Source organism: Nuphar pumila, chromosome 2 (assembly GCF_984573655.1).
Source record: "Nuphar pumila chromosome 2, dmNupPumi1.hap1.1, whole genome shotgun sequence".
In the NCBI taxonomy this organism is placed as follows: domain Eukaryota; kingdom Viridiplantae; phylum Streptophyta; class Magnoliopsida; order Nymphaeales; family Nymphaeaceae; genus Nuphar; species Nuphar pumila.
In genome coordinates this window covers 35,913,283-35,985,371 of record NC_143250.1, presented here as the reverse complement: position 1 = coordinate 35,985,371, position 72,089 = coordinate 35,913,283, and the positions used below count along the sequence as shown (strand labels likewise).

The 72,089-nt window shown below is 36.9% G+C and overlaps 2 protein-coding genes across 4 annotated transcripts; both read left to right on the top strand.

Annotated features, from left to right (window-relative positions):
* Positions 1-23,460: 23,460 nt before the first annotated feature.
* LOC149845251 (uncharacterized) lies at positions 23,461-39,515 on the top strand. Of its 3 annotated transcripts, XM_089997528.1 has the most exons (6): positions 23,461-23,657; positions 23,907-24,001; positions 35,089-35,198; positions 35,595-35,741; positions 37,879-37,969; positions 38,822-38,943. In XM_089997528.1, exons 1-6 carry the CDS (start codon positions 23,583-23,585, stop codon positions 38,868-38,870), a joined length of 567 nt encoding a protein of 188 aa, XP_089853654.1. In that variant the 5' UTR covers positions 23,461-23,582; the 3' UTR covers positions 38,871-38,943. The 3 variants fall into 3 exon arrangements, with proteins under 3 accessions (XP_089853654.1, XP_089853653.1, XP_089853652.1); XM_089997527.1 differs by lacking the exon at positions 38,822-38,943 and adding an exon at positions 39,252-39,515 and having other exon boundaries at positions 35,089-35,741; XM_089997526.1 differs by having other exon boundaries at positions 35,089-35,741.
* An 11,186-nt stretch (positions 39,516-50,701) lies between these two features.
* Positions 50,702-60,551, top strand: LOC149845250 (lysine-specific demethylase JMJ13-like). The gene is made up of 10 exons (XM_089995647.1): positions 50,702-51,042; positions 54,732-55,113; positions 56,014-56,170; positions 56,248-56,467; positions 57,136-57,189; positions 57,277-57,356; positions 57,445-57,722; positions 57,936-58,340; positions 58,477-58,949; positions 59,833-60,551. Exons 1-10 carry the CDS (start codon positions 51,040-51,042, stop codon positions 60,184-60,186), a joined length of 2,406 nt encoding a protein of 801 aa, XP_089851773.1. The 5' UTR covers positions 50,702-51,039; the 3' UTR covers positions 60,187-60,551.
* The last annotated feature ends 11,538 nt before the right edge of the window (positions 60,552-72,089 follow it).

Below are 72,089 nucleotides of genomic sequence, written 5' to 3'. Positions count from 1 at the left end.
TTGAATTTCTACAGTACCTAATATGAATGATTTGAATGTATTGTAATATATGTTGTGAATCATTTGAATGTATTGCAATACTTGATGTGAATGATTTGAATGATTGTAATACTTGATGCAAATGACATGAATGTATTGTAATACTTGATGTGAATTATTTGAATGTATTGTATGACATATGTTATTTGTTAGAATATGGTTCGTAGAGGTTACAATGATCACTCATCCAGTAGTAGCCAGGCCCAGCCTTCATCTTCACGGGCTCTTGTGATAGGTATATCATTTAACTAATTAGATGCTTGATTAGTTCAAATGCGCATTCTGAGAATTTCTAACGTATTTTTTTACAGATGATGTTTCGCTTGTACACGACCCACCTACACCAGTTGATCACATAAGTCATGAGCCAACACAGGAAGCAGGGTCTTCTCAGTCTGGCACAAGAAGACTCATTCGAATAGTGGCCGTGTTTTTACAATAAAACCTTCAGGTCAACCAATTTTATCAATTTCAATCATTTTCCAAACCTTTGGGTTACAATTTTTCAATCATTTTTTAACCTTCAGGTTATAATTTCTCAATATCGATCATTTTACCAACCTTTGGGTTAGAATTTCTCAATATCGATCGTTTCCCAACCTTTGGGTTATAATTTCTCAATGTCAATCATTTTCCAAACCTTTGAGTTGCAATTTCATCAACGTCAATCATTTTTCAACATTTGGGTTATAAATTTTCAATCATTTTCCAACCTTCAGGTTGCAATTTTATCAAGCCTCAATCATTTTCAAACCTTGGGATAAAACCTTTATAATAAAATCCTGCTTTCGAGTTGGTCTGTCAATCAAAATCCTGCTTTTGACTGGTAGGTCAATCAAAATCCTACTTTCGAGTTGGTCAGGCAATCACATTGTGTACCAATTCATGTGCAGCACGAGGTTTGAGCCACAAGAAGTAGTACGGGAGATTAGGAATTCACTTCTTCAACATCTACTAGGACCGGTTGATCAATGGAAAGAGTACCCAAAGGAGGTGTTAGACAGATTGTGGTCCTCATTCACGGTATACAGTTGTTCCTCATAGTTAATGTGTTTCATATTTAATTTTTTTAAGTAATGTCTACTAACTTTCTGAAAATATTTATAGGCTTCGAATCGCTTCGCAACTACGGTGGAAGAAAATGATGCAAGGAAGGTGTGGCAGAAGGTGGCTACCAATCGATTTGCAAACATGCTGCATAATATGAAGACTGCAGCAAAAAAAACATCTGGCGTAATAGATGATCCACTACAGTAGAAGGGCCATGGCTCTATTACTATCAGGAGAGATTATTGGGATGAAATGTGCGATAAGTGGGCGGAAGATGCATTTCAAAATCGCTCTGCGAAGGCTGCATAAAATCGAGCAAAAATGCCCGAAGCCCATCTACACACAGGTGGATCTAAGACATTTGGGAGCCACCTAAAGAAAATGATAACTCATCAATATATAATATTAATTTTATAAGTATTGTTGCAAACTTGTGAACTAAATCTTTGGTCCTTTAACTTCGCAGGAAGCAGAAAAAGGAGGCATTGTACCATATAAGGATGTATTTGTTGAAACATATAAACGGAAGACCACGGGAGTCTTCGTATTAGAGAAGGTGAGAACGACAATGGTATGTATTTATTCTATTAATAATCATTGCAATATGCAAGTTATCATAATGTTATCATTAATTATTAATGCATACTTTAAACATTATTTTGTAGGAGGCATATGAGCAACATATGGTAGAGCAATATGGCGATGACGCTACTTAGCATCCATCATTTGATCATGCAGCATGGGTGACTGCAGCAGGTGAACCCAAAAAAGGGCGCGTGTTCGGGTTTGGGAGTAATCTGAACACTTCACCAGTTATTGTTTCTTCCAGTTACGGCTCACAGACTTCTTTCGCCGACATATGCTCCAAGCAGCAGCCTATTCTTTTCGGTGATGATGTACGTCAGATCATTAATAACACAATGAATGACTACTTTTATGACATTGTCGCCCCCTTTCTTCGAGATGAGATCAACAATCTTGTGCTGAACAGGGGATCTTCGATTACAGGTCCCTCTCAGGTATAATCACATATTCAGTTTTTTGTCTGCCTTAGAACACATATGAGCATAATCGAATCACATATATAACTTTTTGCCTGCCTTAGAGCACATATGAGCATGATAGAATCACATATAGAGTTTTTTGCCTGCCTTACAGCACATATGAGCATGCTATAATCACATATAAAGTTTTTTGTATGCCTTAGAGCACATATGAGCATGATAGAATCACATATAAAGTTTTTTTGACTGCTTTAGAACATATATGAGCATGCTATAATCACATATTCAGTTTTTTGACTGCCTGAGAACACATATGAGCATGTTATAATCACATATTCAGTTTTTGACTACCTTAAAATACATATGAGCATGCCAAAATCACATATAGAGTTTTTTTACTGCCTTAGAACATATATCATTCATGATAGAATCACATATAAAGTTTTTTGCTTTGCCTGCCTTAGAGCACATATGAGCATGATCAAATCACATATAGAGTTTTTCTGTCTGCCTTATAACACATATGAGCATGCTATAATCACATATTCAATTTTTTGACTGCCTTAGCACACATACGAGCATGATCGAATGACATATATAGTTTTTTGCCTGCCTTAAAGCATATATGAGCATAGTAGAATCACATATAGAGTTTTTCTAGGTGCCTTAGAACTCATTTGAGCATGATATAATCGCATATAAAAAAATTTTAATGCCTTAAAACACATATAATTCATGATAGAATCACATATAGAGTTTTTTGCCTGCCTTAGAGCACATATGAGCATGATAGAATCACATATAAAGTTTTTTTATTGCCTTAGAACACATATGAGCACATGATAGAATCACATATAGTGTGTAATTTATTTCATTATATTTGTTTATCAATACTGATTGTTCTTTTCTTGTGTAGGCTGCTAGCGATAATCAGCGTAGCGGAGTTGAAGGGACAGATAAAGGCATTGAACAAGAAGATGCACAAAATCTTGACGATGATTAGAGAACTGTGTTGAAGAAGTTCTATTTTTTTTGTTTCCTAATTGTAATTGTTGAATTGTAAATAATTAAACTTGTTAATTTTAAGGTGGAACAATTAATTGTTGTAGATTCCTTTTATATGGATTTTTTGTGTAGTTTATTTTTTATTTACAGGAAATATAAATTGTACAGGAAATATAAATTATACCGTTCTCGGTATTTAATTTTCAAATAATTTTTTTTTTATTTTTTTTCGTGTTTGCGGCGGATTAGCGATGGAAACATCCATCGCTATGCATATAAATCTAGCAACGGCTTAGCGACAGACGTAAATCCGTCGCCAAGCCGAGGTCGCCGTTTAGTACCGGCGGATTGGCGACGAAATACATCGTTCGTTATTCCGTTGCAATTAGCGACGGACCGGGCGACAAATTTATTCCATCGCCAGTTAGCGTTGAAAAATTCGCGACATAAGCATACCGTCGCCTCATCATCGCTAAGCCGGTTAGCGACGGATTAACGATGGAATAGTGACGGAATGTGGTCGTCGCTAATCCACTGCTTTGTTGTGGTGGTCATGCTTAAAAACATGCATTTACACAGCACTACAGGTCACAATTGTATGTTAATTTAGCATTCAAATTCATGCATTAACATCAGAAATTTATATTTTTCATAACTTAATCAGCCCATATTTGGTTCGGGACCCATTTAGGCAAAATTTGCCCTGCTATTGCAATAGTCACCATACTGTACACAAACTGAGACCTGAGCTCATTTTTTTGTCATACATGCACATTTTCGTCAGCTTTTACACATCGTAAACCATTCATAAAAACTCTTCATATCGAGGGAGTTATATACATTTTACCAGGTAGTGGTCCATAGTAAACTGCATGTCTACTTAGCCAAAGAATAAATAAATGCTTGCTGATTTTTTTTTCTTGGAACCGAACAAACCCAACCCACTAAGGAACTGGTCTTGTTTGTTACAAAGCCTGATCAAAAACTGATATACAAGTGGATCAATTCTTTGATCTTTCTCAAGACCATCTCATAAAATTGGCAAAGGGTCATACCCGGTTCCTATACACATAATATCCCAGCACAATCTCAATCATATATATATATATATATATATATATATATATATTTAAATTAAGCTGGGATGAGGCAGACCCCAACCAGGGAATATAAATACTATAAGAACTAAAAAAGAAACATTACAAGTTGTTGTGATTCGAAAGCCAGGTGCAATTTTCCCTCAATAAGCTCATGTTGGCTAATAACCTTATCTTTAGCAACCAACTTACATTGAAATAGGGGAAATTTGAAAATCTGTTGCAGCAATGTTTCATTCTCTATACACGGGTCTTCCTGTTCGTTCAATCATGGAGTTAAAACCTGATACACTTCTTCTAGACTATTCCAAAATGATATTGTTATTTTAAATCTTTGGCTCATTTTATTTCTCATGTTCATTTTTTCCTTTTAAATTTCCATTAAATTTTGTTTTCTTTTAGTAGTTTGGTCCGAGTGGGATTGCTTACTATATTTGTAAATTTGATCTCTGCAACTCATCCCTTGAAAATGGGATGTTGAAACAATGGCTCTAGGTTATGGGGCAAAAGACAACCAAAAAGAGAAACAATGGCAACTAGTTCAAGGTTGATGCAAAAAGTTAACACGTTTGATTTTGTGATGGCGTGTGTGTTGGTGTGTGCATCAACAACATGCACATTAGTTTTGTGATAACGTTCATAGCTTAAAAGAGTCTTGACCAAGTTCTGGATTTCAATATCAACAACCACTATATTTAGCTATTATATAAAGAAGTTATTATAAAAAAAATAGCTACAAAATTTGGCAAGAGAAGCAAGCGTATTACATGAGGGTAATGCCAAAAAGGTTACTGAACTCGCTAGAAACAAAGTGGCAACCAAGTTCACCAAATGGAGAAAAATGCATATAATAACTCATTGTTCTGGCGACTTAAACTACAGATGTTCTTTTTTTCAGAACTTGGATTTATATGGGACAAATCAGGTTTTGATCATGGTCGAATTCCATTAGGTCTGATATCGAGTTTACCTAAAACTGCTTTTTTTGGGAAAAACCTTGTTTTCGCACTGAAATAAAGGTTTCTTTCAAAAACCAATTCTGGTGCTTATCAAAACTGATCTGATATCAGTCCTAGCTATGTTAGGGCTGATAACCGGGTTCAATAATAAGTTTTTACTCGAAGTATGTTTGTGCATACTGATCCTAGTCTATGTGTATTAGATTAGAACCCCTATCTTGAATCATCAAAACACAAACACGATCCTAGTCTATGTGTAATGTGGGCACAACCATGGCTCTAGACATCATGGACATATCCGAAAAACCCCCATGTGGGGAGGAGGAGGCCACAAAAATGACGCAAACTGGTATGAACTTGGAGGACCGAATCCTAAGGCCTCGAGATGGTGATACCCTCCTCCCTGCCTCCCCTTATTAATGAATATCACAACTTGGATGTTAGAGGGTTGGGTCACCGATGGGACCGTCAACAAATTTTGGAAGTATTGAAATAAAAAAAGATTGAATTGGCATTTTTGTTGGAGATGAAGGTCACTAAAGATCATATTCTTGTTGGAGTGTGTGGCCATGATTCACACACTTGGGCATATCCATGAATAGGGCCCGTTCGTGGATATGCTTGTGCTATTTTCAAAACTGCTTTTTAAATTAAAGTTTTTTTTCAATAGTTTTTGGTTTTGGCCAATTCCTAATATCTCTCGTTGTGCTTATCTGCAACAGCTGAGCCTGAGGAAAACCAAGAGAGAAGTTATAAATAGTTATGCTCAGCCAAATGGAAACATACAGAAAGTTCTAAGCAACTCTTACTGAGCTCTCTCGAAGCAAACCTCAAACACTATCTTTCTTCTTTTCTAAAACTCGGAGAAGCAGCCTGTTCGTGAATTTCCCTTCCTGTTGTGCACCCAACAGTGTTATCAGAGCTTTCAGGTGTCACTGATCCGGGAGTTCGGTGGACATTGCTACTGCAATCAGGAACTGCTTCCAACACTGAAGCTGCTGAAGGGTACCTGCTGAGCATTCCTGCACACACAAGCAAATAGGATTAAGGGTACATCAAGTAAGTCAGGACTTCTTGGGGATGCCCTTTTGCATATATGCTTAAGCGTGAAAACAATCACGCTTAGAGCTTTACCTTTCTAAGAAATTTGTCTTATATCTGCCTGTGCCTCAATGAGTCGAGGACTCCTCACTGTTTTTTTTGCTACTACTAAAAATAAGCATGTGTTTCCTATAGGACACAGAAAAAAATCACAGTAGTTAGTTCTGTGCATTTATTTTTAAACCCCTTGATACATCAAGGATACGACTTCTGCATAAACAACACAGAGGACTATATACAAGGCTCGCCCAACTTTGGGCAACCCTCTCTGACATACAGAAAAATAGTGTGTTTCTTTTTTTTTTAACCATAAACACACACACGAAGAAAAAAAATAATATATAATATCTTGTTTGTCGTCAGAAAGTTGTCTGACGACCTTTGTTTTCTGGCCGTTGGGAAGAAGCTTTCTTGGCTGTTTGTTGTTCCTCTCTCCCGAATCATCAAACTCCCTCTGGAAAAGAAAACATCAAGCTTGAAAACAACGCAGCAAGAGATAAGCTGGTAAAACAGCAGAAATTTCAAGATCTATCAAAAAACCGATGACAAAAAAACTGAGAAACTCAGAGTTTGTCAGAAAATTGTCTGTCAGAAAACCGAAAAATGTGAGAAATCAACAAAACTGAAAAAAACCCATCGGTTTGCTTTGGATTTTTCGTTGAGAGGAGCCTGAGGCAAGATCTGGAGACCCAAGCAATCGTCTGGCCTCCCCACTGCCAGAACTGACCAGAGTTGTCGATTTTCTTTTCGTCTTCCCAGTAAAGACTCGAGAGAGGAGAAAGAAAACCCTCATTAAAATGAAATAAAAATCGGGTTTGCCAATTTTTATATGCCTCATTTCTGAAAAGACAAGTTTTCCCCTAGCCTTTTTTTATTTTCTCCAAAAGATAGTTACAATTTTCTAAAACTAAACCTGCATTCTTTTTTTTTTGAAAATTGCTAAACAAGGGTTGCGTGGTTTGAAATTTCATAAAAAATTTCAAATTTGTCTGAAATACCAGACAAGTACCTGAATCTTTTATAAAATTATACTGACAGGTTTTTGCATCTTTAACCATCCATTCTTGATCTATTTTCGGTTAAAGACCTATTTTTTTTGTTATTGTGTTTTGACTCCTTCTTTATAAAGTTATTAACAATGTTGTTCACTTGCTTGCTTGTTCTTGTCCTTCTTTTATAAATAAATAAATAATAATAATAATAATAAATTATATATATACATAAATAGGAAAATGACTAGTCGTGTGTGTGCATCAGAGTAGGCCAAAACCGACAAACTAAATGGAACAAACTTTCCCATTTGGAAAAGACACATCCCCTTGGCTCTAACTCTAGAAGGACTTAAATATGTTCTCCACTCCGAACCTTTGTTCCTAAACCAAATGAAGAGGCATCAAAAGATGGCAAAGATAAATATGAAAAATTCCAAAAAGATGACCTAATGGCTAAAACAATTATGTTTACTTATATGGATGATGACCTTATAAGGGTCTTTGAAGATTATACAACAACCAAAAAAATGATGGAGGCAATCGCTACAAAGTATGATACAACATCCGAAGTTCATATACAACTACTCCTAGAACAATACAACTCTTATAGAATGAAAGAGTCAGAAAGTGTGGTTGACCACGTAAATAGAATGTTGGTTATGGCCAAGGATCTAGCCATTGCTGGAAACGTGATACCAGACAGGATGCAAGTTTCAACTATATTGAATAGCCTACCTCCTTCTTGGAAGATGGTGACAACGGCTCTCAGGTTAAATTCAAAAAACCTAAATTTGATTGAATTACCCCTGCAACTAGCCATAGAACAAGAACACATGGCTAAAGAAAAGAAGTTTGAACTATTAATTGCTCAAGACACCTCATTATCCAATCGAGTACCCTTTAAAACAAACAACTTTAAAAGAAAGGGCAATGAAAAATTCAACAAAGGACAAGGTGCAGGTTTCAAGAGACCACAAGGAAACAAAGGCTCTCAAGTTAAATGCTTCAAATGTGGCAAGCTTGGACACATACAGAGGAACTGCAGGACCAAGTTTTCAAACAACAAGTACAACAGAAACATTGGGAGGTACAACAACAACCCCAACAACAAAAGTAAGGAAGTTGTTTGTGTGGTGTCAGAGTGTCTCTTCACAAATGAAGAATTGTCTAAATGGTGGGTGGATTCTGGAGCAACCCGTCATATTTCTAGATCCATAGATGGAGTTGTGGAACTAAAAGAATTAGGACCAGGAGAACATAAAGTATACATGGGAAACGACTCATACTGTGATGTTTTAGGCATTGGATCGTATCGACTTAACGTTGGTGGCATCAATGTCCTTCTGAATGATGTTCTATATGTTCCCTCTATGAGGAAAAATTTAGTGTCTGTGCCTGCTTTAACAGGCACAGGGTTTGAAGTCAGGTTTGTTCCTGGCAAAGTTACTATGGGAAAACATGGAAAAGTCTTGTTTGAGGACAAATTTATAAAAGAACATAATATGTTTAAACTCAGTGATAATAAAAGATCTCTTTCAATTTATATTGATTGTGTCTTAACTATTGATGTTAATATCTGGCATAAAAGATTAGGACACATAAGTATTAAAAAGATGAAGAAATGCCCCAATAAGGCATTATTCCTGCTTTTGATGAGTCTCACTTTGAAAATGTGAGTCTTGTATATATGAAAAGTTGGTTTGAAAACCCTTTCCATCAAATATTGTTCGAGCTAATGAATTATTAGAAATAATACATACAGACATCTGTGAACCATTCAGGGTCCAAACTCACAATTTATTGATGATTTCTCGAGGTACAAATACTTGTATCATATCAAACATAAATTTGAAGCACTCGAGAAATTCAAAATATATAAAAGTGAAGTTGAAAGACAACTTAGAAGAAACTTAAAGAAAATAAGATCAGATAGAGGCGGAGAATACACCTCTAATGAATTCTATGAGTTCAGTAAAGATCTTGGCATTGATAGGCAAAAAACCATGCCAAGAACACCACAACAAAATGGTGTTGCTGAAAGGTGTAACAAAACACTCTTGAACATGGTCAGATCCATGTTGGCAAGAGCACAATTACCCAAAGTATTTTGGTGAGAAGTTGTAAGTATGACTATGTATACAATGAATCGTTTGCCCTGCAAAGTTGTCCCAACCACACCCTATGAAAGATGGACTAGTATGAAACCAGAGTTAGGCCATCTCAAGAGGTGGGGATCTGTAGCACATGCCAAGATTCTAGATCCTACTATAGATGAACTAGATAATAGATCTGCTAGATGCATTTTTATTGGCTATCCTAAATGATCAAAAGGCTACAAGTTATATCATCAAAGATTGAGATTGATTGAGAGTAGAGATGTAGAATTCCTTGAAGAACTCAATAATGAATCTAGTGATTCAATTGACGACCAATTTGACTTACTGGATGGTGAAGAGCAGTTAGACAATGAACCAACTGCAGAACAGTTTGGCAATGAACCAACTGATTCTAGTCTCTCTACTTCTCAAAGACTAAGTGATCATAAAAGGTCTAGAGCTCCTTCATCCTATTTGGATGATTATTATGTGTATTTGTCTGAGGAGTTATTCTATTCTGTTGACCTAGATGAAATGATCGATAACTTGACATATTCTGATGCAATAAAATCACATGAAGCATCAGAATGGAAGAAAGCCATGAATGAAGAAATCAAATCCATTGAAAAGAATAAGGTCTGGAAAAATCTTCCTGAAGGAAGAAAACCTGTTGGATGTAAGTGGGTTCTAAAGAAAAAATACATATCTAATGGAACCATGAAAAAATTTAAGGCTAGACTGGTGGCTAAAGGTTTCTCACAAAAAGAGGAAATTGATTTCACTGAAACCTATTCACCAGTGGCTAAGTTTGCATCCATAAGGATAATTTTGTCCACAACAACTTTCTTGAACTTTGATGTGTGGCAGATAGATGTCAAAACTGCCTTCTTGAATGGTGACTTAAGAGAAACCATTTATATGGTTTAGCCAGAGAGGTATGTCACGAATAGTGATAAAGTGTACAAGTTGAAAAAATCTTTGTACGGACTTAAACAATCACCAAGACAATGATATTTGGATTTTCATAAAGCAATAACCAAGATTGGATATATAGCCAATCAATTAAACTACTGTGTATATGTTTGGAAAAGTGGGAGTCATTTTTGCATTCTATCATTATATGTAGATGATATATTGTTGATCGGAAATGATAGTCAATACAAAAAATTGGTTGTATACTAACTTTGAAATGAAAGATATGGGTGAAGCCTCATATATTTTGAGAATTAAAATCACCCAAGACAGAGAATCAAGAATTCTCAGTTTGAGTCAAGAAAGATATATTGATTGTATCTTAAAGAAATATAGAATGCAGGACTCGAAACCCATTGGTACTCTTGCCGATAAAAGAGTGAATCTGAGTAAAAGTGACTGCCCAAGAGAAGGCTAACAAAGATTGAATGTGTCGTATGCTCAAGCTATTGGAAGATTAATGTATCTTATGCTATGTACAAGACCTGATATAAGTTTTGTTGTTGGTCTTGTAAGCAGATACCAGAGTAATCCTGGTTGGCCTCACTGGCAAGCAGTTAAGAGAATATTCTAATATCTGAAAAGCTCAAAGGGATTACAACTAAGCTTTCAATCTGATAAGCTTGACTTGATTGGATATTTTGATACGAACTTTGCAGGTTGCAAAGACGACATCAAGTCCAACTCTAGCTATATTTTTCTGTTTGGGGGAGGTGCAGTAGCCTAGTCTTGTAAAAGGCAAGGATATGTGGCCTTATATACTCAGAAAGCTGAGTATATTACATGTAATGCAGCCACAACCTTTGCAGTGTGGATCAGTAGGTTCATTTGTGATTTAAAGCTTGATCTAACATTTGAACCTGTTCAACTTTTCTGTGATAACCAGGCTGCTATCACCTTGATGAAAAGTGGAGTTGATAGCTCAAAGAGCAAACATATAATGGTAAAATGCCATTATATACGTGATATGATTGAAAGAAAAGAGATAATTGTTGATTATCTACCAACATCAGACATGGTTGTTGATCTTCTTACAAAAGAGATTCATGAGGATCTGTTTTCAAAGCATGTTGCTCGCATGGGATTAAGGTATCTTTGATTACGATGGAAATCCTTGAAGAAAAAACAATAATCTTCTATGGGAAGCCCACACTAGTGGGAGCAAGGCCGACAAATTCATGGCCAAGTGGGAGATGTTGGAGTGTGTGGCCATGATCTACACACTTTGGCATATCCACAAACAAGGCCTGTTCGTGGATGTGCATGTGTTGTTTTCAAAATTGCTTTTTAAATTAAATTTTTTTTTCAACAATTTTCGGTTTTGACCCATTCCTAATATCTCTAGATGTGCTTATCTGCAACAACTCAGAGTAAGGAAAACCGAGAGAGAAGTTATAAATAGTTATGCTCAGCCAAATGGAAACATACAAAAAGTTCTAAGCAACTCTTACTGAGCTCTCTCGAAGCAAACCTCAAACACTATCTTCCTTCTTTCTCCTTCTTCTTTTCTGAAACTCCAATAAGCAGCCTGTTCATGAACTTCCCTTCCTGTTGTGCACCCAACAATTCCTTGATTGAAAAAAAATTCTCACGATATGCATTGATGGGAAATTTTGAGGTGGCTAAACATAGCATAATTATTTGTTTGTGGAACAAAAACTCTATTTTGGCAGAGGTTGTCTCGACCACCGATCAAATAATGAGTCATTATGGACAAAGGTAGAGATGCAGTCTTGGCCACTAAGATCTATGGTTGGAACAAGGTCATCAAGAGAAAAGACCCATGGCAACATTGTATCCAATATCCCCAAGATTTCCCTTAGATCGTATCTGGAGATTGGAACATGACCCGATCATCGAAGGAGATGAGGGGTTTGCGTCTTGGACATATTGATAGTGATCAATTCAATGATGTGATTGATGCTTGCAAACTCTCACAAATCAAAATCTCAAACTCACAGTTTACATGGCACAACCAACAAATTGACAACCAATTTCAAGTTGGTCGCTTAGATAGATGTCCTATGAATGAACACTGGATCTCAAGGTTTCCTAACTCAGAAGGCAGTCTCATTCCTAAACTCGTTTGGACCACAATGACATCATGATTGATCATGCATAGATTTAGGTACATTTTACATAAAAACATGCATGATTTCATATTAAAATCAATTAAAAAACCCATTTATATGCTTGGATAGAGCATTTTAATAAAAAAATAGAAAAAATAGAGAAAAATAGCTTTATTTTGCAATTTAGTATACATTTTTATATTGTTACTAAAATTGTTTTAGTCTTCTTTATAGAAAATAAAAAAAAGAATTATAAAAATAGTAGAGTAGTTATATTTTTAAATCAAATGAGTTTTTTAGCAAATAATTTTTCTTGTAGCTCTTCTTTTAATTTTTGAAAAAATAATAACAAACCGGTTTGCTCTTTAAAAACCCACGAAGGGGAATTTTCAAATCGATCTTCCCCTGTGCGCCTCTCCCTCTTTCCTAACCCTTCCCCCCCACCTCATTCTTCTCTCCTTCTTCTCCTTCTCCCTATTTCTCTCTCTCTTTTCAGATGGAGGTGTCTTCAATCCGGCGATGGTGTACAGGAGGGGCTCAACTCTCTTCTAACCCCTCTCAAGTCACGGTAAGTGTTTCTTCTTTTTCTTCTTCTTCTTCTTCTTCTTCTGGTTCCTTAATGAATTCAGGTTGTATTGCTGTATAAAGAAAAAGTAAAAAAAAAAGAAATCAAAACAGAAAGAAAGAAAAAATTTAAACTCGATCATTTCTGTTTCCAAATTGTTTTTTCCGATTTTTGATTTTTGTAATTGATGCTGTAGTTAGATGAATTTTGATTCTAAATTCCAATTTACATTCTGAAATCCATAGTGTCTTCGATTTAAGAACTTGTCACCGGATTCCAATACTGTGCTTTAAAAATTTTGATCGATCATCTGGATCGATTTCTGTTTTTTGTTCGGCGATAATTTTTCCGGTGATCATTTTTTAAATCTTCTTGAAAGAGAGTTGCCTGCAATCGAAACTATGGATCTGTTGTAGATGCTGCCAGAATCCTCTGTACAATGTTCAGTTGCCTGCAATCGGAGCTATGGATCGGATTTAGATGTTGCCGAAATCCCCTGCGTTAACCAGAGAGAGACTGATTTTTGAATCAGTTTTATTGTTTTTTCGGTGACTGAATTGTGATTCAATTTTGTGATTTTCCGGTGGCTAATTGATTTTTACTCAGTGATCGATTGTTGAAATTCAATTGAGTGTTGTGTTTTACTGATTTCCAATAGCTGTAACATTTGATTTCCAATTGATTCCACCTGTGTAAGCTGTGACATCGAGAGTTTCAGTCATGATGTAAAGAGGAATCGGGATTCATCTAGGCTAATCGTGATTTACAAGTTTTCCAGCACTGATTGTTTCCAAAGTAAATTGATATTCATTGGAAATATAAATTCAGCATGAGAACAATTGGATCGATATGAAATCTCAGACATTTTTTTACTGCTATCAGTAAAATTCAAATCTGATTTCCAGAATTTTTTTACTGATATTCACTATATCAGAATTGAATTTTGTTGATTATTAAGTGGATTTTGATTAAAGTTGAAAATCTGAAGTTTATTACAGTTTGGTAATGGTATCATATATGGGATGTTAAAATTCATTGATTGAATTACTGAGTTTCACTGAAGTTTACATGTATTTTACTAAGTGATTTTTACGAAGTGTTTTGATTAAATAATAGTGATTAAGTTAGTTGTTAGTTGTAATTAGATTACTTAGTTAATTAGCAGTTAGTATTACTTAGTTAAGAAAATATTGTTAGTTTTTTATATTACAATCAGTCTTAAAATTTCTTAATGAATTGTCATTTCAGTATTAACATTTAGTTAGTTAGTTTTTGTTTTTCTTTTGTATACTGCTTGTGTTTCGTTTGACATGTGCAGGGTTGCAAGGGATTGGAGCGGAAGTGATTACGACACACGAAGTGCAAAAATAGAAGAATTTTTACTTTTCAGTTTAGAATTAGGAATTTAATTGGGTTTGTAAATATTGCACTTTACGCCCTCTGCGAAGGGTATTCATTTATTGTAATAGCTAGTTGTTTTTACCTTTCTTGAACATTTTACATTTTAATAATTCGGCAATAAAGATTAGTTTAGACTTGTGTAATTGAATACGAAATATTCTCGTTCCCTGAGTTCGACCCGGTCTCATCCACTAGTGAGAACCGGTTTTTATTATTTGATGTCTGGTTTTCACATGTTTTTCATATAAAAATCTTTTCAAAATTACAACGATTTAAAAGAAGACATCAAATTTTTGGCGTCGTTGCCGGGGAACAGCGTAATATTAGTATTCACTTTATTGCCTAGTGTTTGTGTTGCATTTAGGTTTAGAACCACGTATGTGCATATCTTAGAGACGAGCTTACTTTTCTGCACAGCCCACCTACTAGGACCCCCTTAGAGGTGACCATGTACGATTGGTACCGTACACATAGATTTCATATTTATTTGCATAATCTCTGTTATGTGTAACTGCGTGGTGTTTGTTTAGTTTTTGTTGTTTTTAGTTTACTCGCTTTGTGGTTTGCGTGGTTTGGCCGCTTAGTGCGTTAGTTAGGTAGAAAACCCAAAGTTAGGACGTGAGCTACACTGGTCTACTTCGAGGTGTATGCAAGGGCGACGCTCACTTGACCCTGAGCTGGTAGAGTCGATTGAGGACCCCGAGTCCCTTATTAGGAGAGCCCAGAGATCTGCAACCATGGCTGAGAATCAACAGATTACTCATCCTCTAAGGGAGTATTTCATGCCCAACACTTACACTCCCGCCTCCTGCATCACATGACCTGATGTAGGAGCAAATCATTTTGAGATAAAGGCCAGTGTGATCCAGATGCTACCTTCATTTTATGGCCTTAGCAATGAAGACCCATACCGTCATTTCGATGAATTCTTAGAGATTTGCTCGATAGTGCGAATCAACAACTTTGGAGATGACGCGATGAGGTTGACCCTGTTCCCCTTCTCTCTGAAGGACAAAGCGAAGAGTTGGTTAAAATCATTAGATATTGTTTGAATTATCACTTGGGAACGTATGCAAAGAGAATTTTTAAAGAAATATTTCCCAATTGGTAAAACGAACCAGTTTCGTAAAGCGATAACCAGTTTTTCCCAAATTGAGGGAGAACAGTTTCATGAGTCATGGGAGAGATTGAAAGATCTTCTCCGCAAGTGTCCCCACCACCAGATGCCTCGCTGGCAACTGGTGCAATATTTCTATGACGGTCTTACTGAAAAGAGCCGTCAAATGGTGGATGCCGCGTGTGGGGGCACATTTATGCTTAAAAGTGAGGATGAAGCATGGTCTCTTTTTTAGACATTGAGCGAGAATTCGATGCACCATGCGACAACCTCACGGTTCGATAGGGCTGCACCTGCACAGGATAGCATTAAGAAGGCAGGTATTTTCGAGTTAGGGATGAACCTTGAGTTGAGCAACAAGGTAGACCAACTGTCCCAGAAATTAGATCAGTTCTTGTTGGGTCCTTCTCCTGCCATGCAGGTGTGCGCGTTGTGTGCGAGTCCTGCACACCATGTCTTCGAGTGCCCAGTTGCACCACAATATCTTGAGTTTGTCCAAGAGCAAGCTCAGATGGCTCAAAACTTCGCTAAGACCGTACCTAATCCATTTTCCAACACTTATAACCCGGGCTGGCGAAACCATCCTAATTTCTCATGGCGCAACTCACAGATCCACCCCCCCAACCCTTCCCAGAGTCAACCAAGTCAATGCGGTTATGCGTCTGGATTTCAAAGATCTAGTTACCCCCAGTCCAACCTGTTTATACTCATCCCCAGTCTCATGAGCCTTTGCATAGTCAGTCTTTTAAGGATAAGATTTTGCAAGCTTTGAGCTCACATACCCAGTCTATTGCAAAATTAGAGACTCAAATGGGGCAGCTTGTCGAGGCACTTAGCAGGCGAAGTGAGGGGACATTGCCTAGCCAACCTATTGTCAACCCTAAGGGAAAGGAACCCATGCGTAGCTTGCATATGACCGATGCACATAAAGAGCAAGCTCAAGTAGTAACCCTTGGGAGTGGGAAGCAGTACCAAGCGAGGGAGGCTGCAGAAGAAAGAGAGAAGATAAGCGAGAAGCAGTCTGTCCCTAATGTTTTACCTCAGGAAAGAGAGGAGGTTCTTCCATCTGAGCCTTCACCATCCTACATTCCCAAAGCCCCCTTTCCTGAGGCGTTAGAGAGGTCGAGAGCATTAGGTAAGTCCAGAGTGAACATGCAAGAGATGCTTGAGATATTCAAGCACGTTCAGATAAACCTCCCTTTACTAGATGCTATTCAACAGGTCCCTGCATATGCAAAGTTCCTCAAAGAACTTTGTACGCAGAAAAGGAAGTCGATGTCCCATGTGCAGAAAAAGATTTATTTAACTGGGCAGGTGAGCACAGTATTGTAACATCAAACCCCACCTAAGCTCAAGGACCCAGGGACTCCTATCATCTCATGTGTCATAAGAAACATCACTGTTGGGCGTGCATTGCTCGACCATGGGGCAAGTGTTAACATCTTGCCGGGTTTCTTTTATGACCAATTTGGATTGAAAGAGATGAAACCTACACCTATGACTCTTCAGCTTGCAGATAGATCTATCAAGGTCCCAAGAGGGATACTTGAAGATGTTTTAGTCAAGGTGGAGGATTGTTATTTCCCTGTTGACTTCGTGATATTAGATATGGAGAGAGTTGATAGCCCACAGCAGACTCCTATTATTCTAGGTCGCCCCTTCTTAGCTACCGCCAACGCGTGCATTAATTGCCGCACTAGTGCGATGGATGTGTCATTCGGAAATAGGAAGATGCGGCTAAACATTTTTCGTGCTGCTATGGGGCCTGCTGTTGAGGAGGCTTCTTTCGAGGTTGATGTCATTCAAGACCTCGTAGAAGCAGAATATGCTTGGTTATTGAGTGATCCACCTCATGAGGAGGATAAGGAATCACTAGAAGAGGATCACTTAGAATTACTTGAAAATCAGATAGGTGAGTTGAGTTGGATTGGGCACTTCGAGCCATTTAGAGGTAGACAGGATGGGAACATAGTGCGCAGTGTCACAAATGACACTATTTTTCATAGAGAGCCCGATTGAGTCTGACTTCATGTCCATTGATCTCATGGACGATGAAGGATTTTTCCAGGGATCCGTCTGGCTGGGGATGTGAAACTTAGCGCTTTATGGGAGGCAACCCATATTCTGTACAGTATTACATTTGTTGTTAGGATTTGTAGATTTTATTTGGTTTTATTTTTTGTTTTCTAGCCATTCATGGTTTTCATGTTTTGTCATATATACATTGCATTCATTACATTCATAGAACGTGCAATTTTAATTCATGTCAGGTTATTCTACTCTTTTCCCTCATTTATTTCCTCTCATGTGCATTCACTTAGTTTCATATAAGCATGGGGGAATGCCACTGGGACAGTGTCATTCAAGCATGGGGGAGGGTGTAGTTTGCACACCTGGATATTTCTGTTTACGTTCTTGCACATGTTTACACATCTCTCATGAAAAGTAGATTTTTAAAGAAAGAGTTTGAACTTATATGAATGTTATTTCAAATCTGATGTTTTTAGAGGATTTTTAAGCCCCACAAAAATTTTTGCTGACATAGATCTAAAAATTATGGTTGTTTATGCGGATTTCAAAGAAATGATGATAGATACATGTTAGAATTTATTTTGAATCATAAATATGAATATGCACAGTTCTATTTTTTTGAAAAACTAAGCAAATGAACAAAAGCGTAAAAATGAGCTCATAAAGTGAGAAAAAACATGCGTTAGGTTGTTTGGATAATTCCACAATCCTTAGTAGATGGAACTTAGATGTAAGTTGAAACTTTTAATTCCATTTTCGAAAAGAAGAGTGAAAAACTTCATGATCCTAAGTAACTGAGAACAGATACAAGTTGAAATGTTTGACTCTCATGTTATAAAGGTGAATGAAGGAAGTCACTTTTATGTCTTAGTTGATATCTTTTGGTATGTATTGAAAAAGTATAGAAGATATTGACATTGCACAAGGCATAAAAGCAGACCACACGCAAGCTATAAGAGAAGAATAAGTGCGCAAAAAGAAAAAGCGTGAAAAATGAAAAAAATCGAGAAAAGAGCTGAAAAAGAAATAAAAGTTCAGTGCTTAGAAATATGTTTGAGAAAACCTGTGCAGAAAACATATGAGTGAGGATAAGTAAATAATAATATGTTTTTATTGGATTTTCTAAGAATAAAACATAAATAATTGTGATATTTAGAAAAGTGAAAGAAATTCTTTTTCTGTGGTGGTATATAAAAGACTCTAATTATATTGTGATTTTGAAATAACAGGAAATATTTGTGAAAACAAAGTCTTTAATTACCTACTACTTATGAGGATGTGTAATATTTTGCATACATGACAGAGATGTTTGTGGGTAGCATCACTGCAAACCCTCACGAGACCTTACTCGTCCACTGGGGTAACCCAGGGGTTGAAAGAGCTTGTTGCATGAGCTAAATGCAACCGTGATTCCTACGAAAGTGAGTTAGGTGATAGTTTAATTTCTTGCATTTTTCTAGTTTGCTCGAGGACTAACAAAACATAAGCATGGGGGTATTTGATCATGCATAGATTTAGGTACATTTTACATAAAAACATGCATGATTTCATATTAAAATCAATTTAAAAACTCATTTATATGCTAGGATAGAGCATTTTAATAAAAAAATACAAAAATAGAACAAATAGAGAAAAATAGCTTTATTTTGCAATTTAGTATACATTTTTATATTGTTACTAAAATTGTTTTAGTCTTCTTTATAGAAAAGAAAAAAAAGAATTATAAAAATAGTAGAGTAGTTATATTTTTAAATCAAATGAGCTTTTTAGCAAATAATTTTTCTTGTAGCTCTTCTTTTAATTTTTGAAAAAATAATAACAAACCGGTTTGCTCTTTAAAAACCCACGAAGGGGAATTTTCAAATCGGTCTTCCCCTGTGCGCCTCTCCCTCTTTCCTAACCCTTCCCCCCCACCTCATTCTTCTCTCCTTCTTCTCCTTCTCCCTATTTCTCTCTCTCTTTTCAGGTGGAGGTGTCTTGAATCCGACGATGGTGTACAGGAGGGGCTCAACTCTCTTCTAACCCCTCTCAAGTCACGGTAAGTGTTTCTTCTTTTTCTTCTTCTTCTTCTGGTTCCTTAATGAATTCAGGTTGTATTGCTGTATAAAGAAAAAGTAAAAAAAAAAAGAAATCAAAACAGAAAGAAAGAAAAAATTTAAACTCGATCATTTCTGTTTCCAAATTGTTTTTTTCGATTTTTGATTTTTGTAATTGATGTTGTAGTTAGATGAATTTTGATTCTAAATTCCAATTTACATTCTGAAATCCATAGTGTCTTCGATTTAAAAACCTGTCACCGGATTCCAATACCGTGCTTTAAAAATTTTGATCGATCATCTGGATCGATTTCTGTTTTTTGTTCGGCGATAATTTTTCCGGTGATCATTTTTCAAATCTTCTTGAAAGAGAGTTGCCTGCAATCGGAACTATGGATCTGCTGTAGATGCTGCCGGAATCCTCTGTACAATGTTCAGTTGCCTGCAATCGGAGCTAGGGATCGGATTTAGATGTTGCCGGAATCCCTTGCGTTAATCAGAGAGAGACTGATTTTTGAATCAGTTTTATTGTTTTTCCGGTGACTGAATTGTGATTCAGTTTTCTGATTTTCCGGTGGCTAATTGATTTTTACTCAGTGATCGATTGTTGAAATTCAATTGAGTGTTGTGTTTTACTGATTTCCAATAGCTGTAACATTTGATTTCCAACTGATTCCACCTGTGTAAGCTGTGACATCGAGAGTTTTAGTCATGATGTAAAGAGGAATCAGGATTCATCTAGGCTAATCGTGATTTACAAGTTTTCCAGCACCGATTGTTTCCAAAGTAAATTGATATTCATTGGAAATATAAATTTAGCATGAGAACAATTGGATCGATATGAAATCTGAGACATTTTTTTACTGCTATCAGTAAAATTCAAATCTGATTTCCAGATTTTTTTTACTGATATTCACTATATCAGAATTGAGTTTTGTTGATTATTAAGTGGATTTTGATTAAAGTTGAAAATCTGAAGTTTATTACAGTTTGGTAATGGTATCATATACGGGATGTTAAAATTCATTGATTGAACTTCATTGATTGAATTACTGAGTTTCACTGAAGTTTACATGTATTTTACTAAGTGATTTTTACGAAGTGTTTTGATTAAATAATAGTGATTAAGTTAGTTGTAATTAGATTACTTAGTTAATTAGCAGTTAGTATTACTTAGTTAAGAAAATATTGTTAGTTTTTTATATTACAATCAGTCTTAAAATTTCTTAATGAATTGTCATTTCAGTATTAACATTTAGTTAGTTAGTTTTTGTTTTTCTTTTGTATACTGCTCGTGTTTCGTTTAACTTGTGCAGGGTTGCAAGGGACAAAGTGCAAAAATAGAAGAATTTTTACTTTTCAGTTTAGAATTAGGAATTTAATTGGGTTTATAAATATTGCACTTTACGCCCTCTGCGAAGGGTATTCATTTGTTGTAATAGCTAGTTGTTTTTACCTTTCTTGAACATTTTACATTTTAATAATTCAGCAATAAAGATTAGTTTAGACTTGTGTACTTGAATACGAAATATTCTCGTTCCCTGAGTTCGACCCGGTCTCATCCACTAGTGAGAACTGGTTTTTATTATTTGATGTATGGTTTTCACATGTTTTTCATATAAAAATCTTTTCAAAATTACAACGATTTAAAAGAAGACATCAATGATCAATTCAGTGTTGGGATAAGCCACACTATGTGGCAGTTACCCATTTTTGGTAACTTTCCTTTTTGGTGTTCCATCCAATAAGCATACTGGGAGGGAGCGGTTACGCTAACCGTTTCCCTGCTACAGCTACAAAAAGGTATCCATGAGCGACTCTGAAAGTAGCGAGCATACAGAAAAAAAACACAGAAGAGGGTTAAAGTAACATACCTTTTATGAGCTTTTTTGGCTAAGGAGGGAAAGAGAGATCCTGCTTGCCGACTGCTGAAGGAGCCTGCACGCATCGAAGGGCTGCAGTCCGGCTGAGGAGCGAAGCTCATCTCGATCCAGCCACCAGCGCCTACTGCCAGCCACCTATTCAGGTTCACCGATGGCGACATCAAGTATACTTTTCCCTTTCTCTGTTTTGTTGTGCGCAGGTCCCTGGAGGATACCCAACATTCAGCAACCCTCCTTCAGTTGCCCTCTCCTTTAATTTTTTTTCAAATACTCAGCACTTAAGGAAGAGTGTCAAATTGAGTTAGGACACCAAAATGCATGAGTGTGATATGTTTGTCCTCGCCTCTCGCTTGGAAGCCACAAAAAGGAATCTTATCATATGTGCTAAAACATCATTGGGATGCCTCCCTAAAAGAATTAAAGATATTCACATGGAGTTCAAAGCATGTCAAGCTTTTGTAGACATGGGGCCCCGGACAGTCTTACCACTCACTTTGTATGATAGATCTCTCATCACATCGAAGGAGGACATTAAACCAGACTCCAACCGTTATCTCTCATCTCTCTTTTAAAATCCACCACGAGACTTGGTCTATTCCCAAGAAAAAAGACTCAGCTCAACAGAGTGGAAAACTTGACAATAGGAAAATAAGCAACCTATGAAGAAAACAGGGTGGAAAACTTGACAATAGGAAAATAAGCAACCTATGAAGAAAACAGGGTGGAAAACTTGACAATAATCCCGTTTGAAGAAATATGATGGTTGCCTAAGGACTCACACCATGATGAAAATTCTCTTCCCTGCCACACCAAACACCTCTTTAAATGTTTTAAAACATTGAATTGTCATAAAAAAAATAAGGTTTATGATTCGGGGTAGTTTGGTTTTTAATGATTCTTTTCTAAATTATACTTTACCTTTTTCTCTCTTTATGGTTGTGTGCAGATCGGACAGTATATCCATGTCCAACCCGTTCTAAGGTGACATTTTTTTGTACCTATATGAATGCAATTTTTGTAATTATGTGTCTCACGTTGCAATGAAAATGCGTCGGAGTTCCAACCTTGGTCAGAACCAGATCCGACCCATGTTATCAGATCCTGGTCACAACTATGTGAACACAGGCCAGGTTTCAATTTTCAAATATACAATGGCAGGTCATTATCCAGATCTGGAATCAGGTAAAAAATCTGGGTCAGAATCAATTCTAACACAACCCATTTTGCATTTGAACATAAAAACTAAAAGCTAAATAAGATTGTATCGTGATATCTGATCCATTAGGATGCACTCAAAGTCTGCTCATATAACATGTGGTAAGATTCTGGCTTTATCAGGTAGAGGAAAATGGACCCGATCCGTAGTGTTTTAAGATATATATATATTTTTTACTCACAAATACTCGAGTAAAGTCGGATATCCTACAAATACATTATCCGGCTCACGTTCAATTGGACCCGAATAATATTCAGGCCAGCATTTTTATGCCTATACCGGGAACTTGTGTTTAGACTGAGTTAGGTACCCAATATCAGTCTGATCCATATTATTAGTCTATGAGATCCAAGTCAGATCCGGATCTAAAACTGGAGCCACTTTACAGGTCAGGTATGAAATTGGGTCAGGCTTACTCCGACCCGTTTGCATCCCTGGTCTGTGCAAACGGCTTGGATTCGGTCTGAATTTTATTAGATCCGAATCCAAATCTGAAATGCAGACATCAGATCTAAGTCTGGATCTAGATCCAAATCAGATCCAATGAGGTAAGTTTGAATCCGAATTAGAAATACAAGTGATAATATTGGATCCAGAAAAATAGAAGAAAAACGATCTATTTGCAAGTTAAAAAAAATGCAAAGGGATTAGATTTTGATTAGGATCAATTTTAAATGCGAATTAAAATACTGATCCGAATCCGAAAGTAATCCGATTTGAGCAGACCCGAATCAGACCAAATGCACATTCGGATTTTACTTAAAAGATCCAAATTCGGAAATAATATTTGGACTTGGATCAGATATCTGACCATATCCGATCCATTTTCTGCCCTTGTCTTGGGGAGAGAGAGAGAGGGTTTTTCTCACGATCCTGTTTGGGAAGAAGAATTGGGGATAGGGTTTAGGTTTTCCGATCACGATCTCGACTTTGGGGTTAGGAATCGATGGGGACGGAGTCGAGCATCTGGGACGATTCTGCTCTCATCCGCGCCTTCGACGACTCCATGACCAAATACAAGGTCATCCTCCTTCTCTTGCGCTAATCTTTGGATTTCTTTCTATGGTGGCTGTGCTGTGATTAGGTTATGTGTTTAAAATCTTTTGTTCATTACATGTACTAAGGTTTTTTTCTTCTATTAAAATTAGTTGGCAGAGCTATCGATTTGTTTGTGAAGGTGTGGTTACATGAGTGAAAATGATGATCATGCAACTAGTATTTTTTGTTCTCTGTTGACATATAAACTTCTTGAAGTCTCCATGTTTTACAGGTGACGCATGGGATCTGTCAAAGAAAACCTGATGGTGGAGAAAAAGTTGAAAATGATACCAAGGATAGGGAAGTTATTTCTGTTTATGAGTCAAGGTTAGTCGTGCAGTTAGAGTTATAAATCGATTCCATCTGCATCAATGAAAATCTTTGTTCAATGGATATACTACGTTGATATGTGCTCTGTAGGTTGCTTGATGGTCCAGTTTAGAGTTGTTATGCCAAGACTGTTGAGCTTGAGTAAAACGTACTGCAAAGAAAATACTGCTGAGTTTGGGTTATAGAAACAAGTGATTTCTAGCATGTGATACATAACATGTGAAGAGGAAGTGAATGCACACATGACTTTCTAGCATATATATATATATATATATATATATATATATATATATATATATATATATATATATATATATATATATATATATATATATATATATATATATATAAAAGCTTTTCCAAGATTGTTATAAGATCTGGTAATTGCATGCCAGATTGAATCGGATATTATATTCAATCCATTTGCAGCCCTGTTGTAGACTGCTGAAAATTGGTAATTTTGGTAACTGTGATGTGATACCATTTTTTCCCTATTTTTATTAATTTTGGCACTTGTAGACAACCCCTGCAAGGTAGTAGCAGAGTTTGTCAAACTTTTGTACCAATCTACAAAGAGATTAACAGCACTCCTGGGTCATGAGAACCTTGCAGTGAGCAATGAAGAAGGGTCTCTTGATAGAGAAATTCCCTTGGAAACCTAGACAAGCATGCATTACTAATTATCTTTATGTAAAAATTTTAAGTACATCTATATTTACTAAAATGCGCTTTTCACGAGGAGAAAGGTAGAGGACATGAATTACTTTGCCTTTTGGTTTCTATTTTTTTGTGGAATAAGGTAAAAACCTGGTTGGAGTTTGGATTTGCGTTTAAATATCCTATCCATGGAAAATGATATTTGTTTGTTCTCATTTTTTTTTTTTGAATTTGTGTCTTATGTTGTGTCCAAGTCTATATCCATGTCTTTGTAACATGAGTAATAGTCTAAGACTCTAAGGACCTTGATTAATTTTCTTAATTCTAGGACTATGTTTTGATATGTTCTGGGAATGACTGCAGGAGTTGTGTTTCCTTGTTTAATGTTGTGGTTCTAGTTGGACCAAATAATGCATATCTAACTCATTTCATACAATGTAGACTATTACAATTTACAATTAATGTTGAAGTATATATTTTCATGAGTCGAACCAAAAAAAGAAACTTTTAATATTTTCCTCTTTCCTCTTTAACTTAATTAACCGGTAGAAAAAAGGATAACTCTTTCTTTTTTGTCCGCTATAGGAAACTAGAAATGAACGTTCCTTTTCATGATTCGGATTTATTCGCCATTGGCGGAACCAAAATATCGGATGCATCGATAGGGAAATATTTGGTACATGAATTCATGATCAGATATCTATATCCGTATATAAATCCTATATAGACATAACCTAGTCTTTTTTTCTGGAATCAGTCAAAGATATTGAAAAATGGATTGCTCTTGTAACTCAGAATGAACGTTTTTCGGTGGAGAAAATAAATAGCGATTTATTCCTATGGATATTCCTATGGAGCACCCAGGAGCAAGGAAATTACAGATCTGCTTCCACAATTTCATTTATATCGAATCTTACTATCAGTCTTAGTATCAGAATAGCTGATATAGTCATGATTCAATGGGTCAGGTACACTTACTTTTTTTATCCATTTATAAATTTTCCGCTGGATTTGATCCTGATTGGAACAAGAGAGAAGTATGAATACTTTGGTAATTGCTACTTGGTTATCTAGAATATCTATGTCCCAAGACAAAAAAAAATATGAATAATGAAAGATGAGGAGGAGTATATCCTTTAGTAACATAGTAGTCTTCCTAATGCGATTTGATTCCTTTTTTCTTACTTACCACTCTATTTATTCTTACAAAAAAGAGACACGATTCGGTATGGAAAGAAAAAGATTGGTAAAAAACCTACGCTTGGTGAAGGTGAAGTTTGGAGATAGAGCAATCCCTTCTGTCGTGTATCCTCGATTGATGCAACCTCAGATGCTTCAATTGTCGATTCTAGTATTGAGCGAAAGGTTACACTTATAGGTTATGTATTGCATGTCAATCCTACTGTACTAGTACCAATAGGTGGCATAGGGGAAGAAGCACTACACCTAGGAATCAACAACACGAAAACTTTGTTATATAATTCCCCCTTCTTCTTATCGGGATCGGGACTACCAAGAATGGTTAGGACAACAAACATCCATCTCGTTCGTACTTTGGATACCCGTATAACCATCAAAGATCGTTGAAGTGACTAATTCCTGGAAATATGGGGCGTTGAGAACAAAGAAATTGCTGGAGTTACCATTTCTATCTAAGAAAGACCAACATGTTTTCACGAATTTTGTGAGATCACTGAGATGTTAGTCACCCAATAAAACACTTGAGAGTATAGTGATGACTACTAAATCATATGCGGTTAACCATATATTAAATTTGATACGGAAGCATATTAGTGAAACATAACACATTCACCTACATTGATCAGGTTTAATACCTACCACTTGATAATGCAAAACCCTTGCATTATTGTGGGCATTCTTTGTTATTTTTCAACATTGAACAAGTGGAAATCTTCTTATCTTGCACGAAAAGTAGCTCTTTGACAATGTTATTTTCTATAGGATGTTTTTGAATTATTAGAGAAAGTTGTGAAAAAGTAGCAAAGGTTTGAGAACTTAGTTGTCAAAGGCCGCTAGGCGGAGCCTCGGCGGTGAGCCCCCAAAAAGACTAGGCGAAGCCTAAGCGGAGCCTAGGCAGACTAAGCAGTACCCCAAATAAAAAAATTAAAAAAACATACAAAATATGTAAACAAACTACTAAAATTAATAAGAAACATGTATACAACATAAAATCAATCACCAATAAGCAATAAACAAATAATAACATGTCCTCGAACACTATAAAGCAATTATATTACATAACCTACTCAAACAAATTAAAAATAAATTAACAATTGAATAAACAAACCATACAACTAACAATGTGAATGAACAATATACAAAAAATAAAATCATGTATACAAAAAAATTAATAACAAAAATAGACATAATACAAGCAATAGACAAATAAGAAGAATAAATGAACAATTAAATAAACAAACCATGATGCAACTAATAGCTTGCTAAAAAAAATTAATAATAAATGAGCAATTGAATAACCAAACCATACAACTAACAATGTAAATAAACCATATACAAAAAAAAGTCATGTATAAAAAAAATTAACAACGGATAAGAATAAGAAACCATGCAACTGATAACTTGCTCAATGCAAATAAAAGGCAGGTAGGCAACTACATAATTTAAACACAATTAAAGCCTTAACACTATTAAATTCACATCATGTCATACTAAAATGTAATAAGTCAATAACATAAGTATTGAGAGTTCATGACAACTAAAAACATCATATTTAACCAATGCCTTATCTGCTAATTTTCGTCTTTAAACTATAAAGATCCTAAAACTAAACCATCTTCTAGAGCCTATTTGCCCAACATTAGGACAATATTTCTTCAGTGTTGCATCCAACTGCTGCACAATGATCTCTTTATCTTAGACCATTCTTTTGGCAAATGGGTCATCATCATCTTCAGAATCTGGAACAATGGTTGGAAGTCCTTATTCGCATTTCAGTCTTAACCCTCTATTATCAATACTTGTGCAGTATTGTCATGCGAAATCATCTCATGAAGGAGACATCAAAAAATATAAAATAAAACCCAACAAAAAATTAAAACATAACCAATTATATAACTCAAAAAAACAGTCAAATAGATAACTCATACAACTAACAATGTGAATGAACAATACACAAAAAATAAAATCATGTATGCAAACAAATTAACAATAGTAGACCAATAAGAAGAAAAAATGAACAATTAAATAAACAAACCATGCAACAGGTTATCCTGCTCAAAAAATTTAAGAATAAATGAGCAATTGAATAACCAAACCATACAACGAACATTGTGAATAAATAATATACAAAAAATAAAATCATATATACAAAAAAATTAACAATAATAGACATAATATAAGCAATAGACAAATAAGAAGAAGAAATGAACAATTGAATAAACAAACCATACAACTAATAACCTGCTTAATGCAAATAAAAGACAAGTAGGCAACTACATAATTTAAACACAATTAAAGCCTTAACAATATTAAGTTCACATCCAAGCCATAAAGAACCCCAATAAGTTTATAATAACAACAAGTATTTAATCCTTAGATGATGAACTTGAAAGTCCATCTAAATCATCTTCATCGATATATTACTCTTCTTCAGTTTCTGCAGAGCTAGCTTCTTTGTATTCTTATTCTACCCTCACCACCTTCTTCCCTTTGTCAGACCTTTTCTTTCTTAGGTCTTCAGTAGCACGCATTCTTGCCCCTTATGTCTTGATGCTCCAGATGCCTTATCAACAAAATCCCATATAAGTGACGTATCATCTTCGAAGACCGTCTCATCTTCACTTTGTCACAAATCTTTTTCATCGACCTCTCTTAAGACGATGGAGTCGAGATCTCCTTTATTCATTTGCTCTTCATACCTCCGCTTCAATCTCCGATTATATTGCACAAAAACAAAATCGTTCAAGTTCTTATTCAAAAGTCAGTTTCTTTTCTTGGTATGAATCTAAAAAAATATATATAGTTAAAATATATACAAACTCACAAATATTATTTAATAATTCATAAGTAATAATTTACCGCTTTAAAAGTACTCCAGGATGCACTGCATGTGAGGCCTAAGACTCGAACAACAAAGTTCTGGAGCTGGGAACAACCAATGGCAAAAGAAATCCATCAATCCACTATAAAAAAAATCAAATTAAATGTAATTAAAGTATATAAGTTATAAAAATAATATAAAGTGAGTTATATGAAATTTAATCATCTTACCTTGTGTTTACATTTTTCTCTTCTTCTTTGCTAACTTCATCCCAAAAGGCCCACTAGCAGTTCTATATCTTATGAGTTGGTCTACTAGTGCATCTCGATCCGCTTCACTTCGAACAAGACGATTGATGCAATCATATAAGTCATTCTTTATCTTTTCATTGGAATTGATATTTTCATAGTATGATATATGGGTGAATTCAAATATAAGTTTCCTGCATGCAAAGGTTTGTGCAATTGATTGCTCCATCTTTTATCTGTTATCTCCCAAACCGGGTCATATCTTTGTTCACCATCGCACAAATTTACCTATTAAGTAAAATAATTGAAATAACCAATTATAAAAGCTAAGTTAAAATTTAAAAACAAAATCTACAATTTGTAGAGTAAAAAAAATTAACTTATACTTTGATATGTTCTTTTGCACGATTTATTTTCTCGTAAATGTAACCCATAACAGGCTTTTCATCACTATCAACCAATCAAGGCACGTCAATCAAATGGATCATTGTTTTAAGAACACATGTAATGACCTGAATTTCTAAAACAAAACTTGGTAAAAGATTCATGGATTTTTTTTCTTTGCAGCGGAATTTAGAAAAAGGCTTTTAGCAGCAGAAATAGATGATAATGAGTTGTCGGTTTTAAAAGATGTCGGGCAAGTCACAGGTATGTGTCCAATCCCTCATTGACCACCACAGTATTCTATTTATCAAAACAAGTTATTTATTACAGACATCACTGCTTGAAAAAGTAGTATTCTATAAAACTGGTTTTATAAATGAAATGTTCAACACAGTCTAGAGAAACCCTGAAACTTTATGCCGCCCTGCTCCGCATATCACATCGCAGGTTCAGTACCTGTATCCCCTATGAAACGGGGTCAGAACCATCGCTGGCCTAGTAGGAAAGCATTCTAATTTAAAACAAGTATAAAGCTTGAAAATATAAAGGAGCATCTTAGGGCCGCAGTTGAAAACAACGTAGCTCAAGTTTCTACAACTTGGTGTATAAATACGAAAGTCTTTTCAGGGCTACAGTTGGAATATCACAACTCAAGTCTCGACGACTTGGCATATCGGTATCCCACGAATCTAAGCAAGAGCTCCTTGAGCTTAGCTTAGTCGTGCGGATACAAAATAGGTCTTTTGTCCTATCGGTCTAGCAGTGTACCAATATCAACACCTTTCACAAGGTTATTCATAAGTCATAATAACAACGCACGTTTGTTCATCACTGAACCTATAATTAATGCATTATTTCGATATTAATCGTTCACCCTCTGGTATGCAGGAGAAGCATGACTTCGGTATCAACGCAACGTTCTGGAGATTTATTATACTATGTATTTTATATACTCTAGAGGCCTGATGACCCTGTCCATGGTGGGGCGGCACTCAAAACTCATTCCGGGAGACCCCCATTAGGCAGGTTCGGATGCATCCATCTACTACAATAGCGGTGTTCAATCCTTAGATCTTAAGGATAACCCGACCTCCAAACCTCTTGAGTGACGGGAGGTCCCTTGAACTCTTTGATTCATAACATAATACATGTCACTCACGGTTGTACTATTACCATCATGCCACGATGAGCATAAGTTCTGAAGGGGTTCAACGATATAATCTTTCTTATTAGGACATCGAGTGCCATATAGGCAATCTAGTGTATTATGCACCAAGGGAATATATACCCCAAACCCCACTCAATATTCCGAAGCACGGGCTGCCCGTGTGGTCTTGGGACTATCATTATATTTTATTTATATGCATACAGGACCCTGCTCTCATTATCTATGGCCTTCACGAGCGCTTCACCCCTTTCGGCTGGACAACCAACTCCGGCACAACGACCCTTACGAGTCTTGTTGTAGAACAATGTTTCACATAGGCATGCATAGACAACGATCACTTTAGATTGACTGCTCGATGTATGTAGTCGCAACGAGCACTGGCCTTATCAAGGTGCAACAGTTACTCTGACGCATCGGCCCTTACGAGTATGGTGTCCTTGCAGGCGGAAATGGAATGCGCCATCCAGGCAGGGTTTCGACAACGGGGGCATCATCATGCTATTCATACTAGTTTAGGCAAGTATTTTGCCAAAAAATTTGTCTGCATTTCCTCTGTTTGACAGAGGAAGCATGATGTTCCTTTTTACTATATTTTGTGACTTATCAGAATTTTGGCAACACCTTCTCTGTTCGACGGAGAAAGTGCTACGCTCTTTTTAAGCTCGGTAAGCATATTTTAAGAAAATTTGGCAACACCTCCTCTCTTTGACGGAGAAAGCGCTATGCTCTTTTAAGTTCGGTGAGCATCTTTTAAGAAAATTCGGCAACACCTCCTTTTTTTGACGGTGGAAGCACTATACTTATTCAGGGATAAATGTGTATCGTTGTGCATACTTTGCATCTACCATGGTTTATTGAAAACCCATGCCTTAGTTAGGTCATACGCAAGTGACTGAGATGTTTACATAAAAGCAATTTTGCGCAAATAGTGAAACCTTTCCAATAAGAGTTTCTTTGCCAAACAATGTCTTGAACAAGGATGGGTATTTGGAATCACATTTGGCGATAAGGAGTAGATCTCCATTTGGATGCTTACTTATGCGCATCTATATATAATAAAAGCAGGAGCGTCTGCACAATATAGCATGTCGACAATGTAAAAGCATATGTAAGGCCCAACGGGTGAAACCAGACTAAATACTTGCAGAAAGTAAGAGCCTTGACACCGTTTGATGCAACAACAATCTCTAGTGCATAAGCAAATACATATATATTGCAGAAATCTGAAACCTTGGCACTGTTTGTCGTGATGACAATCTCAAATGCATAAGCAAATACATATATATTGAAGAAAGCAGGAGCTTCGGTACCGTTCGGTGCAACGACAATCTCAAATGCATAAGCAAATACATATATATTGCAGAAAGCAAGAGCCTTGACACTGTTCGACGCAACAACAATCTCAAATGCATAGGCAAATACATATATATCGAGAAAAGCGAGAACTTTGACACTATTTGGTGCGCAAACCTACCAAAACTAGGCAATGTTGCTTCAATGAGGCAGTTGAGACACTCCTAGGTCGTGGCCGACACGTCCTTTACGTCCGGTACGGTCACAACCAAGAGTGTCTCTTGCATAACTCAGCAGTGTGACGATAAGACGAGGTTTAGACCAGAATCAGATTGGATCTAGTTTAGGTCCAACTGGGTTCAAACCTACCTCAAGTGGACTAGGCTAGGTCAGATGGGTTGGACCTAGTCAAGGGAATGGTAGAGGAGGTCAAGCAGTCGGGGCTAAGGGGTTTTGTCCCAACTAGGTTTGGTCTAGTTCAGGTGGGTTCAAGCTCACTTCAAGTAGGCTCAGTATAAGTCAAGTAGGTTTGACCTAGGCTAAGACCAAAACAAGGGAAGAGAGAGAAAAGCTAGCCTAGAAGGTCAAGTGGACTTGACCAAATTGGGCTCAGCCTAGGCTAGGTAGGTCCAAGTTAGCAAGTGGGCTTGGTCTAAGCTAGAACCAAGAGAGAGGAGAGTGGCTAGAGAGAAAAAGAGGAGAGAGAGGAGGGGGAGACATTTTCTAAGAGGGGTCACCTCTTATTTATAGGTAAAGTTTTGGGTATTGGATCCACATGGGGTCTAGATCCGATCCAGATGCCCACTTGATCCAAGATCCAAACTTAGTGATAAATTAATTAAAAGACTTCTATGTCCCTGTGGGGCCCACCTCATGATTCCATGAGATATTTATGTGGGGCTCAAAAGATATTTTTGGTGAGATATTTTTGTGGGGTCCAGATATTTTTGTGGGGCCTGCATATTTTTGAGGTTTCGCTCATATTTTGCAAAAAAATATGAATACACAATTTTCTTCGTATCGACGAGACTAATCGAGTTGGCTCATTGAAATCTCCTAATTTTGTCCAGGGAGAGAATTGTGGCTCCTTGACTGTTTGACCATATATCTCCGAGGATATATATGTCCTAAGTATAATTGGTTCATTGAATTTTATTTGTTTCGCATTTCGGGTTCATATGATAATTTTACATAAAATACCTCTTAGTTTTATTCAGAATTTTCATTGAAAATTTGTGGGTCTTATATCATTACCTCCTTAAAAGAATTTCGTCCTCGAAATTTTGTTATGAGTACTACGTGAATAACTCAGGATATTTCTCTCGTATATTGGATTCGAGTTCCCAAGTGCAATCATCTATGTCATGGTGTTGCCATCTCACTTAACCAGTGGGATGACTTTTGATCTAAGGATTTGTTCTCGACGGTCCACGATTTCTACAGGTCTTTCTTCCACAGTCATGACTTCTTTGATATTGATATCTTCATGTTGAATAACGTGGAAAGGGTCGTTGACATATTTTTTAAGCATCGACACGTGAAATGCGTTATGTATTTGGGCATATTATGGTGGCAATGTTATCTGATATGCTGTCTCTCTGATCCTTTTCAAAATCTCGAAGGGACCAACGAATCTCGGGTTGAGTTTTCCCTTCTTTTCAAAACGAAAAACACTTTTGGTTGGAGAGACCTTGACAAAAACCTTGTCTCCAACCGAAAAGTGAGTTCCCTGCACCGTTGAAATGCGTAACTCTTTTGTCGATTCTTAGCGATGAGTAGTTTTTCTTAAATAATGTGCACCTACTGAGTGTAGTGCTGAAGTACAATAGGTGAGTCCAAGGTTCACTCACCAACTTCACCCTAGTGGATTGGTGATTGACATGGTCTTCCATATAGGGTTTTTTACGGTGTCATCCCAATGCTAGCGTGATGATTATTATTGTAGGCGAATTTCACCAATGCTAGGTATGAATCTCAATCCCCTTTTCATTCCAACATACAAGCTCGTAACATATCTTCGAGAGTCTGTATGGTGCGCTCATATTGCCCATCAGTTTGGGGATGAAATGTTGTACTGAACTTCAGTTTTATCCCTAAGGCTCTCTCCAGTTACTTCTAAAAGTGAGGTGAACTTTGGGTCATAGTCAGAGATAATTGACACCAGCACTCCATGAAGTTTAACGATCTCTTGTTAATCTAAGCTCGTGTTTCGAAGATCCCCATTTCATTTCATATATATATATGGAGAGAGAGAGAGAGAGGCTCTTAAACGGTCTTATCTCCTAAACCATCCTAAACAGCTTCAAAGGAACAAAGGTTCAGGTGTTTGCTTAATCCGAACTCATAGACATATTCTCTATACCTAGCTTAGTAGAAAACATGTATTAGATTAGGCATTTTTTGTGTTTAGATGGGTATGTGAGCGCATATTACCAAAACTTGATGAAAAGAAATAGAGGTTTCTCATCCAATCAAAAGCATGGTTTTTAGTGAATAAGCAATGGTGAACACATCTACAGGTTAAGATTAAGCAAAATACCTGTGCAACTATGTTTTATAAAAGCATTTTTGTACAGCTTAGGACATAAACTGTTTAGGAGCTACTCATCAATATATATATATATATATATATATATATATATATATATATATATATATATATATAGAGAGAGAGAGAGAGAGAGAGAGAGAGAGAGAGAGATGTGCCCCATACCCACAACCTATGTGACATAGGTCCCCATTAATCCAATGATGTGCAGTTATCAGGCATCTGAAACAAAAACTTCTGCAGATGTGTTAGTATAATTTCTGCAGGTGGAGAATTTGATTCTTCTGGTGGTTCACTGTCTGGAAATTTTTTTTTGTGGTTCACCTTGCATAACAATATGGATGAGAGAGATTGGATGCCTACAATCTTTGTCATGTCTATGATGGTAAGTACATTGAAACTGACATATAAAAAGTAGTATACAAAAAATATAAAACTGTGCAATGGTAAAAAGTGCTCCAATATGCACATATTATGTTAATTTGATATCATGGGGCTTTAGAAATTTAATTAAATTGTTGTTTTCCATATTGCTGATTTATCTGATAAGAGTTCTTTGAAGTTGTAGAACATTTTTAGGGGGCATTCAGCAGATGTTTTGCCTCTATTAATTATAATTTATAGCTCCTAGATATTGCTATTGCTTACAATTTTGGCACTCTGACAAGGGAGAGCTGTAACATGTTTTGGAGATTTACATATGTTATAGCATGCTCTTATTTGTTACAAATTATTAACTTTTACCTTCTGGCTTATTTTCTGAAGGAATATGGAGCTTCATGATAACAGAAATAATGTATCAAACGTTTCAAGTGAGACGGCCACAGTCTGTGATACTTTAGGAGAAGCTGTCGAGATTCCTGCTCTTGATGCAGGTAATCAAAGTGCAGAATCAAACATCAAGAATAGTTGTACATATATATCCAGTGATCCTGCATTAAGTGGGCAGTTTGATGGCTACTCAACTCCTCAAGATGCAGAGTATAACCAATTAATTAGCAAATATAATGAACTCGAGATGCAAAGACAGCAAGTTTTGCAACAAATTTATCAAGCAAGTTATAGCAATTATCAACTATCCAGTGATGGTTGTGTATCATCTCTCCCTTGGAATGCTTGTTGCTGCACTTCCCAGGATCATCAGCTCTCTACATACCAGCCAGCTCATCCTTGCTTACAGTCGTTATGTTACCCTTGCGTTTGTCAGTGCATGCCAGCTCAGCCCTTTAAGTCATCATCTTCTATGGGTGTTCATTGTTCTGCTAATGCAGGCACTGCTGCTGCTATCTCAGATTCAACCATGGATCCTATCAATCAGTCATGTTCTGCTGATAATGTTGTGAGAACAGGAATTGCAGCCACAGAAAAGGCTCTGGCTTCTATGAAGATAAAAGCTTTACAGTCTAGTAAATATGAAGGTGAGTAGATTTTATTGTTGAACGTGATTTTTTTTTCACAACCTTGTCCATGGGTTTTGAAATGGAAATCTGGTACCACACCAAATTTGCTTCTATTGATTTATACTTTTTGTTTTTGACAACTCTTCAGCCTTGCACCACAGCTTTCTCCATTTCTTTTCAAAATGATATCCATTTAATCTATTATTATTTGAAATAGACCAATAGCCATGTTGGATCGTGTTCATGAAACAGAAAAGCTGGATATGATGTTTTTGATTGTATGTTAAGTTCCATTGTACATTTTTCCTGATGTCTTAACAAGGAAATGTTTTATTCTCCTCTTCTGGAGGACTGCATCTTGATGGTTTTCTGACCTTGTGTGTTTGATGAAACTATGATTAAATTCATCACTTGTCGCTGCAAGTGCAATTTTCTTATGTAAGGCATCCTTTGAAATGGATCTACGCATGTAAAAGCATTCATTCAGATACATCAGGGTTTATCTGTACTGGAATTGCTTTGTATTGGCACTTTACTTCCTCTAATAGCACTTCCGCTTGTGGAACTCGGCATCACCCCATGAACTAGGTGCCATCAAGAAATTACAGGCCCACCATATGTGTTGTTTGGTAGACTATGTTACCAGTTCACACGATTTTCGGTGGTGTACCCATGTTGACAAGGGGGCGGGTACCGGACACGCCATTTTGTGTGTCCTATAAATTTTGAATTTATAACTTTATATTTTCAGTATATAAAGTATATTTTAGGTATAGCATATATATTTAGATTATATTCAGTTTATTTTGTATTTATGTGATATATATATATAGCCATGTCCCCGTACCCACATTTTTTGGAATTGCCGTGTCGTACCCTCAGTACCTGTACCCGCATCCGTACCCAGGTGACATAGTTGGTAGATAAACTTTCTTATTGCACTTAAAGATATTGAGATAAAATATATATATGAACACTTTGAGCTGGACCAAGTTTATTGGGGACATGTATAGATTATTGGAGTATAGTAGGTAGAGGTGGGAGCACAGGCATGGGATGCTTTGGCCCAAAATGAAGATTTTCTGTAGGAGTGAATATGTGTGTGTGTGTGTGAAGAATATATGAAGTAGCATGCATGTCTGCACAGAAAATGTTTTTGTACACTTTAGTACATCACGTTTGTGATGCACTAGCATTTTCTGGTATTCTGTTGTTGGATCAGCTGGAATGGTCCAGGTCAAGAGAATGATTTTCTTCCTATATATAAAGAGTATGCATGTGTGTGCTTGTGCTTACTAGAGGATGGTGCTATTGAGGGTAGAATACCTTTGGTACCAATAGGAAGAAAATCATTCTATATATATTGTGCATGATTCTGGATGTGCATCCTGTGTACATATTTTTCACAAGATAATTGTTCTGTATGCTTTGGTTTTATTTATTGCCTCCTGAAGGCTGGTCAATACTTTCACGAAACTCATGTATGCTCGATAATTTGTATCGTTACATCTTTGTCTTGATTATCTGTTTTGGATCTATGTATAATTCAGGAAGTTAATCTTTCTTCTCTAAACCCAGAACAAAAATCATCAGTAGTCTCTTTATTTAGGGTAATTTCCATAGTGGCACCTAAGTTTTCATTATAATTTAAAAAGTCTACCTATATATTGAAAATTTTGAAAAAGGCACCTAAACTTTGTTATGAATAATCAAAAGAACCCAAGGACAGTTTTGACATCAAACTTATAATGAAATCTCAAACATGACCTTTGAAAATTTATTAAATAACTTTTTTCTCCTTCAAACTTCTCATTCACTTTTCTATAAGTTGAACCCAATTTTTGGCGCCGTTTTGATAATTTCCAAAAGTTGGTTACATTTGTTGAATTATGCCAAAAAGTTATGTTCCATTTTAAAAATTTCCCTTTTATTTAGGAATTTCCATGTGAATTTTCTTGGAAGTCAGTGCCTGTACGTGTCAATAATGATGCTTCAAAAAACTGTTGAGAGACAATTTTAGACCAAGGCAGTAAGAAAAGTGTGGAGCAGCTTGTTATCTCAAATATGACCTTTCCTCTTCTGTATTTACCTAGTGCAACTCTGAGATGCTGATTCATTAAAGAGGGACTGACTGTTTCCTGGGTTTTGGATGCAGGTGAACAAGTATGTTTGCAGAACGATAGATCTGATACTCAGATCTCTGATCTTCTAAACGCTTGGTACTCTGCGGGCTTTTACACTGCCAAGTAAGCTATGAATTTTTTTTCTTTCCTTGAGCCCGACCCATGAAATAGAAACTGTATTTTTCATTTTTTATGTTATGGTCTTGTTCTGTAGGATTCCCTCACCATGAACAGCTAATGAGTCTTGCCTCTCTTGTGAGGCTCAGGCTAAGTCAGGGTTACCGGAAACACTATAAGAGGATGGGAAACATGTTTCCCAGGAATCCGTTTCTGAAACAGGAAACACTGTTTCCTAAACATTTGGGAAACACAAAAGAATTTTATGGGAAACACATTTCCCACCCTAAGGGAAACATGTGTCCCACTCTATGGGAAACACATTTCCCATGTGTTTTCCTTTTGGGGGATACATGTTTCTCATGTTTGGTTTCATTAATTTATTATGTTATTAAGGCTTTTCTTTTTCTTAAACATTTCCCAATAGTTTCTCGGTTGGTTTCTCAGTTTGTTTCCTGAATTGTTTCTTGGTCGTTTCCCGTTTTCCATTTCACATGCGCCTGAAAAACTTTGTTTCCCATTTCCGTTTCCCAAGACACTTCCCGTTTCCATCTCCCTTTCTGGCAACCTTGGGCTAAACTCAAGTTTGCTTGTTTACTAAGCAACCCAAGCTTGAGTGAGTTCCAGCTCATTTCTTTGAAGGACCTGAGCTTCATTCCAACATTGGACTCCATTGGAGCTTAATAATCTTGTGGAGATGTATTCTAAAAGATGTGATAAACTAAATATTCATATTTCTGTGAAACATTCAAAAACATTGTTGTAATGGTGCCCTTATGCCAGGCATATTCAAATCCTATCTCCCCTTCCCTGCACCTGAAAATTTAAAACAAAAAATAATAATGGCTTTGGCTGCAGTCAGCAAGCTGAGCTTGAACAAGATTATTCACGTCTGACTGAAGCTTGAGCTTGGTACAAATTGTGTTGGAGTGAGCTCAAACAGCAGAGGTCAGCTGTTATGCAGCCCCATACTGAAGCGGTTTGCTGTGATCATTCTGGGATGCATGAATTAGTATTTTATTATTATTGCACGACTTTGTTGGTTCTTTTCCTTCTCCTGTAGCTCATCAGTTGCCTGACTTGGTGCTCTGGCTCCTGCTGCTCACATCTACTAAAATCTTCAATGCTTTTCATTCTAGGATGGTGATCCAAAGTATTTCGCTACATTTCTGAACTAGTTTGCCTCACAATTTCAGTCACAACTATAAAATAACTCTAATTTGACTTCAGAATTCCAAGGTCTAGATGCATTTGGTTTGCCTGACATATGCCTTATACTGCCATTCAGGTATCTGGTGGAACAGTCAATTGCTAAACGTGGTTCTTAGGTTTCCTGTCCTAGGTATTGCTTCATCAACAGTTGTAGACTTTTTTTTTATATATTTACACGGAGAAACCGCCCCAGGTCAGAGACCTATGCCAAACCCCTTTGGGACCATCAACAGTTGTAGACTTGTGCTCAGTTTTGTTGTGTTTTTTTCGTTAAATTTTAACTCAATTTATCTTGTGAGAGTTCTCTTGTATATTTTATGGTTGTAAAATTTTATTAAAAGTTTACAGGATTCCCTTTTACCCCCGACTTTGTTTCGTCATAGATGAACCTATGGCCATGTAAGCGTACAACAGACCAAATGTATTCATGAACTGGACATAGGCCCAAAAAGCCTCAATTTTTGGAAGAATTCAGAAGGGAACTTTTGTAGTTTCCGTTCATCTCACCTATTCACTCAACATTGCAGCCTGAGCTAAATGAGCGGAGAACAAGGTTTCTTGTTTCCCAACACAAGAAATTGTTTAAAAGCTGGAATCAGTAGGATTTGAATTCTAAACTTGTTTGCAAGCACTTCAACCACTTGTTTTGCACTACAATATGTGATGATGTAAAATGTATCTAAAATATGTCTATTACTACTTTACGTGCATAAACTGTGCCAAGCCAATCAGAACTTAACACATTCAGCTCGCTTTTACGAGTTCCAACATGCTCCTTACAAGTTTAACCATGAGTAGCTCATCTTCTTTCTCAGCCCATATTATTAGGAAAATGACCATAGTCCACTCCGCTAAAAAAATCCGGCTACACATTCTTCCTTTTCACAAGTTTTAGAGGAGCAAATATATATATATATATATATATATATATATATATATATATATATATATATATATATATATATATATAGTGTGTGTGTGTGTGTGTGTGTGTGATCCTTTATCAAATACCATTGATGTTGCTCGAAAAAACTGCATCTAACCATACGGTGTGATGGTCATGAGCCATTTAACGTGTAGAATACTCAAACGGAGTGATTGAATGTCAAAGTAACTTGAAGGCTCTGTAGGACCCTGTGGACTATCGGTCCAGACCATGTAGAAAACAAATGTTAGATCCTAATTAATTCGATCCAGAACATGCAATTGTTATGGGCAGCATACTGGATTATAGCCTCACTATCAGTCTATTACGGCCTGCGATGGCTCCACTCATTTGGTAGGGGCAACTCGTGAAGATCACCTAGCTGAAGGATGTCATAAGCTTGAAACCCAAAGGTGTGGGTTCCTTTCCGCAAGGCCAAAGCTGGATTTATTCCCTGGTGGATATGGGAGACTTTGATAGCTTACACTGATGAGCTTGCTATCGTGAGGTGTTATAAAACAAAATCTCCCTAGGGTACATTCAAGAATGCATTATTATATTCAGAGCTCTATACCAGATTATATTCTCATTTTGTAGAGTTTCCATATGTGGTATTTCTAGGATATTGGTTCCATTTTTTATATGATTGGAACAACCAACATTCAAACTTAATGTGAAAAGATTTTTTGTTCCACCAATCAGAATATGCCTTCAGTAAGTTCAAAAGGTTGTGTATAACTTTTGACCCCTAGTTTGTCAAAACCAAGACTTGAAATAATTAATAGCAATTTTTAGAGACCAATCATGCCGACATGTTTATTTGAATTTTGATGCGTTGTAAGATATGAGGTAATAATGTGAAAGGATTTTTTGTTCCACCAATCAAAATATGCATTCAGTAAGTTCAAAAGGTTGTGTATGAGTTTTGACTCCTAGTTTGCCAAAACCACGACTTGAAATAATTAATAGCAATTTTAAGAGATCAATCATGCCGACATATTTACTTGAATTTTGATGCGTTGTAAGATATGGGGTAATAGAGTTCGTTAAGTGGAAAAAATAAGAGAAGGACAAAGGGCATATTGGCTTCTTTATTTATCCAATCTTTAGAAACGGGAATATCACATGTGAAAAGAACAAGTAAACCAATCTATTCAAGACAGTCAACATCAAGCTTCTAATGAATTTAAGAAAAGGTGTAAAGTGATAATCATACAACTGTTTTTTCCCATATGGGAAAGTTGTGAGATTCCAGGCGTTTATGAGTAGGGATGCATGACCTAAGTGGGATACGTATCCTAGACGTCACATGTGGTAGGTACATCTATATAAGTTGTATCATGAGATTCTCAGTCTCAAGGCTCTCAACACAAACATGAGTCGTGTCTAAGAATCTCCCGTTTGATTCTATTTCTTTTCCTTTTAAGTAGAGGTTTGCATCCTTGCTGCATGGTTGAAGTCAACAAGAAATTATTCTTGGTGAGCAGGAAAGAAGTATTCTTTGAGTTTTTCACCACAGACACCTCCGAAATAGGGTTATGGTCAATGTGTCACTTCTCAAACCCATAATTAGGGATGTAAACGGTTCGAGGATCAGATGGGGTCGATTCCAGATTCGACTAATCGGATGTTGCCTAAAAGGATTCAGACTCCAATGGTAAAAAGCTCATACCGAATCTGCTTTTCACATGTAATCAGATTTGGATATGCATCAAATCTGCATATCCATCAGATTTGGAAGCAAATAACCAAAACCATATCCACATACAATTATAATCGGCCATGGTTTCGGTCTGACCAAACGAAGTCGGATTCGGTTGGATATCAGATAAAATAAGATCCATTTACATCCCTACCCATAATGGGACGGTTGAACTATAATGGTGGTTTCTCTTTGTTAGTTAAAAAAATGACCAAAGTAGGGAACCGCGTTCCTAACAACGAAGACTATTATGCGATATTAATTAAAACGGGAATATGTGCTGCTTCACTTACAGGCTCTCAACTATAAAGGCTTACGTTGCATATTTACTTGGTCTGTATTAGTACAAGGGGTCTCCAATTATTGTTTCTTTGTTTGCTCGAGTCTCATGAGATCTAAGATCTGGACTCTCACGCAACCTTATTGACATTGGCTAAACAAACATCAGAAAATTAATGAGTGGTGCAAAATGAGCTTGCATTTGCTTTTATAAATGAGAGTTGCTTTCTCATTTAAGAGTCTCATGTGATTTTGATCCATAGGACTCTAAATCAAATTTGATTTGGAGTCACATGTGGCCCAGCAAACCAAAACTAGCCCACTACTGTGAACATGTCTTTCTTTTGTTTTTTCAAGTAAACAGCATTGTCACATGCTATTATTTGGAAAAAGCTTAGTTTTACAGTTTTCCTGCTTTAACTATATATGTATTGGATTACTTATTCAAGAATGTTTATTTGTTTGAAAATTTTTCCGTCTAAATTATTTGACAATGTAGGTCACTTTTGTTAAAAATTTCTTTTAGGGTTATTTATATCTGCATGTAATCATAAAGCAGTATGTGACACATGAATGCAACATTATTTTTCTTTTTTAATCAAAAAGTAAATAAAACGACAGATCAAATGCGACCCATGCAGTTTTTACGTTGAGTTAGACAAGCATCCTCAAAAAATAAAAATACAAGCTATATTTGTATGTACTTGGATTCGGGTTCGTGTTGGGATCTATGTTGAAATTTGGATTCGCGTGGGATGTGCAAAACAAAGATCGAATTTGTTGACAGCTCTACGTCCAACATGTGTTGGATCATCTCTCTCTCTCTCTCATGGCTGTCAACTGTTCGGATCTAAATCAGTGTCCAACTCAAGCCTGATAAAAAATAAGCAAATATTAAGCTAAAAATGAAAACTAGGGGCACTTAAATGCCCCAGGAAGAGGGGTCGGAACCATGGACACGCTGCTCAAGGTTGAATCTTGCATGGAGCCCACGTTAGAGGAGCTGATCTCATTGTTTTTGAGGCATTTTTTATGCAGCTGTGCTGCATGTTTAGCGTGCAGCTTCACTACTGCTGACCATCCATTTCACATTTTTTTGAGATGGACAAAAGCACTAATTTCAAAAAATGCCAAAATGAATGGTTGTCAGTCAGGTCTCTGCATGCGCGCCATGCAGCGGCACATATAATGTGAAGTCAACCAATATAAATCGACTGTGTGGTGGGGGCTCGAAGAGGGGACAGACCAGAATCTGAGATGCCAGGCAACTAAACGCATCAATAGTATGGAGATCCACCCAAATAATTATTCAGGTTGGTTTTAAGCTATGGTTTTTGTTGGGTATCTGTATCTACCCAACGTAACCCAGGCAATTGTTAGGCTTTATAATTTTATTTAAATTACATGGATTGGGTTTGGGTCTTCTCAATTATGCACTGTTGGATCCGGTTAGGAATTGGGTGCCTATCTACCAGATTCGGGTCCAATTACCGCCCCATCACTTTTGTTCCCAATTAGTCTGTCCATTTAAGCTGAAGCCAGACCGGCTAGGCCCCTAAACCAGGTCTAGTTGAACCTAGTAGAGGCAGTTCAAATCAATTCGAGTGTGGTACTGATTTAACCTGATTTATCATGTCAACCCTGCTTTTAGGTTTGGAATAGGTCTGAGGGCTCCAAACCCAAAAAAACTTATCCATCAATACCCACTCCCTCTCATTAATATAATTCAATAGCAAAACCAACGCTTGGGAGGAGGGGTTTCTCGGATGGGACCTAGGCTGCTAGGCAGGTGGTCTAGGTTCAAACCCCTCTTGCTCAAGCGTGGACTCTGAGAGCAAGAGGTAAGCCCATAAAGTTTTACACTGCCCCGGCTAGGTCTGATCCTGAGGGTAGTTTCTCCATGTAAATATATAAAAAAATGGAGCTCCACTTGTTAGATAGGAGCAGTGAGTGCACGTCGCCTTGTGTTTGGGACGTTGCAGGTTCAAATCCCTATGGTATGAGTGTATAAATGGTGGGGGTCTGCCTAATTAACCCCAGTTTGTCTATCTTAAAAAAAAAATAATTCAGTGGCGAATACGGTGTTAATAATTGCATTTTTTTCACCATTTTCTAGTTTTGTTGTTCTTTCTTAATTATTCTTTTCTCTGTGACTTAGAAATTTTTCCTTTTCTTTATGTTTTGCATTTGTTAATTCCACAAATTCTTTTCTCACCTTTTGTTTTTAAGTCATTAATATGCAGTTGTTTTGTTCTTTAGCCATCAAAATGGACGCAATTCATCTAATCTACTGAACTAAAGGATCCATTTTCATAAACCTATAATTAATAAGCAACTTGGACTGAGGCAAGCATTTGTGACTTGCAGACTGCAGTTGTCATGCTTTGTCGCCAAGTCACATGGTCAGTAATTTAATCATTTTTTAATATTAGATTAACATGGAGTTGATAAAGACTCAGAGTCTTTTTTATAATAGTAGCTTGTTAAATCAACTAAAGTTTAGACATGTTGATGGACAATGATTGTTTTAATAGGATTAACTAAGTAATGGTAAAGCAAGATGTATTCAATTCCTGTACGTTGAGCAACCATTGGACCTGTCTCAAATTTCCTGAGTATAATATAGGTGGTCTTCTTGGTTCTTGAAAAGCAAGCCTAGATTCTTTTAAAGTTTCTAGAAAGTTGAGCAGATTCCACTACTAACTACAATTCTATCTTTATTGAAATTAACGTGAACAGTGAATTAAATAAAGCTTGAATGACTCTTAGAGGTGGTTAAAAATTACTTGTCCAAAAGCCTTAATTAATAGCTAAAACCAGCCTCCTATATCCCCCACAAGGGCTCCCCCTCATCTCGTATGTCACCAAGTTGAGAAGATGACACGAGTATACTCCCTGGTAAATCATAGGACCTCGGGGATTTTACCAACTGGAGTCTTTTGTTTTTTTGATAAGCAAGTTGGGGTTAGGCAGACCTGCACCATTTATACAACCATACCATTGGGATTTGAACTCGCAACTTCCCAACACAAGGTGATGTGCACTCACTGCTCCTACCAGACAACCGGAGACCCACTGCCAATATGCAAACTATGACAGAGGGTTTTTCCTTGGCTTAGCACACACAAAAAAAAACTCTTGTATTCAAAAGTATGAAGGCAAAAGTTTAGATCATAGAAGGTAATTATTATCTTTGAACAAGAAGGGGCAGAATTAAAGAGCCAGATGCCCTCTTAGGTGCTTCATGCTTATGGTGTTTAGGACTTGAGCATATCCGGATATATAGGAGTTCAGGCACAGGTGTTTGTGTAATATGTTTTGTCTTATTTTGTATGTGTATGGGGAATGACTTGCCTCCTAATTAGTTTTTTCCCCTACAAAAATGGCTGATACCCAATAACTATGCTAGAGTCCATTCCAAAGGTTTTATGTGCATTTTCGTTTTTTTTAAGCAAATGATGCAATGTGTGGATGATGTTGAGATAATTTCCTCCATTCAATAACCCTACATATTTAATTAATTCTACTTCCCTTAATAAAAACTTTTAAGTATTTAAATGTCAAGAATCCACAGTTTTGAATGTCTTGGGTAACTAAGATATGTGAAGTAACTAGACATGATCTAAAATATGCAAAAATAAGGCCACATAAAAACAGGAAATCTCTTATGCAAAGATCATGACCTTATAAAAACAGAAAACCTCTGCCTCTCTCTCTTTATTTTATAATTGATAAAATATAAGTTAGATAAAGCAAAGTTCTGTTTGATTTGATGTGTAAGTCAGGCTTTGCTTAACAATGAAAGCTTGAATATATGATGATGTTACAGCCAGCTACTAGAAAAGACACTATTAGACCTTAGGCCTTGGACACTGCAATTATAGATAAAAGGAACAAAGTTTTTGAGGCATCCAATAAATCGGTGGCCAACCTGCTCAAGTGGTGCATCCAAAGAATATTCAATCAAATCATCTTTTCTTTTCTGTGCACTCATTTGCAGGCATCCACAATGCATTGCAGTGGGGAAGTTTCTTTGTACTTCAAGCAGGCACCTACCAAGCACGAGGGAATCCATAAAGCCAGAGAAAAGGATGTTAAATGGATTAGATGTGATCCCAAGTTCCAACCCAATATGGCCAACACCTTATCCATGCCTTTATATTATACTCACAACAAGTTGGTCAATAATAATATAACCCTCAAGTTTAGTCATGACTAAACCAAATTTGGTAGAACATAACTTTACCTATTCTACCATTTTGTGTCACCAAGTAATCACCATCAATCTTGTCCCCAAAATTAGAGCATCAAGCTGCAATTTTATATTTCATCTCCAGCATAACATTTTCTTGAATATATATATATATATATATATATATATATATATATATATATATATATATATATAGAGAGAGAGAGAGAGAGAGAGTTAACATTGTGTCACCTACTAAAATAAATACCAGTTACTTATATATATATATATATATATATATATATATATATATATATATATATATATATATATATATATATAGAGAGAGAGAGAGAGAGAGAGAGAGTTAACATTGTGTCACCTACTAGAATAAACACCAGTTATTTTTTTTTTAACACCATTTTCTTTATAACCACCTTGTTCTTACTTTACTACAAGTGAGACATGCAACAGATATGTGAAGACTGATAATAATATTTAAATGAAAGATATAATAATTGGTGCAAGTTGTCACACTCACCAATGATTTTATAATAACTACATTGAGGGATGGCCCGCCTACTTCCACCCACAACATTGCTTTCAAGGTAGTTGGCAAGCTAATCCACTTGTACCCAACCTTGAATCACAAAGCAAAACTAAAACATTCTAGACACTCCTTTGTGCAATGCCACAATTCATCTTGAAAACACCCAAACCAGATCTAAGATGCGGATCCCATTTAGCCAACCAGATAATCCTATATAACAAAGACCAGTGGATCGAGATCCGGGTTTTCGTGGTTCAGACTCATATAACACCAGCTTTATTGATGAGTAAATTTCCATTTTTCTTTCAGATTGACAGTGCTTTGCCCCCTCCAGGTACGATATGGATGGCTTGACCTGGATCTGGTTTCCCCTAACCTGATGGTCTCAAATGGATCCAACCTTAATCCCTCAGACCCAGTAGTCCAAAATTCAAGAAAATTATAGACCTTTGGTTCAAGGGGCACTGAAATTCTACAACTTATTTCCAGTGTTATCACAGGTACTGGGGAATATGGAAAATCTAGAAATTTCTGTAGTGTGATCCGAACTCACTCAATGGGACAAACTGGTCCTACTAAAACCTTTAGCCCAAAGCGACCTAATGATTCAGCTTTGTTAATTTTATCCACTAAATGTTTCTGCTTCATGATGGTCAACAACTTTCTTATGTTGGTCATAGATATGAAAGGCCAAACATCATTTCTTCATTTTCTATATTTAGATCATTTATAATACAGACCAAGAAGCCATGCAACTCTGTGTACCTTCAGTTAAAACTATAAACTGCAGTTTCTTGAAAAGGAGCAACCCAAGATGATCATATTCCACTGAAAGAAAGAGCCAGAAACCAACAAAAATATGTTATGAGTACCATTTGGCTCATGTTGATTAGATGGTTGAAAAGACTTCATATCTTGGGCATGATATAGTATTTAAGTAACTCACACCTATCCTGGGCCCACCTACAAGGCACATTTTTGTTCCGCAGTTAGGTGGTAGTTTGTTAGACTCTGGTCTATGGTCAAGTGTTTGGATATTAGATTTAGAACTAGTGCAGGAATTCCCACACCCATCTGCATTTCAAGACCTCATTTTGAAGTGGGAAATCTGATTCACCGCCCAGATCCTGTAATTCAGATTCCCATGTAAATGTTTTGGCAATTCTCGCCGGGTTGGGAATTAGAGCTTCGGAGCGTGGTTTCAAACTCCCGGATCGGGACGAACCTACCCACGGCTAACATCATAAAGCCACCAAGTATGGATGGATTGATTGACAGTAAGGTCCACAAACCTTATTAGATCACTAAGGATGCATGAATTGATTGTTGGTGTGGTCCACACCAGCTATATGGGTTGGTTGTTTTCCTTATCTGTGGTCTAAACTATACCATACCAAGAATCCCTGTACATGACCCTCTCAGACAGTTGCTCTCCAACCATAAAGTTTGGAATGGTTTGGGGACCATGATGCATGTGGTTGTTAAGAGGTTGGGTTTGGGTAGGTTATTTCATGCACAGGTATTGAACAAACGGGTCTTACCCAGTTTGGACAAATGTTGTCAGTACGGGTAAATACTAAAAAATTATTCATGTCAATCATAATATGCCACGTGTTAAAACTATTAAAATAAATTTTAAAAATATTTTTTGGTATTTTTATATTTATTAAAAATTATCCGATTCAAGCTTGCAGCGTATCGATTTTCTGCTGATAGATCGGACCGATACACACCGATACTGATAACATTGGTTTGGACAAGTCTCATTCACTGTTGATGATTCAAGCTTGCAGCGTAGCCTCAAGAATATCGATTTTCTGTTGATAGAAGGATGCATGATTTTTTTTTTTTAAATTGTTTTCTTTTTCTTCTCTCTCAAAAGCAAATTGTTTGATACGAGTGCTTGACCAATTGAGCCTATGAATCATCAATGCCTGTAAATGATGATTTTACATCAAGTTTATATAATTTTTGTTTAAACTCTCGCTAATCATTAAAAAGATACGATGAATCTTATTTATTCAAGAAATTTTAAGATACATATTTCTCAAGGTCATTCAACCCTTCCTAAGGTTGTGTTTGCATTGTAGGACAAACGCGGGCCAGGTAACCTTGTGTTTAGAGGCGAGGCGGCTCAAGAGAAGTTGAGGCCCTAGGCCGGCTGACCTCTTTGAGATTTCAGGTAACCGCCTAGGGCTTCAAATGAAAAAAAATATATAACACTTATATTTCACATGGAGAGAGAGAGTGTGTGTGTGGCGGAATCCTTCGTGATGGTCGCCGAAACCCCAAAACCCTTGACATAGGTTGTGTTTATGAGAAGAGGAAAGGGTTTAGGGGCGAAAAAACGGGGCCTTAGGGCAAACAAAAAAACGGGAGGCAAAAAACAAGAAACAAAAAAAAACGGAATTCAAAGTAAGGGGCGATATATCGTGAGATGTACAAAATCTTGCGATATTTAGTCACAAATGAAATTCTTGCGATATTTTGTAAATTTCACGATAAAAATCCGTTTTTAACTTTTCACATAGTTCTCACGAAAAAAAACGCAAGATTTTTTGGTAATTCTCTCTATATTTTTTTCTCTATGCCACTCACCCACCCAAGGCTGGATCAAAGCCATGTTATTTAGCCAATAAGATGGTCGCCTTTACGCACATTTTTGGCAAAGTCAGACAATTAGAAAGTTTCAAAAATGAAGAAAATTAAGAAGAAAAATTGAAAAAAAAAAAAAAAGTAAAAAACGCTAGATCCAAAATTCCTCTTTCCGGCCCGCATTAATTTTCCCTGCCTTTTGGTCGCGCTTTGACTTTGTCAGATCCACCAGTCAAACGGAACTCCCCCGCGTTTCCATTTTCGGTACTTCCTCGAATCCGCCTACCGGACCCGTTACCTCTTCCATAAATGACTAAGTTACCCCCAGAAATTCCCCAAAATTTCCCCATGTATCCTCCTCAGTCAGCAGTCAGCCACACGGTCCGACCTCCTCCTCGTCAAAGGCCCAAAGCGGCACGCGTCCTCATGTGTACTGCGACGAAATTTAGACTCAGAATACAGTTGACCGAAATTCTGAGGGCCTGATTGGAAGCGTCGGTGCTCCCCGACTCGTCTTCTTCGCTGACCGAAGGGAGCACGCTCATGATTGGACCAACTTAAGCGTTACAAAAAAGAGACCAAAAAAATAAAAAAAATAAGCAAAAACCGCTCAGGTCCAAAACAGGAGCGGTTTTGTCCCCAGCAGACGGTGGAAAGCTGACCCCATCACGTTGCGTGAAACCCGCTCAACCTTGCCAGCTCATTCACCATTCCATTCCAACTGCTTCCACTGTAAATTCTATATTTACCCTTACTCACCTTGCAAACATTAAACTATCTAGATAAAATTTACGGTATCACCCACAAGTTTTTCCTCTTTTCAACTACATGTCAATAAAAAAGAGTTTTTGTTTATTAAAGGCTTAATCAATTATACATTGGATTCAATAGCTAGCTGCTCTTACTAAAAAAGAAAAGTATTTGATTAACATTGTTAATATATGGTATTAAATTTCAGATGATTGATTAATTACTTTAGCTGTATAGAAAGCACATGTGGGTCTCAGTTAAATTTGAATGAACAGAAGAGAGAGAGACCACGTGGCAAAACTGGACTCGCCTGATTGGTTGCAAGTTTACCTTTACAACACGTAAAACCTGTCCAAAAGGAAACGCCAAAGATGCCACGTGTTTTTAGCCGGTAAACCGTTTTCCGGTAGTTCATTCGCCTGCCGGCCAGCGATTTGGTTGAACCAACTACAACTACCGCCCCTCTTTTATTTTACTTCACCCTCTCCTTCTGTGGGTATAAATACCCTCAGGTACCCACCCTTTGCGGTTTCCTTAATCCGTTCCCGGTTTCGCTGTTTCTCCTCCGTTCCTTCGGCGTCCGTCGGCCAGAAATTCCTCTCTTTGTCCCGCGCGCTCGTTCCTTCTGTTTCCCGCGTTTTCCACGGGAGGAAACCCTTCGTTTTCCGGCTCTCCGGCGCGGATCTGCCGTTCCGTCCGGCGTGAGTTCGACGTCTTCCGGAGGGTAATGCCGGCACGACTCTTGGAGGAGGCGTCGCTTCGGACATTATTAGGGTCCGAAACTGTCTCGTAGGGTTTCCGGCGTCGGTTTCTGGGCGTCTTGACGGTTTCCTTCGGGCGGAGGGTCAGGGAGAGGCTTCCGGAACGTGATATGGTGCGTTTTCCTTCTCTTTTTCTCCTGGATCCTTGCCGTTTCTCCTGAAACTCGGCTATTTCTTTCCTTTTTTAGGTGTCTAGTGGCTCCTTTCGTGTGTTCACGGTAGATTTGCGTGTATTTTTGAACAAATCAGGATTTTCTCTTTTAATTCCTTGTGTTTTTTGATAGTTTTGTGTAAGTGTTTCCCTGCTGTAGATTTGCTTATTTTTGTGTTTGATATGTATTTTTTCAGTTATGCATTCTATTTTTCCGTTCACTTTGGTCGGTCTGGCAGAATAGTTTCGTAACCGAATTTCCTTTTATGCTTTCCTATTTCTTAAGAAGGAGAACAACGAATCTTACTTCTTTTAAGGCAGTTTACTCATGAATTAGTAATCTTCTAACGAATTGTCCTCTCTTCCCCTGGTTGCCAGTATATATTATAGCATCAGGTAGGGATTTTGAATTTCTTTTACTTTTTTTCAGGCCTCTTATCTTGATATCACACCTTGAAATTAACTGTTTAGTTTTTTCATGGGTATCTACATCGCTTGTATGGCTGGATGCGCGTAGTTGTTGAATTTGTTAGGGGTCTGGAAAAAACCGCATGCCTTTGTTACCAGAATTTAGGGATACATAAACTTTTACAAACAATTCATCCTTTTGTTTCACGCTTTCTGCACTAGCACTGAGTTATCTCATCAGAAACCCAGACGCTTCAGTCAAGGATTTGCTTGAATCGTCGAAGCGAGAAGTGTAAATTGTAATGCAGTTCCAAGAAAACACGGCTTTGGTATGAAAGTTATTTATCAATAGTTGGTTTGTTACTCAAGGAGAATCGTACTTGTCGTTTTTCACGCTTCCTTTCTTCTGAGCTTTGTTCTACCCGTGAATCTAGGGTTGTTCCTACTCCCTAGCCATTGTACAGTGCTAGGGGAAGGACTGATATGTTGATCTGTACTGCATTGTTCGGAATTAAATTGCCAACTTCTGCATATTCTTTGTCCTGAATTTATGTGAACGAATTAATTTTACAAAGAACACAGTGCTTGGGCTGAAAAGAGTTCATACCATCTGCTGGATCTTATCTTTGAACAACCTATCTGTTTCAAGCGAAAGGAAAACACGCTTTGAGGTGAGGTGCGAACCTATTGGATTGAGGGATATGGAAAATGTGGAAAGCAGATGAAGCGTGCTTTCGGAACAGTGTGAGGAAACTAGCCTCCCTGGGGGCTGGTATATCGCCCAGGAAGATTTTTTTCCATCACCCTCTTATTTCTTTATTTTATTTATTTCCTTAATTGGATTTACGTTCATGCCTTCTGTTTTGATGTTTTGCATGTGTAATTGAATGTGGGGAGCGATGGTCTAAGGGCACGGTTTCTTTTTTCTTATTGTTTTTATTAGGGGGTGTTCTTGTAATTATGAGTATGATAAGAGGATATTGCCATTAAGAGAAAAACTATTTAAGGGATTTCTTTTAGTGCCTTTTTGGGCTCTTCAAATCGTATTAAGCCCTTCATTGCTACCAAGCCTAAATTAGGTTGGGTTCTACTTCTATGTGGTTTGATCGTGCCTTTTTGCATTCCCATCCGCAGATTGTAGGAGAGAGAGAAAGACACAGATTATACGGATTATTTCCCATTGAAGGGGTCTCCTTTTCTCGTTGGCCATTGCTGTCTCTTCGATTAGTCTGATTGCTGAGTTTTTAGTCCAAATCCTGTCTCCATCCTAACTACTTGAGGAAGAAAAAAGATTAACAGTTATTCCTCTTTGTTAGACTGATTAAGCACTTTTCTTATGTATTCCTCTTAGTTCATTTAATTAAAAATATGGCCTTTTGTTCTCCATCCTGGTTTTCAGATGGATAGCCCTATTTTTTTCTGGAAAAAGAGGGCTTCTAATGTCTGTATTAATGTGAGAATTGTTGCATACTGAAACTTCTAAATGTGGTCTTTGAAAAATCAAGGATTTGTTTGCTTACCTTATGTCATGGTTTCCTATTTGCTGAATATTGAATATGTTCTAAGTTCATTTTTTTTTGTTATTTAGAGAGTGTTTAGTATTTAAAGCTTCACTATGGATTATGCTTGTAGCGTTTGGCTGTGCTGTATATGCTACCACAACATAGTTACATGGGCACATTAGCTCCTTTTTTCCCTCCTTTTAAATATCAATTTATTCATTTAGGCTTTTACCATGTTCCAATGTCTTTCATTTCTTTTCTGTTTTCTTAGGTTTCAGTTGAATTATGTTTTTCAAAAGTTGCAGCAGTTAAGGGCATGCTTGCTTGCACTTTTGGGATGTGTAAACGATGCAAATTTGAATGTGATTCCAATTCACGCAGTCACTTTCATGAATTGGAATCACATGTCTTGTGTGTAAGTGGCCATGTATTTGATTCATTCACACCCCAATATTTACACGTGTTTTCCTGGAGGTATACACGGCCATGTGTATTCGGAATCTCACAATTGTAAGATTCCGGTTCATATTACAGGATAAGCAAGCATGCCCTAAAAGTTGGGCTTTCTCCAGGTGTGCATGTAATTTGAAGTTTTCCTTGTCTTTCTATCCTTTTCATTGTTCTCGTTCCTTCGATTAAGTAAACACTATGGTATTAAGATGACAAACTCTCTTGAGCAACTGGGAGGCACGTGTCTATCATAGAAGACATATACCAATAAAATTTGGTGCTTGGATAGGGTATTTGTTCTCAAATGTGCGATGCATAAAGTTAAGTATTGTCTGATCATAGGTTATAGTTTCCATAAGCCACTGGTTACGTTGTCCTGAAGTTATGGCTTGAGTTGCTCTCTCTCTCTCTCTCTTAATGTCTGATATGTGAGATACATTTATTCTTGGTTTTGTGCTGTTCTTATTTGCAGTAAAATGACATGTGAAACCACAAATGTTTGAAATAAAATTAATCGGATTGCTAATGAAGTGAGACATTTTGGAGGAAATTGAGATGGATACAGATTTAATTTGGCATAAAAGGTTTTTTAATTCTATGAATAATACAGAGCTACTGTATGCTATCTAGAGAAGATAAATAGTTCAAAGCTGTTGAATGGACACTATTTCATCAAATAAGAATAGAAGAATTTAGGCCATGAAGGGAAACGTGAACATTTGATTAACTTAACCGGTAGGATGGTGTTGACAGAGTAATGTTTGCCAACCCTTCAGCCATGAAAAGTACTGATGGTTGATCCAAATTGACATAAAAGAGGGCATAGTTGTAATGAATGTGATGCACGCATATGGTCAAGACGTAAGATCACTGAGCAGCATATCGAAGGGACAGATAATGGAATATCTGTATACAGATAAAAATTCCCAGTGAATGCAAAGTAACATTGCATATATTTGTCAAAAGTAACTTTTTGCAGTAATGAACATAAACTGGTGGTGTGGCATCAAGTTAATGCATTTCTTTGCCATGTAAGGATGAAAATTTTGGCAAATTTGATTGATGATTATGGGTGAATCAATACATGGAATATCCCTTGCTGTGTTTAGTGATATTTGTAATTCATTCTCTTGACTTTCTGACTGAGCTGTCCTCAGTTGGCCTGTACTGTTCATAATTTTTTCTGATAATTGTTGCTGTTTTATTATATGCAAATGATAATTTAAAATTTGAAACATAACTTATGTTCTTCTCTTACTTTTTTTACATTGTTATTTTACTTGTTTGATAGGTGGAAGGAAGAGTTTGTTCATCAGGAGAGGTTAAGAATGTGCTAGACATTTTGACACATAGAAAGCTTCACCAAATGAATTTTGGAATTGTGCCAGGAGCAAATGCAACCAATACAATGTCTAGAAGTGGAGGCGATGCTCTAAGGCCTCCAGGGTCGTGGGGAATGAGATTGCATGGAAAGGCTGGTCCTTGTTCTCGATTTAATGGTGTGTCTGTTCGGGAAGATGCTTTTTCAAAGCGTAAAGTTGCTACATTTGATGCTACAGACTTAGGATGGATTGACAAGATTCCAGAGTGTCCTGTATTTTTTCCAACAAAAGAGGAGTTTGAGGATCCTTTAGTCTATCTCCAGCGTATTGCTCCTACAGCTTCAAAATATGGTAAAAAGTTTCCTGTCTGTTGCCACATTACCTTATTTTTTCATTAAATATTGTTTAATCTGAATCAAATTGATTTTGGGCTTCTAGTTTGATCTACCACTTGACTGTAACAAGCCATGTTTATGTATTGAATCATTTAGTGTTTTTCCAGTTCATTTTTGGCTTGCTCTGCCTCTAATTTACACCAGTTACTTTCACATTACAAATCTCTCTCTCTCTCTCTCTCTCTATATATATATATATATATATATATATATATATATATATATATATATATATATCCTTTCTAGCTCTGTGGAAGGTTCGGAGAGTAGTAACTAATTATTGAGTGAATTATTTGATTATTCAATATCGATTGTTAACACAGCCCTGACTCCTTGTTTAGCTATTCTTCCAAAAAATACCATCTTTTCATTTGTGTTTGTCAAAGACTCAAACCCATTCAGATGTCACCATAAATCTCAAGTTCTGTTCAATTGTGTAACTTTGAGGGTTCAATTTGATAAATGGATTGATGAAACCACCAAGGGCCTGCAGCTTGGCCTGAAAAGGAGGAAATAGAAAAAAAAAAGATTCTCTATGATTTTTTTCAAGTTTTATGCTTGTGCATTTATTTAATCATATTATCTTGCCCAGCAGTTGATATCGAAATATACTTATGTGTTGTTCTAGGGTGGTTGACTCTGCTAGACTTCTTTTAGTAACTCATCTTTTGAATGTATAATCCTCTAAGACAGTTATGGAAATCTCCACTATTACATTGTAGGATATTCAAATCTGTTGAAAGCTTGAATAGATTTCCTCTAAGTGGGGTTTAATTTTGTTCAGTTGGTCATCTCTTTTCTGAATTATGTAGTTGTGTGAAGCTTTCTTATTTTTCTTTCCTTTGCTGTTCTTCAGGTATATGCAAGATTGTTTCGCCCCTGAGTGCTTCTGTACCTGCTGGTGTTGTGCTAATGAAGGAGAAGGCTGGCTTCAAATTTACAACTCGAGTGCAGCCCATGTGCTTAGCTGAATGGGACAATGAGGACAAGGTTACCTTTTATATGAGTGGGAGGTAGGTTGTTGGATAAGCATCAAATGGTACACTTTATTAAGTCCATTCATGTTTAAATAGGATCCTTTTGTTTTCAGAAACTATACCTTCCGTGAATTTGAGAAGATGGCAAACAAAGTGTTTTCACGGCGATACTCTAGTGCTGGAAGCCTTCCTGCAAAGTTCTTGGAAGAGGAGTTTTGGCATGAAATAGCATGTGGGAAAACAGAAACTGTAGAATATGCATGTGATATTGATGGTAGTGCTTTTTCAACTTCTCCAAGTGATCAGCTTGGGAAAAGTAAATGGAATTTGAAGGTGATTATTCTCGCTGTCTTGTGCACTTTTCTTTCTTTCTATTATGTTGCTTATTTGCATTTCCAAACTTGATTGCAGTATCCACTACAAAAGCTTGTTTTTCTAGCCCTTTTAAGGCTGTGGGACCAATGATGTATGTTTATTTTCCTTTCCAAAAGCGTTCTGTATGTTCACAAGTATTCAAGAAATCAACTTGATTCAGTTTTGGCTTAAAAATCAAAGACAGTGGCTCAACATCTCGCTGGACCTTGGGACTTGCTGATCCTTCTTTGCCAACCAGTAGAAAATTAGCTAAATATGCTATATGAAGTTTTTTTGAATTTTGAGTTGGCCTGTAGGTTGAGCAGTGATAACTAGTGTTGGTCTGTGCAACTCATAATATATGCGAGTGAATGTTTTACACCTAATCCAAGTAGCTTGGACTGGTTCAGTTTTTGCTGCCAAGTATTTGAGGTTTGAAATTTTCTTGGACCAGTGCAATTTTTGCTGCCAAGTATTTGGAGTTTGAAACTTTGAATGCTGAACTTCTATTGCTTATTATAATGATGTTCCCATGGGCCTTTTATATTTATTTATTTTATGTTGTTCAGTTAGAGTGTATTTGTGCATGGTATATCTTCATTTACTGATCGATATATATATATATATATGTTTTCCTTTGATTCCAGAATTTGTCGCGGCTGCCAAAATCGACATTACGTCTTCTTGACACTGCAATTCCGGTGCTGCATATAAGTCCTTGAGTTTTTTTTTTGTAATTTCATGTTTTAAGAGACACAAATAATTCAATTTGTAGTTTTTCTTTTCAGGGTGTAACGGATCCTATGCTTTACATTGGGATGCTATTCAGTATGTTTGCATGGCATGTGGAAGATCATTACTTGTACAGGTTTATAATGCACTGCCTAACTCCCAAGGTTTTATTTTTTGTTTTTGGCATCGTTGTAAAATAACGACTGTTTGTTGCTGTTTTACAGCATTAACTATCATCATTGTGGGGCTTCGAAAACTTGGTATGGTATTCCTGGGCATGCAGCACCTGCCTTTGAAAGGGTTGTGGGGGAGCATGTATATAAACGTGAAATCCTTTCTTATGAAAAAGAAGATGGAGCATTTGATTTACTTTTGGGAAAGACAACCATGTTTCCACCAAATGTCCTCTTGGAACATGATGTTCCTGTGTATAAAGCTGTGCAAAAACCTGGAGAGTTTGTCGTCACCTTCCCTCGGTCTTATCATGCAGGTTTTAGTCATGGTAGGATTTTTACATTCTATTTTGTTTGTCAGAAACTAATTTGATTATACTATGTTTTCTCCTGAAGACTTTTATGACAAAACTTGACTTTTAGGTTCTATTCTGGGTCAGCATATCACCACTCTGCACTATTTACCCGTTGGCTTGTTGCATAATTATTTTGTTATGTTGTTTACCTTAACAAGCAATCTTAGTTTTATCTCATTTCTCTAGGTTTTAATTGCGGTGAGGCAGTAAACTTTGCAATGGGTGACTGGTTTCCATTTGGCGCAGTTGCTAGCCAACGCTATGGAGTTCTTAACAGGTTACCTCTCCTTCCTTACGAGGAACTTCTGTGCAAAGAAGCAATGCTTCTTTTCAAGAGCTTATCATGCACTGAGTCGAGGGAGCCTGATTTCTGTTCACTAGATCTGATTTCTCAGCATTGTATAAAGGTTTCTTTTGTACACCTTATGAGGTTTCAGCATCGCGTTCGCTGGTTGCTTATGAAATTGGGGGCATGTGCAAGATTTTCCCTGGACACTCAAGGAACTTTGCTTTGCGGTCTTTGCAAACGTGATTGCTTTGTTGCATTTATAACATGTGACTGCTTTGTGCATCCTATATGCCTTCGTCATAGTAAGAATTTCTTGAATTATGCTTTTGAAGATTTAATTTTTCTTTACTGATATGCATAATGTGATATAATCCTATGAATGGATGCACTTGTGAGTCATGCTGATACGTTCTTTGCATCTTGTTCCAAAATTTTCAGAGACTGAGATGATGGCCTGCAGATGTGGCAGCAACCGAACCATATTTTTAAGGGAGAAACTTTTGGAAATGGAATCTGTCTCTCATAAATTCGAGCAAGATGATGGGGTATTGGATGGGGTCCAAGAACAAATTTTACAAGGCGATGATTCTTCTTTACAGATGAATCTGTTTCAAATTGAAGAAGGCTACACACCATATTGTGAAGTAAAAAGTGATTTGAAAGCCAAAACTGAGGAACAGACTCAAAAGGGACAAGATTCAAGCATTTCCTGTGAATCTTCTTTGGTGTCTCCAGATGTCAAATGTGTATCCATTGATCAAAGTTGTCATCGGGCTCAGGATATGCCTTCTGGGGTTCAGGATGATGATGATTCAGATTCAGAAATATTCAGGGTTAGGCGTCGGCGGACTGTTAAAGTGGAAAGTAGGCCTGTTCATAACATAGCAGACCTGAAGGTGTCTGAGCAACAGGTATTTTTTTACGCTAAAACTATACTTTTAATGGAAGATTGAAACTAATTCCAGTGCTCGCATCACTGTGATATTTAAGATTTCGGTGAATGTTTGATACTACACAAAGCCTTATATTTATTTAAATTTTATTCCTTCCTGCTATGATATTCATAATGACACTTAAAAAGAGTCCTTAAGAATCTGGCTTTATTGCTTGATTGAAGATGTAAGCAAATTTACAGATCAAAAAATTTACATGCACTTATATGTGCTGTAGAGAAACAATGTGAAACATTTCCATTCCTAAATATACCAGCTAACGTCTTAAAATTTTTGTGTTATTATCTGCTTTTGGTTTCTAAATTCCACCTTTATATGTTTATTTTGATGTCCCACAGATATCCATGCTATTGTAATATTGATCTCCATAATATGATCAGCATTATATGCCCCTATTTGAATAGCCGATTACAGTTTTCCTCTGCTGCTCCACATATTTCATACCCTAATATGATCTATATTACCTGGACTCCCGTACCTTAGCACTAGTAAAAATTTGAAACCTTAAGTTTGGTTAGGATTGCTCAACTTATCAGCTATTTACAAGATGCTGCCCAACATTTGCATTATTACATTCAACTGCCTACTTAATGGTCAACTGAATAATTGGATAAACGGGCCTTTGAAACAAATTTTATAAAAGCAGGCGTGCCACACTCCGAAATTACAAGCTTATTCTTTTGTATACTAATATGGTGAAAGTTGTCATGTATAAATCATTTACGTTCCACACTCCGTAATTACAAGCTTGTTCTTTTGCTTGTACACATTGAATTTAGACGTAACTATTATTCAGTCAATAACAATGATGCTTACATCCATGTTTTTTTTTTCATTTTAGGTTCTTAGACGACTGAAGAAGGTTTTACCAGATGGAAGGAATGAGCAGACATCTACTGCAGGCAGCGTATCACACAAACTTGAGCAACAACATAGCCTTACAACATTCTCTAAATCAGAAGCTTGCAGTTCGAGATCTCCTGCAAAGGATTCTCCTGCTATTCAGAGAGAATCTAATGGGAAAAGACTCCAAGACAGAGAACATTACTTCATTGATAATTTTAGGACTCAGACAACCGACTGTGAGCTAAAACACCTAAATGTTCGTAGCCCTTTGTTTCCCAGCAACAAACGGTCCAGATCTAGCTGCATATTGACAGAAAAAGGTGACAGATCAGGTGGGCATTCATTATGATTGTCATCGTTGAGGACTGACAGAGTCGCTAATCGGAGAACTTAGTGGCACTAACAGCAATGACTGGGGGAAGTAGCAATAACAGAATTTTCTTTAAGGGAAGGATTCTTTGTGCAGGCCTCAAATTGAGGCGACAGCATGTGCCTATTCTTGGGGTCTCTGTCTTGCCGGCGATTTTTCGTGCTCCGGCAGGGAAGGCTCGGCCAGCAGGTAGGTAGAATTATCAATTCTTGCGAGCAGAGTGGGATTCCACTTTGTTCATAAAAAGGTGTCTGCTACTTCCCCTTTAGTTCTTTATTCTTTTACAAAAGAAAATTGGTCATGTACATTGGTCTTATAATAATAAAAGTAATGCAAATTACTTTATTTTCGTTGCCTGGCTCGCTTCCGCTTGGCCTGCTTTTTTCTTTTCTTTCTTGTTCCCGATCAAAGTCTGCAATTTTGGTGTGTTTGAACATTTGGAAAAGTCTTCGTCCTTTCTTTTTGATGGGCAATCTTTATCTTTTGAAAAGTAGAGTGTGACCAAGACATCCCTATCGTCCATATTGGTTTTGTCATGGTTGGCAAAAACAGGGATGATTTTGGAAAATGGGAACTTTTTTACCATCTCGATCAAATGGCAGTGACGCCTCCAATTCTAAAAATGGGCCTGAATTTCCCGATATCGGCTTTTGTTTTCTTAGATAACCTTCATAATCAAATGTTCTTCCTTTTCTTTTGTATGGTTTTCAATCCCGAAGGACAATATAAAAAATCCCAAGGTCGAAGTTGGGTGTATTTCCTGGTGGGCAGGGAAGCCCTCAAGGATTTTACGAACCAGGGGGCCTACCATTGTGCGGTCGGAGTCCCTTGTCCTAGATTGTCCAAGCTTAGACATGGATGACTCTCTTGGTAGGAGTTTTTCCAAGATTTAATAAACACAAAAGGTTCACATGAGATGGTTGTCGTGATGTGGAACTGCAATTAGCCATCATTTTTGAGAAGGTGGGGGTTAGGCAGACCCCCACCAGTTATTATTCAACGTACACCACTGGGGTTTGAACCTGCAACGTCCCACAACAAGGAGACGTGCATTGACAGCTCCCACCAACCACGCGGAGCCCCCTTTTATTATAATCTATCACGTCCATGCATCTTCTGATAGATGGTTGTTGATAGTGCTGCATGGTAAATGGAATTGCATATGAAATGGTGATCCATCAAATAGATGATTGCTTGTTTAACAAATTGGAGATCCATACCCATCTGATTGTGTCGAAATTGAAGTTACGGACCTGGGTATGATATGGATTTAAGAAGTGAATACGTGATTTTTATGAAAAGTTGGGCATGAGGAGACACATTTTTTATTTTATTTTATATATAAAAATAAAATTTTAGTAGGTATGATGCATAAAAATACATTTATTAGTAATAAAAATACAAAAAATTCAAACACTTATCGAAATATGGTCATGTCATGTTTCGTGGTGTGCCCCCCGCGACACAGGACCTTAAACTGTGTCCCTGTGACATTGGTGGAAAATGGGTTTAGATGATTGAAGACATAAACCTCATAGAACAAATTTGGAAGTTATGTTTTTAATTTATATTTTTTTGTAGGCGTGTACATGTGAAAAAATTGACATATGCACAATGGTTCTGCTCAATGTAGTTAAAATCGGTTCACTAGTGAATCGGTTTCTTAAAAAAACAAAAAAATTGAATCAAACTGAATCGATCAACTTTGTACCATCAGATGAAATGTGTCATAAAAAAAATAAAAAAACATTAAAAAAAAAATTTAAACTCCTTAAAAAAATGAATTGAATCGCCCCCTTCCCCTTTTCGATCTGAATTGGCAGATTCAGGCCAATTTTAACAACATTGGCTATCTTGATGGATCGTTATTTCCAGAAAATTCTCTGAATAGACAGTTCTTGAATGAGGTCACAGCTAACCATTCAATGATAACTAGCTCTATGGATGGGACTTAATGACCCCAAACCTACACTGCAGCTCTTACCCTCTTGTCTTGTTGTATGCTTCTTCAAACCTTGAGCTCTAATTTAATTAAATCTTGCACTTGTCTTTATGCAGCTAAAGATAGCAATTGGCGAGCAGCCATGAACTGTAAGTTCAATGCTTTACTCGAAAATAGCTCTTGAGCTTTAGTTTGGTCTTCTCAAGCTTCACCTGGTTGGTTGTAAATCGATCTTTAATCTTAAATATCAATAAATATATTTAAAACAGTATAAAGCCTGGATTAGTGACTCAAGATTTTACTCAATAGGAAGGTATTGATAAACTACCACATTTAACCCAACCAGATTTCTTTTCTCTTTAATGTCTCAGTTAGACAGTTATTTATGGCTTCAAATAGGCACCAAAGGCTTGGTTTCATGCTCCACAACTTTCTATGATTCTTTTATTATATGTCGATTCAAAGTGGCATTACAAGGCAAAATCTTTCATTTCTAAGTATGTGCACATGTTACCAGGTCATGCAGCTCATAGCTGCATTGGGCATGCCAAAGGTTTTTGATGGTCCTTCTACTATTAGAAACAATGCTTACAAAGAACTGGGTACTGGTGATTCCATTTCCTTTTCACAAGTGCTCTCATGTCGCTACACCATGTCAACTTTTCACTACCAAAAGATAAAAACGACACTCTATTCATTTTCAGAACCTTGAAAAAAGTATGTCAAGAGCCTGCACTCAAAGCTGCAAGATATACAAGAACTCTTACAACTATAAACTGGCCTTTCCATTCCCCAGTTCTCCTTCTTCACTGTTTCCTGAAGCTGTGAAGTTGGAATTTCAATGTACTTCTGTATTTCTACTTATTTGGAGCATTTAAAGGACTTAAGAACGTCACCAAGATGATGGGGCATCATGAGTTCAAAACCCACCGAGGGCATCCCTTGCCATAAGGTTGAAGCCGGATGTACTCCCGGGTAGGTAGCGAGGACCTCAAGGGTTTTATCAACCTGGGCCCTGTCAATATTCAGTTGGTGATCAGTGAGTTTTTCCTTGGCCTTCGCTGAAAAAAAAAAAGAATTAGAGAAGGGGGTGGATTAGGTGAAGGTACAGTATGATTGCACAAATATTTGTGCATTAATCACCAGATCACCCTCCACATTGGAGACTGGACCTGTCAGGTGTGGGGCTCAAGACTTGATGGATGATGATCGGGTGTTTAATCCACAGTTTTTGTGCAATCATATTGCACTCGATTCTGGATTACTGGTTAAAGTCTGAATACTATTCACGTCAAGAGGGTGCGGGCCTAGGAGATTATGACCCAACTTGCAAAATAGATCCATATCCGGCCGTGATGCTTTTTCTGCCAGAATCACATCGTTTCAAAATATTCTGTTAGTTCTTTCTTCCCATATCCTCCACCATGCCAAGCAAATCTACTATTTTCACACAGAATGCTATCTTTTTTTTTTTTATGATGAAGTTTTCTGTCAAAGCGGTGATCTCAGGGTGGGATCACCAACACCTAAGCCCATACGGAACCCACCAGTAAAAAGCACCTGCACACCTGGTGAGAGTTGAACCTGAGACTAAGGGGGTCAGCACAGCACTTTCAACCCAGGCCTACCATCACTTGGGCCACACGAGCCCAAAAGCCATCTTTTGGATCCCTTGAGATTCATTGGGCTTAAAAATGAGCTGCCTGAAGCATGAAATAGATGACATTTGGCTACGCTTCATGGAAAATGAACTGAAAAACAGGACAAGACCACAAAATAGTATATTACCCATACACGCGATCAGGTCATATTGTATATTACCCATCATCCGTCATATTCAATGTCCACCTAACCATCTCACTTGGCAGCTGTGTTTCACTGCCCAGTAGACACCCAAATTTTGATCAGTCAAAATCTAGTGTCTTCGGCTCATTGCAGGGCTATTTTAATTTCTGCTCTATTTTTTGCCTTCAAAACAATATCTTCAAAGTTTCAACCTAAGAGATAAGAGATGAAATAAACTAGAGGATTTCAGCTTTCAAACAAGTTAAAAATCAAGTTAATACAATATTGAAGTAGAGAGTTATGATAAAAAAAGTGATTTGTTTAATAAAAAAACTTGTTTTTTAGGTGGGATCTATTTTGAGTGTTTTTTTTATCACAAAAAAGATTGAATTTAGTTTTTTACATAAAATATAAATTAAATTAAATGATGTTAGCTTTCCAATGCATCAAAAATCACCTCAAAAAGACCTCTAGATAGTAAGTTATGTCCAAAACAGTTTTTGATATCAAAATGAGTTTGGTGGAGATCCAAATCTGACTTGAATGGTCATTGGATTTGATCCAGATCCATTTTTTTAGATCTTTGGACCGATCCATATCCAATTATCATTGAGATCTTTGACCTAACCCATATCCAATTATGGTCTGAGTCGTTGGATATGATCTTGATCCAATTATTTTTTTTAGATCTTTGGACTCAATTCAAATCAATTTGTCATTAGGTTCTTATGACCCGATTCAGATCTAATTATCTTTCATATCTTTGAACTCATTCAAAATCCAATTGTTATTCGAATATTTGAACCCAATCCAGATCCAAGTGTCATCTAGACCATTTGACTTGATCTAAATTCTAAGATCTGACTCTACATTCAATGAACCTTAGGGATTACTCTCATTTTAAATTCATTGAACTTTATCAGTTTTAGGTTGCTTAGCTTATAAGCTTGGTGACTTCAACCAATAGGATTCAACCTAGTAGCATGAACCAATAAAAAAGAGACTTAAAAACTTTCAACCAATAGGATCTCGTTATGTCATCTGAAGGGGGGATCCAAATCTTTGGACCCTAAACTCAATAGGACCAAGATCCATAACCAACAAAAAAATCTATAAATAAAGGCCTACGCTTCTCCCCTTAGCATCTAGATCCTGAGTGTGTGAATTTTGTTGTTGTGAGAGCTTAACCTAACCTAGATACTCTCACCCTATTGAACCTACCTGTGAATCTTGTTGTTGTGAGAGCTTAACCTAACCTAGATACTCTCACCCTATTGAACCTACCTGTCAAATCTAGGTCTAGATCACCTGTAATAGGATCTATTATGCCATATCTGAAGCACTATGAGCTCGTGCCCTGCAGAGATGTTGTCGCTCATCAAAATATCTCAAGAGGGCTACCTAAGCCGGTGGTGAGTTCAATTTCTTTTTATTTTTAATTTATTCAAAGTGTGTTTGTCTCTGATTTTTGCATACTTGTCTTTGTTTCATGTTTTTTCCAAGCATTGGTGGTTCCTTGAACCACCAACCTCACTTTTCTTTCAGGATTCACAAATGAGGTATGAGTCACTTGTAAGCTAAAACTTATATATTGAAGATTTTGAAGTTCTTGGAGCGACTAATTCCTACTCATTGGAGTAGGAAAGACACTACTTGAATAGTGGACTTCACATTCTCTTGTGTCTTAAATTCATATTCGCATTTTAATCCAAACTCTTTTTCTGTCCACCCACATTTTGCTTTCAAAATTTGGGGACCCATAGAAAGGCAATCATGATGGCACCACTCATCTAAACATCATAATCATAATTTCTAGGATTTAGGACTGCAAAGTTAGTTTTTTCCCATCCTCTTTGGTATTTTTGAATATTGGATCCACCCCAGATCCAAAATCTGTTTTTGCTTTATTTTTCTGTTTGACCCTACCCTATTGGCAATGCTATGTCTCTGTTGCATCCATGACTTTTTTTGTCACATCCTAGGAGTTTGTTGAAAAATAGACGTTAAGGACTATGTTTCTCATTATCGATGCAAGTTCGGATTCTGCATCTAAGGCCTCCGAAAATGTATGAGAATCAAGAAAACAATCAGTATTCTGCCAGTTAGTCCCTGCTTTTTAGGTCATATCTCAACAATCATATTTTAAAATTTAGTGTTTTTAGAGTTGTTGGAAAGCTGAGATTCTGATCTAAATTTTTTTGTTTTGGGTTGGAAATGAAAACCCTTATAGGGTCATCATTTTTGGGTTCCAAAACCAAGATAGATTTTTGGACTGTAGTTAGTGGTCTCTGGATAGTCTATCTTTCAGAAGTCGTATCTTTCAAACTGTATATCAGATCAGGGTGATCTTGGTGTCATTGGAAATTTGGTTTCCTATTATTTTTTTAATTATTTTTATTATTTTTGCTAATTTTTTAGTGACTGAAAAGTAGATTAGATCTGTTAGAATAGGTACTCGGGTGCCTATTTTTCTTTTGCCATGGGCTTGTTGTCATGGTTGTATCTCAGCACCTGCTTATCAATTTTCAGTGAGTCAAGTGTCATTGTAGAGCTCTTAGAATATTATTTTTTTATTCTTTTAGGAGTTTTCTTAGATTCTATTGTTTTCTAAGTCCTATATAATGTCAAAGACTAAAATCGATCCTGCATTGCAAAAATTTCCCATTAACTCCCTGACTTTTGGATCTGATCTTGTTTTTTGGGTACCAAAATCCGATGATTTCACCACCCTTGAGTCTTTTATTTCTTTGATCTTATGTTGCGTTTATACCTGAAAAATCCTTAGGTAAGGGTTTCTTTTGGATCCAGTCCTCGATCTCGTGATTCACATTCTTATGAATTAGATCACGTGGAAAAGCCATTTCTTGTGGAAATAGCTTTTAGTTTTTTCAAAACTTCTTAGTTTGGAAAAAATATTATTTTTGGGTGCCTCCTATTTTTTAGGTAGAAACCCTAGGTAGATTTTTTGTTTATCTACTTTTTAGTTAGGAAATTTAATTAGAAACCCTTGTTGGAAAAAATCTTGCCACATAGATTTCTTACTTTCGTAACCTCCGACAAGTTAGTCTTTCATTTTGTATGAGATATTGCTTACATTGTTTGTGCTCTCTCTCTTGATTTATCCTTTTTTTTAGAACTTTTATTGAGAGTCATATGTTTTCTTGTGTGAATTTTCAAAAACCCTTGTCCTGTCCTACTATTTAGATCTTTGGATCCCCTACCTATACCAAGAGTATTAGCTCGGGTAATATTGGTGGTGGACCCTAAAAGTTGGATACTTTGATCGTACATACCAAGAGTGTTAGCTCGAGTATACCTGCAAAAGGTAAAAAAGATGTAACCCCTACTTAGTAGAATCCTATGAAGTGGCCTCGCGTATCCATGAAACACATGAGGAGATCTGGGAATCCTATTATTTAAAAAAAAAAATTTGAACATGTGTGCAAGGTGCTTTTGTATGTACTCTTGTGTTCATAGAAACCTAAGCATATGGGTAGGGGAGACTAATAAAGAATCCAAGTATGGACTCTCATCAGGTCTCAATCCCCCAAACATATATCAAGATCCAAAGAGATATGATCTGAGATCCAAAGTAGTACCTGATACCATTGGTAAGGGCAAGAGGATACCATTGGTAAGGGCAAGAGGAACACTAAGTCTAACTAGGATCTCAAGAACTAAGACATGGGGGGAAGATCTGAATAACCAAGAGAGGTTGGAAATACCAGGGGCTATAAGTTAAAAAGAACACAAAGCTGGTCACAAAATTGAATGAGGATGGGTTGATGATAAAGAAGAAGAGATCTAGTCAATTGAAAAGGGAATGCCATTGCAGATTGAAAGAAGTAGGCCAGTCATTTATGAACAAGGGTAGTTCATGGCAGAAACTTCTAAAAAAGTAAAGCAAGTCGTATATAATTATTATGATGACAAACAACTCTGGATAAGCTTAGAGAATGAGAATGTTGCCTTAAAGTTGATGTTAAAAGATATCTAACAAAGAATGGTAAATACTAAGCTATAACTCAAAGTACTCCAAGATCAACAACAAAGGCAATCCAGGGTGTCAATTCCTACCCAATCTATCTAGATCAACCAACCTTGAATGAAGTCACTGCCTCGAGCCCATATCCAAGATGTCAGAAGTAAGGAATATGAATATCATGTATGGAGTTTAGAGAATGAGCTCTCTGATATGCATCATCACATCTGTCAAGTCAAAGGTGAAAGAAGGTCCTATATAGTTCGAGAATTCATACTTGATGGAGATGGAATTCCAAAGGAAGCTCCATGAAAATTGATCAACTACAGTAGAGTTGGGGATCCTAAGACCCATCTCATTATATTCCTCAATGATTGTGTTGATTACTAAAGCAATGATTGAGCTCTCATCAAATGGTTCCCCAAGAACTTAGAGGGGGGACCTCTGACTTGGTTTTCTACCTTGAACATTCATCGTATTAAGAAATTCAATATAGTGATTGATTTATTCGTGGAAAGATTCAAATACAATGTGAATGCACTATCGACAATCAATTAGTTATATGATCTCACATAAAAAGGGACGATGAAGCTCAAGTATTCATCAATCAATGGAGGGCTGAATGAAAGAGCCAAGGCAAGAGTCTCACACACTGACTATTATTCTCAATAATCTTAACCAACCACTAAAGGGTTTTCTTGTCACCTAGAAGTGTGATACTTTTGTATAAATGATAAACACAACTACTGGATGGAGTCTAATATAAAAAGAGGAATCTATGATGGCATGATCCTCAAAATTGAGGGAAGCCAGGATTAAAGCCTCAAAAAGTTTGATTTCAAGAACCTAGTCAACAACATAAGCTTGGGTGGGTCCAACCAAGGTCAGAGGAAATCAGATGCTTCTCAAAATCATGCATGACAAAGGCCAGTTATCCAAAATCCTTAGAACCAATAGAGACTAGAAACACAAAAGCAGAGGCAACACAGTTCCAATTGGAACCAAAACTAGACTCGAGATCATAAGTTTGCCAAGTTCAGACAATCTTTAATAGACTCCCTTGAGTTTTTGTTTCAAGCAAAGATGATAAAGCTCCCTGAGGTCCTTAACACTCCTCCAATCAAGGGTAAGGACTCCACCAAGTTTTGCAAAATTCATCAAACTGTGGCTTATGATTTTGAGCAATGCATTATTCTCCATCATATCATTCATGATTACCTTGATAAAGGAAAGCTCAAGCTCATAAGAGAAGTGGAGCAGTTTAGAAATTAGGATATGGACATTTATACCAACATGTTCCCTTCTCATCAATCCAACAATGTTGAGATAGTAAAAGAAAGAGGTAGTCAGTGTCAATATATCCTTCCTCAAGTCAGAAAGTCAAATGTAATGGTCTTGCCAACAATCTATATAGATCTTCAAGGTAGACAACAATCTGTGGTCATTCCAAAATGGGCTAAGGTGACCATTGTCAATGTTAGGTCTGGTGTCAATGCAGGTATGTCTAGGCAACTACAACAAGTCAATGTCATTTATCTTGATCATTCAACTGGGAGTATCACACGTTCCCCAAAAATAGGCAGCCAAGAGTCTACTAGTTAAAAAGCACTTTCAGCACTGTCTTTGTCTTCTGCATGTCATCCCACAATATCGACCACCTCATGCAGTCTGAATGAATTTACCAGCTGGAATACCTTAGAAAGGGAATTCCTTTGTTGTAACACCAAATGGAGCCACACACTTAATAAGATCTAGAACTATATGTACTAGTCACTCCACTTGGGTAAGATCAATCAATATGACATTAAGGGCCATTTAGCCAAGCTCATGGCTCCCATTTCTATCTTGGAATTGATCAGAGTATCAACAAAACACATGCAAGCTGTCAAAGAAACTCTCAACAAAGTCAGACTCCCATCATCTACAGAACCGAATGGTCTAGTTGCATTAGTGTCTCAAGGCCCTAATGCCTATCACCTTCTCAGGATATGACACTTTACAACCTCTCTTTACCCATACCAAATCCCTCCACATAATTGTCCAAATCAAAGGGTTCTTCATCCCTAACTGCTTAGTAGATGGTAGAGAAGGTATGAATATTTGTCCTTATATTATCTTCAAAAAGTTGCACATAACCTAATTAGAGTTAGGTGACCATAGAATCCAAATCAGTGGGAGTGATGAGAACATGACCATAATCATTTTAGATATAGGAATCAGTCTCATATCCCATAAGACATTGTTCCATGTTGTGGATATCCCAATTTCTTATAGTCTATTGTTAGAGACCCTGGATCCATGTTCTAAAAGTTGTCTCATCAATGTATCACCCATGTGTTAAAATCCCATTGGGAGACCAGATTATTGTCATCTTTGTTGATGACCAAACCATTAAGCTAGCCCAACCCATGTTCCCTATATCTGAAAAGCTATCTAACACACCCTCAATTTAGAAAGGGAAGAAACCTCATCTTCAATATCTATATCAACCTCTGTGAACCAATCCAAAGTTGTAGTTATGGACTGCTCCAAACGACCTCAATTCGACAAGTTTGGTCGGTCATATTGCATACTCAAATTTCAAAAGTTAAAAAAATATCCCCTCTTTACAGAGTTTGTCAAAGGGTGGCCCATGGTCTTAAGAATGGGGTATAAGCCATTTAAGGGATTATGCAAGCGTGACTAGGGTTGACAAGATCCAATCAAAGTCACTAGGTCCAACCCAGGAAAAGGCTTGGGATAAAGGAGCAAAGGAAAAGAGAAAGTCAACTATTCAAAATTATCCCCCATATTTGTTTAAGGGAAAACCATCCATATAGGGGCAGTTAGTAGTCCAGATTATGAGCTAGAAGATGAGTCTAGTGCAGAAAAGGAAGACCTTAAAACCATGCTAGATTCACCAAAAAACTCTGGGTTAGAATTGTTAACTTCCCTCTTCAATGAGATCAACTTGAGAGGTGACATCACCATAGCTTTGTTTGAGGAAGATGTCTATGATGACTATGAGGGGTTCAATATCAGCTCCTATGATAAATTTGATCTACTACCACAACCACCTTTAGACATTCAAACTTTTGATAATAGATTAGGATATGAGAATTGGTTTGGACCCTATCATTTTGAAAGAAAAGTCCAAAAAGCATTTCAAGTTTGGCTAAAACATGTATGAGATGACTATCAAGATGATCCTATGCAAAACCACTTTAAGCATTATCTTCGCTCGCCGTTCCTTGTATTCCTATAAGTGGTAGGAACTTACCCTCAAGCAGGTAACTATCGGGATATATATTGAATAATGGGGATATACCAAATGGATCAATCATTTGAACCATTGGCACTTGATGGTAGAGGAATATTATTATTAAGAAGCAAAATCATGGGATAAGTACACCCACAACCCTATGACTTCAGCCTAGGAGTATCACCTTTAGAACACCCTCTATAACTTGGGAAGACAACCATATCTATAGAGTCAACCTACTAAAAGCGATGCAAAAGATGAAGACTTCTATCTGAGTTAGCTCTTCAAAGTCTTTTAGGGAGTTTATAAGAATCCCTTCCCATCTGAATTTGGAAATCTTGATGTTTGAGAATAACAATGATAGTCATCGTTCTGTTCATTTAGGTCTTCTCCCTATACTTGATGAGCTTGGGGACACAATGCGTCTTTTTGCTTTGGATTCTGTTAACAAAAATTTTGTGGTAAAAGAAATATGATTCACTTGGATTTCACAAAACTCTTTCCAAATTTGTTTAAAATATGTGCAATCATTTGTCAGGTTTGAAAACTAGGTTTTCTATCCATTTGTTGGACGATAAACCGCGAAGACCAAACTTGCTTCTACTTTACATTCTCGAGAAGGACAACCGATGCTTGAAACAGACATCCCACTTCTTTTAAATGATTTTGGAAAAGGGTTTTGCAAAATCAAGGCGAGTCCATTTTTTTTGTCACAAAATTTTTGTTAATAGTTTTTGGTGATCATGATGGGATGACATATTTTTTTATTTTTGTAGATTTTGTTGAGAGCTTTTGGATTTTAATGAGCCCAACACCTCCTGGATTTAGGTGTTTTTGGATCAGACAATAAATTTTTTTGCCATTTGACATTTGTCGTCTGCAGAGTTTTCCATCCAGTAAGTCTGTCGTCCACAGACCCTCGGTCTATAGAC

What these genes read in the sequence shown, in the direction of transcription:
- LOC149845251 (XM_089997526.1), top strand. Translation starts at nt 23,583, where the DNA reads ATGGGGACGGAGTCGAGCATCTGGGACGATTCTGCTCTCATCCGCGCC. An exon ending in ACAGTCTAGTAAATATGAAG is followed by an intron (nt 35,742 to 37,878) that starts GTGAGTAGATTT and finishes TTTTGGATGCAG; the next exon opens with GTGAACAAGTATGTTTGCAG. An exon ending in GCGGGCTTTTACACTGCCAA is followed by an intron (nt 37,970 to 38,821) that starts GTAAGCTATGAA and finishes CTTTGGCTGCAG; the next exon opens with TCAGCAAGCTGAGCTTGAAC.
- LOC149845250 (XM_089995647.1), top strand. An exon ending in ACCTTTTATATGAGTGGGAG is followed by an intron (nt 56,171 to 56,247) that starts GTAGGTTGTTGG and finishes TTTTGTTTTCAG; the next exon opens with AAACTATACCTTCCGTGAAT. An exon ending in TTCTTGACACTGCAATTCCG is followed by an intron (nt 57,190 to 57,276) that starts GTGCTGCATATA and finishes TTTTCTTTTCAG; the next exon opens with GGTGTAACGGATCCTATGCT.